Source organism: Lathyrus oleraceus, chromosome 2, assembly GCF_024323335.1.
Source record: "Lathyrus oleraceus cultivar Zhongwan6 chromosome 2, CAAS_Psat_ZW6_1.0, whole genome shotgun sequence".
NCBI lineage: Eukaryota > Viridiplantae > Streptophyta > Magnoliopsida > Fabales > Fabaceae > Lathyrus > Lathyrus oleraceus.
In genome coordinates this window covers 419,023,369-419,095,457 of record NC_066580.1, presented here as the reverse complement: position 1 = coordinate 419,095,457, position 72,089 = coordinate 419,023,369, and the positions used below count along the sequence as shown (strand labels likewise).

The 72,089-nt window shown below is 36.9% G+C and overlaps 2 protein-coding genes across 3 annotated transcripts; both read left to right on the top strand.

Moving 5' to 3' along the window:
* The first annotated feature begins 36,109 nt into the window (after positions 1 to 36,109).
* LOC127119860 (uncharacterized) lies at positions 36,110 to 39,735 on the top strand. 2 transcript variants are annotated; one of them, XM_051050210.1, is made up of 4 exons: positions 36,110 to 37,081; positions 38,696 to 38,751; positions 38,847 to 39,036; positions 39,219 to 39,735. In XM_051050210.1, exons 1-4 carry the CDS (start codon positions 36,419 to 36,421, stop codon positions 39,567 to 39,569), a joined length of 1,260 nt encoding a protein of 419 aa, XP_050906167.1. In that variant the 5' UTR covers positions 36,110 to 36,418; the 3' UTR covers positions 39,570 to 39,735. The 2 variants fall into 2 exon arrangements, with proteins under 2 accessions (XP_050906167.1, XP_050906166.1); XM_051050209.1 differs by having other exon boundaries at positions 38,844 to 39,036.
* Positions 39,736 to 39,912: 177 nt separating this feature from the next.
* On the top strand, positions 39,913 to 40,627 carry LOC127119862 (RING-H2 finger protein ATL52-like). The gene has a single exon (XM_051050211.1). It carries the CDS (start codon positions 40,071 to 40,073, stop codon positions 40,608 to 40,610), a length of 540 nt encoding a protein of 179 aa, XP_050906168.1. The 5' UTR covers positions 39,913 to 40,070; the 3' UTR covers positions 40,611 to 40,627.
* The last annotated feature ends 31,462 nt before the right edge of the window (positions 40,628 to 72,089 follow it).

Sequence of the window (72,089 nt, the reverse complement as noted above, 5' to 3'; positions counted from 1 at the left end):
AGGCATTAAGAACTTGTCGTTCAACAATTTCTCGTCGTTGTTCAAAAGATGAAGTGGCACGACTATTTCCTTTAATTTTTTCTTTACAAGGTGGCACACTACATGCTTAAAGTTTAGAAACCCTAATGCGATGACGTGAGAGACCTTGACGTGGCTCAATTATATTCATTTATTGTTTTATAAGGTATCAATAAGGGGGTTTTCCTAAGGCAAGTAGACTTATTAGTGGTTGGTAATGGCGATGTGAAAACTGACACATTGAGTGAATCCACATCTAAGCAAGTTACGCTTACTTGATGCTTCCTAAACACCATTGAACTTTTTTGCGGACAAGGGATTTCAACCATATTCGTCAACCTCGGACCTTGAAGACACAAACCCCCAAGGACGTGGTCATTTAATTCTTGGGTAATGAAAACATTTTCAGGTCACTCTTCCATATCATGTTTTGACTCTTGAGTTTGAGGTATTTATGACAAGTGGTAATTATGCTCGTGGATGTCTAATTATCTAAAGGGATAATTTTCTATTTATGTTCGTCATGGGTTCGTCGTTGGATTTAAAGTCAAGCGAAAACATTGATGACATTTTTCCAGAGACGAAACCAAATACTCCCTCTGTCCCATAATGAGTGACCTTGTTGACCATTTCACACATATTAAGAAAAAGGAATAATTGAAAAAGAGAGAGAGAGAGAGAGATATTTTTACTAAATTACCCTTATCATGTATTTGGAATTATGGAAGTAATATTAATTAGAGGATAAAATTGGAAAAATGCATTGAAAATTGAGATGAATCATTCATTTTAGGACATTCTTTTATTCCAAATGGATCACTCATTGTGGGACGGGGGGAGTAATATGCAAAGACCTTAATCTTTAAGTAGTTGTGTGGTAATAAGAATGATGAACTCTTCAATGACGAACGTTGTCTACTCAATCTAATTTTGGGAAAATGTGTTTGCAGACACTTCAATAACCAAGTCAGCAAAGATTGTGAGTGAGATATTTAGGATTTTCGAATAATGTGTTTTCGCTTCAATCGTTTGTTAGACTATATATTTAAAATTTGGGGTTTATAAGCCCTACAACTTTCTCTATGACAAATGTCTCGTATGACAATTGACAAGAGATCTTGTGATTCTCTATCTAATAAATTATAAGGGGTCATTCTGGTAGGATCCTTTGTGCCTATAGTATGTGTTCATCTATTGTCTGCTGCTTCTCTTGAGTTTTGAATTGTCTACTCCTTGACAGATACAGTTTAGTCCCTTATGAAACATCGAGTTTTAAAAAAAAACATTATAGGCACAAACCCCCATTGAACTTTTTTGCGGACAAGGGATTTCAACCATATTCGTCAACCTCGGACCTTGAAGACACAAACCCCCAAGGACGTGGTCATTTAATTCTTGGGTAATGAAAACATTTTCAGGTCACTCTTCCATATCATGTTTTGACTCTTGAGTTTGAGGTATTTATGACAAGTGGTAATTATGCTCGTGGATGTCTAATTATCTAAAGGGATAATTTTCTATTTATGTTCGTCATGGGTTCGTCTTTGGATTTAAAGTCAAGCGAAAACATTGATGACATTTTTCCAGAGACGAAACCAAATACTCCCTCTGTCCCATAATGAGTGACCTTGTTGACCATTTCACACATATTAAGAAAAAGGAATAATTGAAAGAGAGAGAGAGAGAGAGAGAGTGATATTTTTACTAAAGTACCCTTATCATGTATTTGGAATTATGGAAGTAATATTAATTAGAGGATAAAATTGGAAAAATGCATTGAAAATTGAGATGAATCATTCATTTTAGGACATTCTTTTATTCCAAATGGATCACTCATTGTGGGACGGGGGGGAGTAATATGCAAAGACCTTAATCTTTAAGTAGTTGTGTGGTAATAAGAATGATGAACTCTTCAATGACGAACGTTGTCTAGTCAATTTAATTTTGGAAAAATGTGTTTGCAGACACTTCAATAATCAAGTCAGCAAAGATTGTGAGTGAGATATTTAGGATTTTCGAATAATGTGTTTTCGCTTCAATCGTTTGTTAGACTATATATTTAAAATTTGGGGTTTATAAGCCCTACAACTTTCTCTATGACAAATGTCTCGTATGACAATTGACAAGAGATCTTGTGATTCTCTATCTAATAAATTATAAGGGGTCATTCTGGTAGGATCCTTTGTGCCTATAGTATGTGTTCATCTATTGTCTGCTGCTTCTCTTGAGTTTTGAATTGTCTACTCCTTGACAGATACAGTTTAGTCCCTTATGAAACATCGAGTTTTAAAAAAAACATTATATTTCATCACATTAATTTATTTATATATAATATTAAATAATTTTAATAAATCAAATCAAAATAAATACCTTTTAATAATGTCAATATTGTATTATTGTAATACAATATGGTTAATAGGATTTTTATCCCCGATCATATATGCGATTCGTAAAAGCACTTATATTGTGTGCGTATTGAGATTTTTTTAATACTAATATGATGACATAGATTTATTATTATTATTATTATTATTATTATTATTATTTAGTTTTAATTCCATGTGGTTTTTTCTTTTTTGTTATTTTTAAATTTTGAAACTATACAAGGTGAAAAAATCAAAATTTACATTCAATGGGAATTGAAACGAGAACCTCTCTTGTGTAGTAAAATCCTCTTACCACTTAGCCAAACTTATTCCTTTTGTTAATATTTCTTATTTAGATCTATATATTACAAAATTCTGAAGTATTATTTTGAAATAAATTATTTTAAATTTAATTAATTTAATTATATATATATATATATATATATATATATATATATATATATATATATAAAATATTTATTATTAAATTAATTAAATTTAAAACAATTTATTTCAAAATAATACTTCAGAATTTTGTAATATATAGATCTAAATAAGAAATATTAACAAAAAGAATAAGTTTATATAAAAATAATTCAGTTTATTATTAAAAAGTTAATTTAGTTTTTTTATTAAATAACAACGTGTGGATATATATATATATATATATATATATATATATATAGATATATAATATATATATATATATATATAATATATATATATATATATATATATATATATATATATATATATATATATATATATATATATATATATATATATATATATATATATATATATATATATATATATATATATATATATATATATATATATATATATATATATATATATATATATATATATATATATATATATATATATATATATATATATATATATATATAGGTGAGAGGTGGTCTGTTTAATCCTATTAAGTTCAACATTTTAAATCCACATCTGTGTTGTTGTTATGTCATTTTTCTATAAGGTTTTAAAAGATTGATGATGATGCAGTTTGGACAGCAAAAACACCAATTATCCGGTTCACTATTGTAGAGATGTACCAAAGTGACCGTATAAAACTGCAGTTCGGCATGCAACAACAAATTCCAGAACCTCCGACGTGTGTGGGAGATTGACATCAATAAAGAGTCGATGGTCAATGGGATTATTCCGACTGATGAGACTTCGCAAAAGAGATGTGTCATCATTGAAGGAATCAACGACAACACATCTTAAACGAACCAGTCATACATGGTGTTAGACCAACTCAACATTATATGGCATGGTTTAGGTCGGTTACAATGCCACAATGTCTGAGTCAAGATATTTGATTTATCCACGCCAACGAGTTTCGTCATCATACGCCCAACAATAAATCCTCGTCCAAGAACAATGTCAACCCACCCAAACCCAATGACCAACCTCACACCCAACCGCGCAACCAATTCATGACACACACTCAAACTCAAAACCAAGAATCAAACCCTAACCACCAACAACCATACGCAGTCACCACAACAGTGCATAGCCCAGATGATTCATATGATTCAACGTCATGTCATCGTAGCCCCTCACCAATGAACACGCAAACATCACATCGCCACAACACCCAACCATTGTTTGACTTTAGTACACCCTAGGAACCATTGTTTCGTTTCCAAAACGGTTCAATGTTCCAATTAGGGCAACCATACCCTCCACAATTCACCAAACCATAACGACTCAACTACGACAACATGGACACCGAACTCAATTACGAAAGCGCCGTTGACGATAATCCCCCAGCTATTGGGGACAAATGATGACAAATCTATCAAATATCGTTGGACCTTCCACCAGACCTTCACACCAACCACCATTGGATCATGTCAGCACTCAAAGACCCCAAACACCTCAGAAAAATTGTGAAAAACCTCAAAAATAGGCTAACACACCTGGATGTGGTATAATGAGCGTTTCAATCGGGCGGGTCATTGAATTTCTTGTCAATTCTATGTATTTTTACTTTATAATATAATTAATTTTTAATTTAAGTATTTAATTTAATTAATTATAATTATAAAATTTAAAATTAAAAAAAAAATAGAAGGTGCATACGCCACATGCATTGGTGCATACAATATGTAGTGCATGCATGCGCCAATGCATGTGGCATCAAGACATGCATGCACCAGATTCATTGGCGTTTAGATGCATTGACATTGCAAGCATGCGCCAACTCCAATGGCGCCTCCTTTGAAAGGTAATTGGACGCATCAGTAAAAAAAAAGATTATTTTGATAATTAATTTAAAAAATTAATTATTTTAATATTTAAATTGAAAAAAATGATTATTTTAAAAAAAATTCTAATGCTAGTTTCATAACTTTTTTTCACGGGATAAAAATAAAAAGTCGTTTATATAACAAAGGGCAAAATATTATTAATCTTATTTCTATTTCAATATGATTTTATTGATTTGTTAATCAAATATTATATAACATTTAAAATTACAAATAAAATAATAAAATAATATTTAAGAAAATTGGTTTTGCCATTTTTAAATAGGATTTTTTTTTAAAATAACCAGTTTTTTAAAAAAATATCAAAAATAATCAATAATTAAAAAAAAAATCAAAATAACCAATTTTATAAGAGGATGCGCCAGATGAATTGGCGCATCCCCTAACCATGAAGAGGAGGCACCAATGCTATTGACGCATGCATTAACCCTCATGAGGAGGCGCCAATGCTCCTGGCGCCTTAGTGTAATTTATAGTGTGCGCGTCAATCCCTATGACGCCTGCATTTGATGCTCCACACTATAAATTGCACTAAGGCGCCAGGGGCATTGACGCCTTCTCATGAGGAGCCCAATGCATGCGTCAATGCTATTGGCGCCTCCTCTTCATGCTTAGGGGGTACGCCAATTCATCTGGCGCATCCTGATTATTTTGTTTTTTTTTTTGAATTATTGATTATTTTCGTTTATTTTTTAAATTGATTATTTTAAAAAATAAATCTAAAAAGAGACAATGATGTAGTTTATTGTTGGTTTAGCTATTATTTTTGTATAATCTTAATTATATATATTTCTATTACATTAAAAGAAAATGTAAACAGTTTTTAAATAAAAATAATACATCAAAATTAGACTTTTTTATCTAATTGCCCATTTTTTGAAATAATATTCCCAATATACCCCATTTTAAAAATAATTTTCCAGAATACCCCACTTTATTTCTTTGACTCGCCCATTCAAAGGACGAGTTGCTGAAAAACGAAATATGAAGGTATTGACTCGTCCATTGGTTGGACGAGTACTAACATGAATATTTTTCCATTCATGAACTCGGCCAATGAATGGCCGAGGAATGAAGGTTATTTTTTTATTTTTTTTAAATTAATTTAATAAATCTAATGAATTAATTTTGTTTTTAAATATAATATTATGTCTCATTATTATAATTAATTATAAATACAATTATTACAATTAATTATAATTATTAAATCAATTTTTTAATTTAATAAGGCATAATATTACAATAATTTTTATAATTATTTTGTTTATGTAATAAGTAATAATAATTGTATTAAAAAACAAAATTAGTTCATTTAAAAACAATTATTATTTCATTAGATTGTTTTTAATAATTTTGGTAATAATTTAAAAACATAATATTACCACAATTTGGAAATTAATTACTTGTAAACAAAATTAATTAATTTAAAAACATAATATTACCACAATTTTGAATTAATGAGACATAAAATTAAAACAAAATTAATTTTTAAATACAATTTTTAAATACAATTAATTATAAATATAATTATTACAATTAATTACAATTATTAAAACATTTTTTAAATTTAATGAGACATTACAACAAGTTTTACAATTATTTTGTTTTTGTAATAAATAATAATTGTATTTAAAAACAATTGTTTTACAATTAATTCATTTTAAATTAATTTCAAAATAATTGTTATTATAATTCATTTTGTTTTAATTTAATTTTAAATTAAATTCCATATATAGATATCTATCGTGCTACAAATAGAGGAATTTTTATGTTACAATTATTATTTAACTATTACAATTAAAATGGGTTATAGTTTAATTTATTTAAAAACAATTATTTCAAAAATGGGGCACTCTAGTAAAAATTCCATATTATAATTTAATTATATTATTAAGATTATTATTAAATAGTTTTTTTTAATTATTTTTATATTTAAATAATAAAAATTATTTTTTAAAATAATAATATTTTTGTAAATTAAAAATTGTTTTAATAATAAAACTATAAATATTATAATGAGGCATATAATTAATTATAATAAGTAATAATAATTTTATTGATATTATAATAATTGTTTTTAAATGAATTAATTTTGTTTTTTAATACAATTATTATTATTACTTATTACAGAAACAAAATAATTATAAAAATTGTATAATATTATGCTTTATTAAATTAAAAAATTGATTTAATAATTGTAATTAATTGTAATTAGTTGTAATAATTGTATTTATAATTAATTATAATAATAAGACATAATATCATGTGAGAAAAAAGTCTCAAAATTAAGTACAAATATATATACTACTAGTATTTCCTACTAGTACTAATTTATAAGATCCAAACACAGTGTAAAAAAGCAGAAGCCGGCGAAGCGAAATAAGGGCCTATGACATGACATGACCAATCAAGCTACGTTTACAACGTCTTTATGGCTCTGAACTTGTCATCTATCTAATCAGTAATCACATTTCTCTTTCTGCTTTTTTGCTTTTGCAATTGCCACTGTAAAATGTACAATTCTGACACAAAAACAACGCAACAGTTATTACTTGGGTTAACCAATTATTCCATCCCAAACGCAAACACGGTCACTTTGCCCAACTCCTACTGTACAAAATCACCAAACCTTTATTTCTAAAACCATAATGGTACTCATGTGCTCGTGTGTGTAACTGTGTATGTATGGACTGTATAACGTATGCGTGTGTTCCGTTTTGTCTTGGAATAATAGGTCACGATATTACTAATAACATTTTTCCATACACTAATAATGTATTACTAGTAATTACTGCATAATTTTTTTTTGGCAAGGATATTATAGAGATTTGTTTCGGGCCGACATTAGATCCAATAATGAAGAAATTCAATTATAAGAAGATTCAATTTAAAGATATGTGCACCGAGTATAGGATGTTGGATGATTCTGCATTCAAAAAATCAACACTCATATTTTTAGATGAGTTTTTATCGTCTGATTTAATTGATGGGTCCTTTGTATTTTATGTTTGGTGACTCGAAATGGTTCAAACCTCCTTTTTTTTTTATATAAAACTTTGCATGCATTAAGATCAAGGTATTCTACTCATTCTCACATTTAAACTACTTCTCATTCATTCACTTATTTGGACGTTGGAGTGCTAATCTTGCAGATTCACCTCGTTCCACCGCATCAGAAGTTCACTCCACGCACTTGAACCATATCTCATTCGGTCATCAATTATTTGTGGTTTCTGAACAAAAATAGTGACGTCCTCCGTGAAAATTGACTTCTGATTCTCATGAATTTTGACAATCAGATCCTTCTAGTTCCAAAGTTACCAATTGCTATAATGACCTCGCTCGAAAGAAGACGGTGATGTCAATCCACATGCGAAAGTCATCATAGGTTCACCAACCTTAAATCATCCCTTTACCTCATAGTCTATCCAATTGATGATGTATCATCTAGCAAAGGAGAATTTAAAAAAAAACGATACAAATCAAAGTTGCCAATGAAAACTAGAAGACAGGAACATGACAGGCATATCCCAAGGTTCTAACACAACATGAAAGTCAACAAGATTCGCAACGCGATGCTTTCGTTGGTCATAATTGCTGCTATAGTGAACCACTTGGTTTCAAGGATCCTTATTGATGACATGAGTTCCTGCAACTCATGTACATAAATGACATGAGTTCTTGCGACGTCATGTACACCAACCTCAATCGAGCCAGTCTCAAATACACTTATCCACTTCCAAATATCGATAGACTAGTAGACAATTAAGACAAGTACAAGTTCTTGTCATTCATAGACACACACTAAAGTACAACTAGATACCCATGTACGAAGCAGACAGAGACGAAACCACCTTTATGATAAAGCATACCAATTATCGATACAACTTCATGCCTTTGGCCTGAAGAATGCTAAGCAACATACTAGAGGGCGATAAACAAAATATTAAAGGAAGTAATATGGGAAACATTTGAGGTTTACATGGACGACATGATCGTCAATTTCAGAGAAGAAGAGCGACATGAGAGATACTTGGTTCATGTATTTCAACAAGTTTGAAAATACAACATGAGGCTCAATAAAGAGAAATGCACCTTAGAGTTAGAGCCAACAAATTATTGGGCTTCTACCTGATAGAGAGATGCATAAAAGCGAACCCATAAAAAATTGAAACAATCATCAAGATGGAAAGACCAACACAAAAGAAATAGGTAATGAAGTTAAACAAGATGCTCGTAGCCTTAAATAGGTTTATCTCGAGCCTAACTCAACATGCATTACTGTGGTTGTCGATTATTTTGCAAAGTGGATATAAGCACATGCCTTAGCGAAAATTAGTGCAACAAACATACTGAAGTTATTTAAGAGAACTATCTTGGCAAGGTACGAGATCCTTCAATCTGTCATTACTGATAATAGAATGTAATTTATAAATAAGCATTTGAAGAAGTTGTTTAAATATTTGAAGGCCAAACATCATCTTATGTTAGTAGAACCCTCTTCCAAAAACTGGGAGGATGAAATCCCACATGTCCTCTAGGCGTACAAGATGACACCTCATTGACAAGGGGTGAAACCCCCTTCCAACTTACTTATGGGACTGAAGTTGTCATTCTGGTCGAATTAGGAGAAATTAGTTAGAGAAGATAACATCCAAGTCATCATGGAAGAGGTAGACCTCCTAGAAGAAATAAGAGTTTCCTCTAACCTCGTGAGCATTGTCATAAAGCATGCAACCAGAGCCAAGTACAACAAGAGGGTCAGACCTTGGAGCCTTTAACCAAGGGACCTCGTGTTGAGACGTGTCAACTTTAGGGGAAAGAATTCCAGAGATGGTAAACTTGCAACCAACTGGGAATGATCATACATGATTTAGACTAGCACATGAAATAGATCTTAGACTGCGAAGACCTTATAAGGAAAACCAACCCCAATAACATGGAATGCTACTAAAATCAAGTGGGATTTTAGCTAAGTCTCCTTCTCAGTTTGTAGAAACGCAAGTTAAAAAAGAAAAGGCCTTGTAATACAATGTATTTTGAATTAAATAATTCAATAACCTTCGTTAATTGTATTGATTTTCTTTCCTAATGTAGAGTAATTCACACGATTAACGCGGTAAAACATAAAATTAGAGAAACTAAGCCACATTCATCACATCCCCTATTGATTTCTAACCACTCCATAGTGTAAGCGGTGGATTCATGAATATGTCGACCTCAAACCATGTTTTCACTTGGGGGTAGGGAATAGGAATTGGCCCTTAGCCGGGCATGATCCTCATAGACGTCAAAGTAAATGTATGTATGAAATAAAATAATTTAAGATTACATTATGAAGTAAAATCCTTCAAGAATATACAATGAAATAAAATTTTGCAAAAATATATGGTGAAATAAACTCATTCAAAAATATATCATGAAATAAAATTATTCAAGCAACAGATCAAAATCATGCAAAGAAATAAAGCAACATTGATTGTAAAAGCAAGTCACAAATTATGCATAGTAAAATATTTCTACAAATACCGGAGATCGAAAACAAACAACAAATATCATTTAATCATGAAAAAAAGACTAGCTTCCCCTTCATAACTTCTTTCTAGGTATCTAGTTGATATCGGGGAATCTTCATACGAGGGCCCGACTCAAGAAATTTTAGAAGAGGCATGCAAGATGTTGCAACTAAGGTTGAAGAAATCTTTGAGTTCCTTTTGTAACTCCGCCAAATCATCTTCATAGGCTTTCTCCCTTTTGACATAGTCGTCTTTCTCCTTACCCGGGGTAGTTTCCACCTTCGTCATCCTGGTTGAAGAAGAAGCAAAGGTCTCTCGCGCATAAGATAAATCTTTAACAACCTTAGAAAAATATTCCTTCGCCTTAGTTAGAGAATACTGAACCTCCCCAAGAGTATTATATTTTCCTGCCAATGACCAGTCTAAGAGAGTCACTTCCGAGGGGGCATCATGCTCCTATGTTCTTTTGTAATGTTTTGAGTTCTTGCCAACATTATTTCTGCTCTAAAAGGACAATATCATATTGTTTTTTTAGGATCTCCTTCTCCCTTCTCGGACCCAAGATTTCCCCTCCCCCCCGACCGACGACCCTAATGGTCATTAAAGCAACACCCTAATGCATATGATAAACTATTTTTGCCATCAATTTCTTTATAAAAATGTCTTAAAATTTTCAAAGATAAGTTTAATCTCCTTTGAGAAATCAAGATTGGACATCCTTTACAGTACGAGGACCTTTGTTCGTGAGTAACTACTATAGAGAGTAAGTAGAAGGCGCGTTCTGGTTGCCACCCATGACAAAATTCTCGATGGGAAGTTATGTTGACTTGGACTTATTAGATTGACGCTCCTCACAAGAAGCATATTTTCCTATGTCTCTCTTGGTTGATTCAATAATTGGGGCTTCGATAAATCCCCGACCTTCTCACCCCATCAATCATGTAATTTCTTGTTGTGGCCCTCTAAGATCGGGCAATCTTGGTCCAATTTATTTTCTTGCCTGCCTTGTGTCAGTATTATTTATTATTTGTTCAATGCATTATTTCTTTATTAAAGTCTATGTTTAGCTCAAATATTAAAATAACAGTATAATGAATTATTGAAATTTATTGTAAAACAATAAGAGCTATCAGTTATCGAACTCAACTACTATGAATATTATTGAATTTACTTATAAATAATTGAACAAAATGACCTATTTTGTTATTTCCATTAGTAATAGAGAAAATTAACTAAAATATACATGTTTAAAATTTGATAGTTAAAGATGTTAGGGATAAGGTTTCTTGGGTTGCAAAAGTTTTATTTCTTAAAACCCAATCCCCCCCCCCCCTTCCATTACCTTCACTTATGGAGAACCACATTTGTTTCATGATTAATACAGTGGTCCCAAGTTTCCTTTTTAATGGGATCCAAGTTTAATGAGTATTAAATCTATATATTTGGATTTAAAATAGCAATGGGTTATTTTTTGTGTGAAGTTTAACCTTCCAAATTCTAACAATTGGGTGAAGCCCCTCCCGAAATTTTCCAATATGGGGTGTCTTCGCCTCGAAGCTTGTTTGGAAGGTTGCCAACGAGTGTACCGAGTTTGATAATAACGTGGTTCACAAAGAGGGCGAGAAGAGGATGCAGAGTGTTGATGATCTTGTCTTGTGATATGCTTTAACTTCCAATATTTTTCGTATTGTGTATATCGTACGTCAATTGTACAAAAATGTTTACTCATGTGAATATGATATGTTAACTTTGAGGGTTAACAATGAGGACTTCCAGGATCAGTTAAAGGAGTTGTATAATATCGAGTAGAAAGTGAAAGACCTGAAGCTACTAGTTGTTGGTTCTAAGTGTTGGCAGCAATTTTGGTAAAACAAAGAGTGTTCACAAGATGTTATGTGTGATGTCTTAACATGAGATATCCTATGTATCTGCTGGAGTTCAAGAACATAATTATGCAGGATTGTTTCAGAATGTCATACACCATGGCATCTGATGTTGTGTACCTGCTGGAGTTCAAATGGAAGACATGATCATGCATGATTGTTTCAAGATGTCATACACAATGTCATGGCATCTGATATGGTTGTACCTGCTGGAAGTTATAAATGAAATTATGGAATTATGCAGGAATGTTCCAGGATGTCAGACCCGATGTCATGACATCATGTACGCATAACATTCAATATGAATGTCTGGTGTTTTGTGATTGCACAATTAATGGCAATCTATGTATGATTGAAGATCTGATTCACAGGCGCATTCAATCATTGATTACAACCTGATTTACTTATTTTCCAAAGAGATCTAACCAACTGTCATAAGAAGATTTAATTGGAAAATAGATTTAGGGTTTTCAAGATGTCCAAGCCCAGCTGAATGCTTATATAAATAGGACATGGAAAACCTGATTTGGTACACAACCAATACTGAGCGAAATACTGAGAGAGAGCTAGGGTTTGTATCTTGTTTAGTCGTGAGACTTGTAAGCCATTCAAGTCATCTATTGATGATTGAATTGGTCTGATTTGTGGTTGTAATTTGTCACTCTAAAGCTGTTAAGCAAGAGTGTGTGTCTACTTGATCAAAGCTGTTAAGCAAGATCAAGTTTGTGTCTTCTTGATCAAAGCTGTTAAGCAAGATCAAGAGTGTGTCTTCTTGATTGAAACTGTGAAGTAAAATCAAGAGTGTGTTATTAAAAAGTTTTTTCTTTTCTCAAGGGATTGTTGTTTAAGATCACAGGTGTGATTGTAGGGAAATGAGTAGGTTCTCATATCTAAGAGTGCTTAGGTAGAAATTGCACGGATAGAGATTAGTTGAGAAAGACTGTAACTTGTTAAAGTGTACGGAGAGTCTTTGAACTAATTCTATTTTAGTGAATTTCCTTCCTGGCTTGGTAGCCCCCATATCTAGGTGAGTTGGACCGAACTGGGTTAACAATTGTTTGTGTCTCTTGCATTACTAGTCTCTATCTTTATTATGTTTGCATTACTCAGATATTAGTGTCGTGACATTACTTTCGACATCTCATATCTGATACCAGAATTTCAATTGGTATCAGAGCAGACATCCTGCTCTGGTTCTGGGTGAGATCTAGGGACAATACTTTCTGGTACAATGGAGAGAGATGGAGGATTTGTTCACAGACCACCAATTTTGGATGGATCTAACTATGACTATTGGAAACCTCGAATGGTAGCTTTCCTAAAATCTCTTGATAACAAGGCTTGGAAGACTGTCTTAACAGGCTGGGTACATCCTGTTATCACTAAAGAAGGAGAGGCCACAACTGAGAAGAAACCTGAAGAACAATGGTCCAAGGAGGAGGATGATCTAGCCCTTGAAAATTCTAAAGCATTGAATGCAATATTCAATGGAGTAGACAAGAATATTTTCAGGTTGGTTAACAACTGTGAAGTGGCTAAAGATGCTTGGGACATTCTCAAGACCACTCATGAAGGCACCTCTAAAGTAAAGATGTCTAGACTACAGCTGCTCACCTCCAAGTTTGAAAATTTAAGGATGAAAGAAGATGAAAATATTCATGAATTTCATATGAGTATCCTTGAAATTGCTAATGCCTCGGGAGCCCTGGGAGAGAAGATGTCAGATGAAAAATTGGTAGAAAATTACTCAGGTCACTCCCTAAGAGATTTGCTATGAAGGTGACTGCCATTGAAGAATCTCAAGACATCTCCAACACGAGGGTTGATGAGCTAATTGGTTCCCTCCAAACATTTGAGATGGGATTGAATGATGGTTCTGAAAATAAAACCAAAAGCATGGCCTTCATGTCAAACACAGATGAGGAAAATAGTCAGGATGGTGATGAAGATTTGGCCAATGAAGTACAATGCTGGGAAGACAGTTCAACAGATTGTTGAAAAAGATGGATGTAAGATCTAAGGCTAATGTCAAGAACATCTCATCTGACATCAGTAAATCCAATAATGCTGGAAGAAGAGCAAGGTCAGATGAGAAGCCCAAAGAAGGAAAAGAAGTTCAGTGCTATGAATGTAATAGGTATGGACACATTAGGACTGAATGTGGAACCTACCTCAAGAAGCAGAAGACGAGTCTTGCTGCTACTTGGTCTAATGAGAGTGAAACAGAAGAATATGCAAATCTAGTAACTGCATTGATAGGAAGATGGGGTTCTGATGAAGACTCAAGTGATGATGAAGTAACCTTTGAAGAGTTGGCCTCTACCTACAGAAAGTTGTGTCACAAAAGTGTAGAGTTGTGTAAACAGGTTGAAATCCAGAAGAAGGAGATAACTCAACTTGAGAATGAGAAGGTAGAACACTTGGAAACCATCTCCAAATTAAAAACAGAAGCAGTGGTTTTGAATGCCAAGCTAGATGAGAGTCAACAAGTTGAAAGCCAGAAGATAGTTCAGTTAGAGAATGAGAAGGCAGACCTTGTGGAAACCATCTCCAAGTAAAAAACTAAAGTTATGTTCTTAAATTCAAAACTAGAAGAGATGACCAAGTATGTAAGGATGTTAAACAATGGATCTAACTCCTTAGATAAGATTCTCCAAACTGGACTAGTAACAGGAGACAAATCTGGCATTGGGTATAATAAATCTAAGCCTGAGAGCAGTTACACTGGTTGCAAACCTCAAGCCAAACCTAAGTGCAGCCATAGTAAAAGCAAACTTGTGATGTCACAACATCAGAGGAGAAGACAGCAGAAAGGGAAACACCAAAGATGGAGATGCCATTACTGTGGGAAATTTGGTCACCTGAAGCCCTTCTGCTATAAACTGTATGGTTATCCTAGCCATGTTCATCATCAGACTCACTATCAACCCAGACCCAAACAGCACAAACCTATCAACAAGAAGCAATAGGTTCCTAATACTAATGTTACAAGTCTAATAGCTCACATTCCCCTCAGAGTCTTAGCCAAAGAAGAGTGGTATTTTGATAGTGGATGTTCCAGACATATGACTGGAAACATAGACCTGATAACTGATCTTCATCCTCATGCCATAAGCTATGTAACCTTTGGTGATGGAGCAAAGGGTGAAATCAAGGGGATAGGCAAGCTTGATTGTCCTGGAGTGCCTAAACTTGACAATATCCTACTGGTTAAGGGCTTGACTGCAAATCTAATAAGCATCAGTCAACTATGTGATCAAGGTCTGAATGTTAACTTCACAAAAACTGAATGTCTGATTACTAACAAAGACAGTGAAGTGATCATGAAAGGAATTAGGACCAAAGACAATTGTTACATGTGGAACTCTCAAATTGGTTATTACTCAAAGTGTACCTATGTCCAAGAAGATCAGTATATCTGCTAGAGGGACTCTCAAGAGTGATGAAAGATAAGTCTGTGGGAAATGTCAGACAAGAATGTCACACCAGGAGCCCAGACTTAACATCACTTTCAAAGAAGAAAAGCTCATGATGGCTCAAATAGATAGGAGGTTGGATCAGATGGGTGAACATGTTACTAGTCATATGCAGTCTGAAGTTGAAAAGAGCGTTGTTGGACTTGGGCTACAAGTCAAGCAAATAGAAGGGCCTATGTATCTATCTCAAAGCAAAAGTGTCAAGAGCAATGTTGAGAAGATTGAGATGGAGAGTGAAAGGACACCTGCTCCTACATATTTGAGAGATGAAAATGGAGTTTATGCTGAAGATATAGCAGATGGTAGCAGCCGTTCTCAACAGGGTTGGTTGAAACTACTGATGATTGCATACAATGTCACACACGATGTCATGACATTGTATTATGACAACCAGAATGCTACAACTATGTCCAAAAATTCTATTCAGCATAATTGGACCAAGCACATCATTTGTTGTCATCACTCCATTAGAAAATCTGTGGAAGACAAATTCATAACTCTAAAGCATGAAATGCAATCAGCTGACAAGTTTGCAAGGGATTTGAATGATAATCAATTTGTATATGTAAGAGGGAAATTAGGGATTTGGATTCTTGAGAAATTATGGAAATTAATATGGAGTGGAAAAGGTAACAAAAATATTGTCTGCCCAATTAAAAGAAAGAGCCACATTAATGATGAATCATTCCCTACCATTGGAAATAATATCTATGCCATTTGCACACGCTACCTGAACAAAACTCTTTCCATCTTCACCAAACTACTCAGAGAACCTCTGCTAGGGCAAAGAAATTTCTTTCAAAAGTTCAACAACATGTCTCAACATCCTTCATCATCTGGGTCAAAACCCTCTCATCATGCAAAGACTCCCTCCATGGAGTTTCTAGATGAAGACGTGTTGGACGTCACTCCTCTTTGTGTGATACCTGATGACGCCCCAGGCCCCTCTTCCACGGCTGGAAGTAAACAAGGTAATATCCCTGATAAATCTCCTCTTCCAAATGACATGCATTATGCTGATCGTGCCATTAGGAACCTAGTTACTAGGATTCTAAGTGAAGGCATTCAGTCAAGGGTGTGTCTACCCCTCTGTCCAAAAGGGACCCCTCTCCTGAGGAGGAACCCCAAGCTGAGAAAGATGATGACTCATCTAGATCAGAAAAAGAAATGGCTGCTGAGGGGTTATGTTCCCTAGGTAAAAACTTACCTAGCAAGAAACCAGCAAGTATGTCTCATGAAACTGCTGAGGATATTGTTGATCTGGAGGAAGAGAGTTCAGAGGAAGAGGATGACACCTTGGTTCATCATGTAAAACCAAGTGCTGCTAAAAAATTGAAGACCAGAAAAGGGAAGACTGTGGATGAAATGCTGACAGCCAGGACTAGGAAGAAGACTACGGGTGCATGACCCTCCAAATCATAGAGCAAAGTAGAGGCTAAGAAGAGGAAAGTCGGAGATAGTTCTGACTCTGAAGAGGATGTCAAAGACGATGTCCTAGATATCTCCTCTGCAAAAAGGAAGACTGTTAAGAAGTCTTCAGGCAAAGTTGCAGCTGTGCACTTAGATAACATCTCTTTTCACTTAGAAAATGGTGCTGCCAAATGGAAATTTGTCATTCAGAGGAGAGTAGCTGTTGAAAGAGAGCTGGGAAAAGAGGTTATTGAGGTGAAAGAAGTTACGGAATTGATTAAGGTTGTTGGGCTTATGAAGATAGTTGTTGGTTTACCCCAATGTTATGAGGGGTTGGTAAAAGAATTTATTGTGAATATCCCTGAGGATATTTCTGAAAGGAGCAGCAGGGAATTCTGCAAGGTGTTTGTAAGAAGTAGATGTGTGAGATTATCACCAACCATTATCAACAAGTTCCTAGGGAGAGGAACTGATGGAGGAGTGGATTTAGAAACTACAGACAATGAGGTCTGCAGGACTATTACAACTGGCCAAGTTAAGGAATGGCCTAGTAGGAATCACCTATCAGCTGGCAAGCTAACTGTCAAGTATGCCATCTTACACAAGATTGGTTCAGCCAACTGGGTGCCTACTAATCATATCTCTACCATCTCCATTGGTCTTGGAAGAATCATTCATGCTATTGGAACAAGGATAAACTTTAACTTTGGAAGATTTATGTTTGATCAAATTGTCAGATATGCCTCAACAAATGCAGTAAAGCTGCCCATTGCCTTCCCATCCATCATTTATGGTATTATCTTGAGCCAGCAACCAGGCATTCTTAATACAAGTGACATTCCAAGCAGAAGAAAGACCCCACTATCCATTCACTATAAGCTGCTTGAGGGAAGTCATGTCAATGATGTTGTCATGACATCTGCCAGAAAGGAGCCTACATCTCAAGGGAGTTTAATTTATCAGTTGAAGGAAACCTGCAAGGAACTGGATAATGGTATAAATGTGGCCAAGGCAAGAAAAAAGGCTTTGGAGATTCTTATTGGCAGCCTAGAAAAGGAAGAAATGGAGAAGGCTGGTGATTCAGATGCCAATACCTCAAGTGAGAGGTCCAATGCTCAAACTAGTGGCAACTCTGAAGGCTCTGAAGGTGAAGATGATACTTCTTCCTCTGATTAATGGTTCTCCCCCTGTGTTGAAGCCTGATGTTGAAGACTATGTAAGGTGTGTTGTGTTTGAAGACTGTTCTGTTGTGGTTGATGTTATGGAAGTTGTTCCCCCCTGCTGTTTGGATGCTGAAGTTTTTATTTTTTTTGAATATGTGTAATTTGTGGCAGTCCTTATTGATGCATTTTTGTAATATTCTAGGGCTCTTAATGAGTTCCATGGATTTGTTCATTGTCTCGGCTATCACAGTTGTGTATAATGGCGGTATATATCTCCTGAACAATTATGTTTTAACATTTTTAATGTTATAACATCTAATCTGACATTCTCTGCAAGGCTAATTGACATTTATTTTGTCTAATTGGTCACCTTTGGTCAATTTTGACTAAAAAGGGGGAGAAGTGTTTATGTGGAGTTGGAGCTGTGAGGAGATGTATGTAGCTGAACATATGAACAACTATTATTGGAGGAGATGTGCTTGTTGTAAAACAGAATGCTATTCTGTTTACAGATGTTAAAGGGGATGTCTGATGATGTGGTGCACAGGTGATGTTGAAGCAGATGTCAGAATGATGCTCTGACTATTACAGGTGTTGTGGTTACAAGTGCTGTTTTTATCATGGGAGTTGTATGTGATGGACAGATTTAGGGGGAGAAGAAGTACCCTTGTGCATCCATTTGTGTGTCTTACTAGTTGCATCCATAACTAGTAATTTTGTTTGTGTTGCACAGATTTAGGGGGAGAAGAAGTACCCTTGTGCATCCATTTGTGTGTCTTACTAGTTGCATCCATAACTAGTAATTTTGTTTGTGTTGCACAGATTTAGGGGGAGGAGAAGTACCCTTGTGCATGTGTGTATTACTAGTAGCTATAACTAGTAATTGTATTTGCTTCTGCTGCTGTTTAAACTGTTGTTTAACTGATGATAGTTTCTCTTGTGAACAAAAAGGACAGATATATGTTTTAGCCAAAATTTGCCAAAGGGGGAGTTTGTTGGTTCTAAGTGTTGGCAGCAATTTTGGTAAAACAAAGAGTGTTCATGAGATGTTATGTGTGATGTCTTAACATGAGATGTCCTATGTACCTGCTGGAGTTCAAGAACATAATTATGCAGGATTGTTTTAGAATGTCATACACCATGGCATCTGATATTGTGTACCTGCTGGAGTTCAAATGGAAGACATGATCATGCAGGATTGTTTCAAGATGTCATACACAATGTCATGGCATCTGATATGGTTGTACCTGCTGGAAGTTATAAATGGAATTATGGAATTATGCAGGAATGTTCCAGGATGTCAGACCCGATGTCATGGCATCATGTACGCAGAACATTCAATATGAATGTCTGGTGTTTTGTGATTGCACAATTAATGGCAATCTATGTATGATTGAAGATCTGATTCACATGCGCATTCAATCATTGATTATAACCTGATTTACTTATTTTCCAAAGAGATCTAACCAGCTGTCATATATATATCGGTTTTAAGGGTCCACCCCTAAACCTAATTGGTGAAGTGTAACAATATATAAATAAAATCATTCAAAGGATGAACTTTCATCCTAAACCAAGAATCATATATTAACTTAAAGGTAAATAAACGATAAAGAGCAGTAGGCACATATATTAGATAAACCACATAACCATAATAATATTCCAAATGGCAGTTCTAGTTCAGAGTACAAGGTAACCACAAATTCAGTTACTCATCCATAACATTATAGGGATTAGTTACTCATAATCTATAATAGAAAATTCAAAAAATTGTAAACTTTACACATGAACATATGTGATGAAAAGCTTAAGCGCCAATACTCCCCTCGTTCAACAACGACTTCTCAAGGCCTAACAATGTGTATCTTCAAAAATCTAAGTATATAACCTTTGTTTCATTGATCTCGTAGTCAAAATATGATGTTTTTCTTTATGTACACGCGTCTCAATGTCACTACAATATATGTACGAGTAGATGTTGAGTGTTTCAAGGTCTGGATGTGGTGTTAGATGACTTGTGCGACACCTAAGCGTTTGGACATGGTCAGTTGAATCTGGACATAAATCGCCAACAACATATATAAAATTGATTTCTTTTTTTCACCCATTTATGTTTCAAATTAGATCTAGATTATATGAAAAATGTAGATATGAACCTCATCTTTCATTTTCAACTAATTTCACTTTATTTATACTTCAAAAACTGCATGTGATTAAATTACTACACAAGTTTCATGTATCTACATGTTATGCAACATTTGGATATGGCCAATAAACTCTCAACCTAAATCACTAGTAGCTTCAGGTCCTTCACTTTCTACTCGATATTATACAACTCCTTTAACTGATCCTGGAAGTCCTTATTGTTAACCCTCAAAGTTAACATATCATATTCACATGAGTAAACATTTTTGTACAATTGAAGCACAATACACACAATCCGAAAAATATTGGAAGTTAAAGCATATTACAACACAAGATCATCAACACTATGCATCCTCTTCTCGCCCTCTTTGTGAACCACGTTATTATCAAACTTGGTACACTCGTTGGCAACCTTCCAAACAAGCTTCGAGGCGAAGACACCCCATATTGGAAAAGTTTGGGAGGGGCTTCACCCAATTGTTAGAATTTGGAAGGTTAAACTTCACACAAAAAATAACCCATTGCTATTTTAAATCCAAATATATATATATTTAATACTCATTAAACTTGGATCCCATTAAAAAGGAAACTTGTGACCACTGTACTAATCATGAAACAAATGTGGTTCTCCATAAGTGAAGGTAATGGAAGGGGGGGGGGGGGGGGGGGGGGGGAATTGGGTTTTAAGAAATAAAACTTTTGCAACCCAAGAAAACAAATAGAACACAATTTTTTTTATCCCGGTTCGCTGTTAATAAAGATACCTCCAGTCCACCCGCCAAGGTGATTTCACCTTATCACAAGGACTTAATCAATTATAATCAACTTTAATTATAACATAAAGACCAATTTTCAATTTCTTATTGAGTAATTATGACTAAACCTTAATCACTCAAGGAAATACAATCACGAAGATTGAGATACAAAGTGTGTTTACAAAATGCTTCAATGAAAGCAGAATACCAAAATGAATTACAAGTATATCACATAAAATATATTCTAGGAAGTGTATGAACAAAAGTTCTTTGTGTTTATGTTTATTTTCTCTAAGAATATTTCATAAAATTCACTACTCACGTATATGATATTCTCTTAGAGTGTTTCATTATTCCATTCTTTCAAGTCTTATTTATATAGGAAATGAAGAGATCCGTTGGAGGGTAGAATTGGAATACTTAAATACATTTGTATCCTTACATAACAGTATGTGAAAATGAGAGACAAAATGGTACAATACTACAATCCTTACCCCATAAAATCAGTATAGTGGAAGGAATATTTGATCTTATATTGTGTACTATTATCTCACGTGAAACCTTTTTGATCTTATCTCAAGTATTCAGGGGCTTCTGATAGAGAGGTAACGTAGCATGCATAAAATAAGAGTAAGAGTCTAGTTGAGAGAATCTTCAAAAATATGGTCTTTAGAGTCTTGATTCAGTTTATCAGAACCTAGTTTTCAGAGTCTGGAAACACAATCCATAGTTGTTTAAGCGTAGAGCTTCAGGTCTTATCAGCATTAGAAGCTTCATAGTTATAAAGCTTTTGATGATCACAAATCAAAAGCGTTGAGTACATAATCCATAACTTGATTATCTTGTAAAACACACATCTCAAAGTTATAGTACACTATATTCAGAATCAGATGACGTCACATGTTATTCTATCAGAGTTAGAACTTGTATTTAGTATATGCACACTAAACAAAACCATTAGTGTACAAAATTGTTCTTTAAGAGACAATGTATTTTTATCATCAAAACATATGGCTAGATGCAAAACCAAATCTTGTTCTTATAATCTCCCCCTTTTTAATGATGACAAAACCATGAATTTTGATGAACAATTTTTACTTGGTTTAATCACACAAATGCATCAGAGTGAGGTCTTTAAGCCCCCTGAGATTTATACTAATAAAATTATTTCTCAACTTAAAACTTTAGAGTTAGGTTTGCAAGCTCCCCCTTGGTTTAGGACTTAAAATAATTCTAACACATAAATTTTTTTAATCAGCATGAAAGAAGTAACTTCCTAGAACGAGGAATCCTAGTTGAAACATATTTAGATCTTTATTAATGTCATGAATCATAAAGTTTGGTTATCAGGAAACTGTCTTATGTCACTATAACACCTCAAACTGCTTTCAGGATTACCAACTAACCCTACAAACCAACACGGGGCTTTTTAGCATGCTTTATCCTCACTAACATGCTTTTCGGGAAACTTTCCAGAAAGTCAACCATCCAAATACTGCTTCAAGTCAAGCACATTTAACTATGGAATTCTTATTTGTTAGACTACCGAAAATAAGATGGATCTTGTTGGTATACGTAGTACTAATCAATCCTTATAAGCTTTCCTTCAACCATACAGTCACATACCTGCACAGCCTCAAGATCCCTCGCATTCTTATGTAAACTCGGGTTTTCCCTAGAAGCTGATAGAAATGTCTCATTATCATGCCTCATGTATCGACAATCATTCCATCGCCCTTGGGTGTTACATGTAACCATTCTCTGCCATCTTCGGACTCGGGTGTTACATGCCCACCAACTTCCACTTGGTTCGTCCCCGAAACACATCATACTGGGAGAGGTATGCTCTGATACCATTTGTAACATCCCAAAATGATTTTAGGATTACCAATGACCCCACAAACCAACACATGACTTTTTAACATGCTTTGTCTTTACTCACACCCGAGGCCGAAGAGGGAAGAGAGTGAATTCACATCAGAATTAGAGGGATCATAAGGCTGTGTAGGGATAGGATTACAGGGTTGAAGGAAGGACTATAAGGATTGATTGGTACTACCTATACCAACAAGATGAGTCTTCTTTTCGGTATCCTAATAAATAAGAAGTCCATAGTTAAGCGTGTTTGACTTGGAGTAGTATTTGGATGAGTGACATTCTGGGAAGTTTTCTGGAAAGCATGTGAGTGAGGACAAAGCATGCTAAAAAGATTCGTGTTGGTTTGTGGGTCAGTCAGTAATCCTGAAAGCATTATGGGATGTTATAGTCATAGTTTTTGTTAAAATTATATCAGAACTTGATTAGAAATTCTCAATTTCTTGTATCGAGGTTTGGTTGGAAACCGACTTGAAACAGAGCTTGGTTCAAAACCCATATATGTTTGCTTAACAACTTTTTAACTATGAAGTCCTAGTTAACTTCTAGAAATACCTGGTTAACTTAACTTCTGAAAAAAAATCTTCTTAGAAATAATGGTGAACTTAGTCAGAGTTCCCAGATTTAAGAGAAAAGTGTTTGTGGTATTTGTGGTGGTTCAGACATAGTGGTTTCATATGTTATTAGTATAGAAGTAGTGATTGTTTTAGATGCAATAAGCTGTTTTTGTCTTGGGTTAGATATGATTCCAAAAGGAATTGAAACTGATGGTGTTAGAGTGGGTTGAAGAGGAGTAAATGAAGTAGAAAAGAAAAATTAGCAGAATTAAAAGGAGTCTCAGCTAAGGGAGACTTACCATGAGGTATGTTCTGAGGAGTATACACTTCAGCGGGCCTAGCATTCCCAGAACCAACAACTTCTGCTTCTAGTCCCATTATTTTGCTCAAGATGTCAGAAGTTTTGGCAATCTTGGATGGGGGATTGGCTGTTCCAGAGGGTCCATCACCAGTTGCCTTCGACTTCCTCTTTCTCTTGAGGGAGTTGACGTCAATAGAATTCTCTAGAAGTTCATCAAAGGAGTAAGCTACTGGAGTTACACCTATTGCCAAACAGTCAGCAATGTAAGACTCCAAAACTTCTTGAGGGTCTTCCTTGGTGAATAGAGGATAGTCCTCAATAGAAATCCTTCTAGAAATAATAGTCTTCCTATCCAGAATCTCTGAAGGGTCATAGACAACTATGATAAATGATATGTTCTTCAGAGTCCTTCCATTGAAGTTCTTTCTAATGTCAAATTCAACTTCTTTTGTTAAACCCACCTCTATTAGGGTTTAAACCAACTCACTCTAAAAAAGAATGTCATAAATAAGTTTTCCTATAGGTATCCACTTTTTGGGCTTTGGAGTTCCATCTCTGGTTTCCTTGACCACTCCCTCAGATACTTGAATAGTATAAAAGGTAGATTCATCTTGATTTCATATGAGAGATAATACAACATATACTTCTGATCTATGTTGATATAGTCAAAAGAGTTTGTTGAGGGTCTGCAGTGTATATAACCTAGAAGAATCTTGAACCATACTCTGAGATGGTTGTGCAAATTCTGGGCATTAGAAGAATTTTTTCAATCTTGAAAAATTACTTCAATCTCATCTATTATGGCCTCTTAGCAGGCATGTCAAAACACTTCTTCCCATAACTATCATGATTGAGAAGTTTTTCTATTGACTTCTTAGAAATGTTGATCTTGTGCCATATAACGTAAAAGGTCATTTTCAGATTTGAAGCTTTTACAAAAATCCAAAACTGTTTTACCAATTCATGATAAACAGGTCCTTTGAGACAATCAAAGAATCCTTCACAACCTTGAGACTTTACCCAGTCGGAAAGGTCAAACCCATTGGCTTTTAGGTTTTCAAAATCCACAATTAGTTCGTAGAGAACTTCTAATTGCGTTATAGGAGTATTGAAAGTGTGTTCCTGAATTCCTTCCTTCATTTGTTTTTGTTATTGAGAATATTGTTGTTCTAGAATAGTTTGAGTAGTCTGTTGTTGTTGTTATTGTTGTTGAACTTGTTGTTATTGAGAATCAACCATGGTTATCAACAATGGTTTTGGAATTGCAGAGAAAATGAAGGTTTGAAAGACAAAAAATGTACGATATGAGTAGCGTAAGTGTGTGAAATTTGAATGAAGTGGGTTTTATAAAGGTTTTGCAATCAAGACAAAATCTTGAATAATGCAACAAATCTGACAAGAGGGGAGACATAAAGAGATTTTACTTATTCCTAAGAAATATCTTTACCCAATGCGTCACTCAGCCGTTAGAAGTGTTTTAGTTACAAAGAAAATTGTCTTTAAACTAATCCACAAACCAAGGTTGATTGACAACTAATTGATGTAGCAATTGTTCAGTATTTAAAAAAATACAACGTTTATTAAAGATGTTCTGACTGGATACTTCCAAACCAATGAAACCTTCTCACTTCAGAATACTCAATGTTTAGAGTCAATAAATCTCAGAGTCTCATTAAATCATTATGAGAAATTAAACATTATGAGGTAATCATTTTTTCATTCTGGACATAAATCGATATTCAAACTTTTCAGAATGAAAACAAATCTATCTTCAGTAAGGGGTTTTATAAAGATATCAGCCTATTGATGGTCTGTATCAATAAATTTTAAATTTTAAATTCCCTTCTGAACATACTCACGTATAAAGTGATGTTTAATATCAATAGGTTTAGCTCTAGAATGTAAAATGGGAGTATTAGATAATAAATAGCAGAAGTATTATCATAGAGAATAAGAATGTTACTCTCATATATATGAAAAATATTCTAGTTGACTTTTCATCCAGAGCATCAGAGTGATGCATCTAAAGGATGCAATATATTCAACTTTTGTTGTTGATGTTGAAATAGTTGATTGCCTCTTGTTGGACCATGAGATCGATTTGTCTCCCAGAATCTGACAACTTCCAGAAGTGCTTTCTCTTTCAAGTATATCTTCAGCGTAATCAACATCACAATAACCTACTAGCTTGTACTCCTTTTATTTTCTATAACACAAGTCAAGGTTAGTAGTACCTTTCAGATACCTGAAGACCCTATTAATAATTGTTAAGTGGGATTCTCTAAGATCTGATTAAAAGTGAGCACATAAACAAACACTAAATAGGATGTCAGGTCTAGAAGCAGTTAAGTATAGGTGAGAAACTATCATACCTCTGTATACCTTTTGCTCTACCTTTATGCTTACCCCATACTTCTCAAGAATACATGTAAGATGCTTTGGAGTTTTTGCTATCTTGCATTCTTACATGTCAAACTTCTTCAGAAGTTCTTTGGTATATTTTCTCTGATGGATATATGTTCCTTCTGGACTTTGATTAATCTGGATACCCAAAAAGAACTTGATTTCTCCCATCAGACTCATCTCAAACTTTGTCTCCATTAACTTAGCAAATTCCTTTCACAAAGTAGAATTAGCAGAACCAAATATGATCCCGTCCATATAAATTTGAACAACAAGAATATCATATTTGAATGTTTTATAGACCAAAGTTGTATCAACATTTCCTCCTGTAAAATCATTTTCTAAAATAAAATTGCTTAGTCTTTCATATCATGCTTTAGGAGCTTGTTTAAGACCATACGAAGATTTCTTAAGTTTGAAAACAAAATATGGATTTTTATGATTTTCAAAACCAGGAGATTGGTGTACATACACTTCTTTTGTTATGTAACCATTCAAAAATACACTCTTAACATCCATTTGATACAGGATGATGTTATGATTTACAACAAAAGAAATTAAGAGACAAATAAACTCTAATCTATAAAATGGTGCAAAGGTCTCAATATAGTCAATCCTCTCTTGCTAACCATAGCCTTATGCAACCAGTCTAGCCTTATTTCTTACCACTTCTCCTTTTTCATTCAGATTGTTTATGAAGACCCATTTTGTCCCAATGACATGAGTTTATTTGGGTCTAGGCACAAGAGTCTACACATCATTTATAGAAAATTGGTTAAGTTCTTCTTGAATTTCCATAATCCACTTAGTTCCCAGAAGTACTTCATCAATAGATGTAGGTTTTATGAGGGACGCCAAACCAAAAAGTGTTTCTTCATAAGGTTTGAATGAGGATCTGGTTTTGACTGGTTCTATTTTATCTCGCAGAATCAATTCTTCAAAGTGTGGGGATCTTTGTTTGTGCTTCCTTAGTGGAGTCTTAACTTCAATAGCGTCTGGTTGAACAGTTTCAGAGTCTTTTTCCTCAACATCTTTAACTTCCAAAGTTTTACCTTTAGAGCCTGAATAAGTGATCTCCAGATATGCAAACTTCTCAACTAGCTTTGACTTTTCAGGGTGAAGCTTATTATCAAATTTGACATGAATTGATTCCTCAACCATTTATGTTTCAATGTTATATACTCTATAGCCTTTAGAGCGTCCAGAGTATCCTAACATTATACACTTTTGTGATTTAGAATCAAACTTGTTCAGATTTTCCTTAGTGTTTATAATAAAACAAGTACATCCAAAAGGATGGAAGTATGAAATGTTGGATTTTCTATTCTTCCACAATTCATAAGGAGTCTTACCCATAATATGTCTTATAGAAATCATGTTCTGAATATAGCATGCTTTTTACTGCCTTTTCCAATAAGTGCTTAGCTACATTAGTCTCACTGATCATGGTTCTGGCCATTTTTTATAAGGTCATATCCTTCCTCTCTACAACTCCATTTTGTTGTGGAGTTCTAGGGCATGAGAAATAATGGGAAACACCATTTTCATCAAAATGTTTTTCAAAATATTTATTTTAAAATTCACCACCATGATCACTTATGACTTTAAAAATTCTAAAGTCTTTCTCATTTTGCACTTAGTGAACAAAAGTTAGAGAGCACAAAGTGTGACCCATCCTCGTGTCTTAAGAATTTTACTCATGTCCATCTACTATAGTAATCAAGATTGACTAAACCATATTTCTTGACATTGACAAAACTAGTTTTCACTGGTCCAAAAAGGTCAATGTGCAAGAGTTCCAAAGGCCCAGAGGTAGAAATAACATTCTTTGCTTTGAAAGAAGTTTTTGAAAACTTACCTTTCTAACATGCTTCACAAAGAGCATCTGAAGTAAAATTCTGATTTGGAAGACCTTTGACTAAATCAAGCTTATTTAGCTGAGAAATCCTTCTCATGCTAACATGGACCAACCGTCTATGCCAGACCCATTGATCTTTATTAACAGACATGAGACATTTTACATTCTGATTTTTAAGATCAAAAAGTCTAATTTTATAAATGTTATTTTTCCTCTTTCCATTGAAAAGAAATGAGCCATCATTCTGACTGGTAGCTTTAGAATATTTTTGATTAAAGATTATATCATAACCATTGTCACTTAATTAATTTATGGACAATAAGTTATACATTAATCTGTCAAATAATAAAACATTAGTAATATAAGGGAGATAGTTGTTACAAATTGTTCTGGAGCCTATGATCGTCCCTTTTTGATCACCACTGAAACCCACGAAGCCACCTGACTTAAGTTCCAGATCTTGGAACATATGTCTTTTTCCCATCATGTGTCATCAGCACCCAGAGTCCAGGTACCATGATTGGTGTTTCAATTGAGCTACTAAGGATGTCTGCAACATATATTATCTTATCCTTAGGTACCCACATCTTTATTGGGTCATTTCTTATTATTTTTCCTAGAGTTATTAGAGATCTTGGGTCTTTGTGAAGAATAATCATTTCGTGAATATGCATAAGAGGAATGGGAGTGCATAGCTTTTGATTTTACTTAGGTTTTGAAATAGGTTTTTCTTTAGGGACATAACCAACTCCTCTTCTTCCATTTCCGCTAACTCTATATATCATTGAAGAATAATCATTTTATGTATATGCATAAGAGAAATGGAAATGCATAGATTTTAGTTTTGCCTTAGATTTTGAAATAGGTTTTTATTTAGGGAAATAACCAATTCCTCTTCTTCCATTTCCTCTAGCTTTATAGATCATCGAAGCCATCTTGCTTATACCTACGTTTCTAGCCAGAAATGTCTGAAAATATTTGTCATATTTCTTTATGACATTTTTTTCTTCAGAATCCACATAAACTTCTAAAAGAATTTCTTCCTCAAATTTAGAACTTTTACTTTGAATAGTAGAGTTTTCATTTTTTAGAATAAAATTCTCTTCATTCAAAGTGGGAAATCTTTGTTAAGTTTACCATGTGCTTCAGATTCAGACACTCAAACTTGTTTCAAATCCTTGTATTTGTTTTGAAGCTTCTGATATTTTTCTAGAATTTCAGAAAGAAAAGATTCCAATTCAGAGCAAGATAAGTTAGAAAATACCTCTTCAGAGTCTGACTAAGATTCAGATTCAGATTTTGGTTGGATCTTTTCATTAGATGCTAATATGCTTTCCATCAGTGCCACATTAGCTTGCTCTTCCTCAGAGTCATCTTCTGAGGATTCAGACTCATCCCATGTAGCCATCAGGCCTTTCTTCTTTCATTTGAAATCTTTCTTCTTTGGTTTGTCTTCCCTCATCCTGGGGCACTCATTCTTGTAGGGACCTGTCTCCTTGCACTAAAAACAGATACCACCTTTGCTATAAACTGATTTCTTTGGTCTAAATCTAGACTCAGAGCAACCACTTGTCTTTCTGGAGCCTCTGAACTTGCTTTGTCTTTTCTTCCAGAGTTGATTAACTCTTATGGAAAGAAGAGACACATCATCTTCTTCTTTAGAGTCTTCTTTAGAACCCTATTCTTCTTCTTCAGCTTAAAAGGCTTTAGTCTTTTCAGAATTTCCCATGGATTTTAGAGCCAAATATTTAACTTTTCTTTTAGGCCCATCCCGTTCAAGCTACATCTCATGACTTCTCAAAGAACTCACAAGTTCTTCAAGAGTTGTGTTGTTCAGATCCTTAGATAGTTTCAGTGTAATTCCTCTATGTTTTGGGTAAGCATCTGATAATTTTCTTAACATGATTTGTAGTTGAGTAACCTTTGTCCAGAACTTTCAGTCCTGCAACAATAGTCTGAAACCTTAAGAACATGTTCTTAACAATTTCATTATCTTCCATCTTGAAAGCTCCATACTTTTGTATCAAGGAAAATGCCTTGGTTTGTTTTACTTAAGCGTTTCCTTCATGAGTCATCCTTAGGGAATAAAATATAGGCTTTTTTGTGTCTCTATTGTGATCTTTTCATACTCAGAGTATGGTATAGTGTTTAACAAGATGGTTATTGGTTTATGATGATCCTTGTAATCTTTTTTTTGTTAATCAGTCATCATTCTTCTTTCCACTTTGTTACCACTGCCATATATATGATGAATGTAGCCACCAACTATCATATCCTATATATTAACATCATGACCGAGAAAAAACATTATATTCTATCTTTCCAATAGTCAAAATTTTCTCCATCAAAGACTGAGGGTTTTGCACTATAATGGCCTCTTTCATTGTTACTAGCGGGTGCAACTAGTGGAGGAATTCCTGCCATAGTGTTTCACAAGTCTGGATCTTTATCTGACACAGTGAAATGTTTGATACGTAATTAATACTAGAATCGGAGCTCTGATACCAATTGAAGGTAATGGAAATACAAGAAATAGGGGGGGGGGGTGATTTGGGTTTCAAGAAATAAAAATTTTGCAACCCAAGAAAACAAATAGAAAACTAAGAACAGAATAATGAACACAACTATTTTTATCCTGGTTCGCTGTTAACAAAGCTACCTCCAGTCCACCCACCAAGGTGATTTCACCTTATCACAAAGACTTAATCCATTATAATCAACCTTGATTATAACACATAGATCAACTATCAATGTCTTCTTAAGTAATTTTGACTAAACCTTAGTCACTCAAGGAAATACAATCACAAAGCTTGAGATACAAAGTATGTTTACAAAATGCTTATAAGAAATCAGAATACACAAATGAACTACAAGTATATCATACAAAATATATTCTATGAAGTGTATAAACAAAAGTTCTTTGTGTATATGTTTCTTTTCTCTCAGAATATTTCATAAAATGCACTGTTCGCGTATATGATAATCTCTTAGACTATTGCATTATTCCACTCTTCCAAGTCTTCTTTATATAAGAGATGAAAAGAACCTTTGGAGGGTAGAATTAGAATACTTAAATGCAGTTGTATCCTTGCATAATGGTACGTGAAAATGGGAGAAAAATGATACAATAGTACAATCCTTAGCCCATAACATTAGTGTAGTGGAATGAATATTTGATCTTGTACTGTGTACTATTATCTCACGTAATTTTTTGTGATCTTATCTTCAACGTTCAGAGGCTTCTGATAGATACGTGATGAAGTATGCATAAAAGAAGAGTAAGAGTCTGGTTGAGAGAATCTTTAAAAATATGGTTTTCAGAGTCTTGATCCAGTTCATTAGAACCTGGTCTTTAGAGTCTGGAAACACAGTTCAAAGTTGTTTGAGCACAGAGCTTCAGAGCTTATCAACGTTAGAAGCTTCAGAGTCATAAAGCTTTGGATGATTAGAGATTAGAAGCGGTGTGTACAGAATCCAGAGCTTGATTATCTTGTAAAACACACATCTCAAAGTCAGAGTGCACTAGGTTCAAAATTTGATGATGTCACACGTCATTCTATCAGAGTTAGAACTTATATCCAGTATCTGCACACTAAACAAAACCATTAGGGTACATAATTATTCTCTAAGATTTAGTGTATTGTTATCATCAAAATATAAGGTTAGTTACATAACAAAACCTTATTCTTACAATAAATACAAACCACCTTAAATAAATTCTTTTAGAAGTGTATGATGGAATACTTAAAGAGAGAAAAGAGTCCCCAATATGATTGACTACTCAGGGAGCGTATACTTAATTTACCCCCAATTTTGAAGGTGGAGGAAAAAAAGTGGCCAACACAAGGCCATTTATAGTATTTACACACCAACTTAAAGCACAAAATATAAGCCAAACTACAGGGGTTGAGTTGAAAAGGAGTGAAGTTCATCCAACATAATGTGTCACACTTAAACTTGGAAAAAAGGAGATGAAGCTCAATCTTAGTGAATATACTTTTGTGTTCAAAGAAGAAATCTAACTTTTCTCTACTATTCAAATCAAAACGAACCATATCACGTTCTTAAAAAGGATCCACACGAAGTTCAAAAAATTGATAGCATGAGTCAAATCAAATGTCCACATTGAAGTCTCATTCACACATAGTACCTATTTCTATAACCATCTTCCACCACTTATATCCATATAAATCTCTATTGCATAATTTATTGTTAGGTTTATAAAACATCACACGAGATCTTAATCTTATATCAAACACACCAGAAGAGGAACCATATGTAACCTCCTTCTAATCCTTGGAAAATAGACCTCAATCGAAGAATGACTTACAAACAGGTTTAACTACGATTGGATTGACCATTGTAAAACTACACGAGCATGAACAAAGAGACAAAAATTGAACTTACCACGAGACAAATGGAGAATTGAGATGCATGATGAAAGGAATGACATTTAAAGTTTAAAAGAATAATGAAAAACCTAAAAATGATGGAAATAGAAAGAGAGGATAAAAATTGTCAATAAGAACGACACATCAACAATTTTAAATGATTTATATTCAATCATTACAATCAAAAGATATCAAGTAAAATCAAGAGATCTAACGATCCTCACTACATCTAAAAAATCAATATTCTATAATTACACTAGTTAAAAGAATCGACACACAATTGTCATGAAAAAAATCATGAACACATGGAAATAGTGACACGACAACTTATACAATTCTTAGACTTTTCACCTCATGCACGAGCCCTAAGTATAGGGGTCACATGTACCACATCATCGATACACCTTAGCTTAATTTTTTTAATCTCGAAAGACTTTCATTTTTTCATATTTTAATGCTCTTTAAACTTATTATTTATTAAAATAGCTAAGATTTCAGTGAACTTGTGTAATTGTGTAATCGTATGCGTTTAAACAACTCAACTCAAACTACATCATAGATCATTCACTAAGAAAGCCCACTAAATAGTTTACACCATTTACTTTAAAGTTAGTTATAATTGAGTCAACAAATTCATACTTATCCATGAATAATCATTAAGACCACCGTAGTGAAAATAAAAATTGCATGAAGCATTTAACCATTGATAAAATGGATGATGCACCGACAATATAAATTAATTTTACAATGTCAACTAATGAGGACCATGTATCTCACTAAGTCAGACTTAAAATTTTAAATTATTTGTAGGCTTAATACATGTTTTAGTCCCTTAACTTAATTTAGTGTTCCATTTTAGTCCCTTAACTAAAAAACGTTATAAGTTAGTCCCTTAACTTCACACCTTTTACCCTATTTAGTCATTTCCGCCAATTTATGACAAAAACGTTAATTCTAGTGGGTTGGCGTGATAACAAGACCATTAATACAAATTTGAGTTAACATATGTATTTAAAAGTTGGTATACTATTTAAACTGCGAGAGTTTTTATTTTCAACATCCGAAAACAAAACCCATACAGTTTAAATAATGTTTCAGTTTTTAACTAGATATGCTGACTCATATTTGTACAAATGATATTGTTGTCACCCCATGTCACGGGAACTTAACGTTTTATTTGCGAGAATTTGATGGAAGATACCAAATAGAATAATAAAGTGAAGTTAAGAGACTAACTTGTAAATTTTTTTAATTAAATGACTAAAGCGGAATCATAAATTAAGTTAAAGGACTTTGTCATTAATCATGACATGAAAAAGTGATATATTCATATTAGGTGACAATGTAAAAGTTTCTTACACTAGCGGTGCATCTTTATTAAACTCTTAATCATTATAAATCAATATGTATTACTCCCTCTGTTCCTTTTTAAGTGTCACTTTCTTGATGAATTTTTGGTCATTTTTAATTGTCATTTGCAAAGTTCAAGGTAATATTAACTGCACTTGTGTCAAAATTATCCTTAAGTAATTATTACGGAGAGAAAAAAAGTAAAATAAATATAATAAATAATTAAGATTATTATAGGTAAAAAAAGAATTACTATTTAAAAATTAATAATATTAATTAATTTTTTTAATATGTGTAAAAAGTAAAAAAATAACACTTAAAAAAATAGAAAGAATATCGTAATAAATCTAATTACTTAGTACACCATCTCATTTGCTACCCGATTCGATTATTTTACACACACACCACTTTCACCTAGAAATAAAGTAGAACGGAAAAACAAACAACAAGAAGATCTCAACAATATAGTCAATGATGTAAAAATTACATCACCTATACACATCCATTACATCACCTATGCACATCCTTCAATGGAGGTTAAGTAATAAATGAACAATGTCTAACTAATATTGTAGTTTCTCTGTTTCTTTTTAAGTGTTATTTTTTGATTTTTTTACACATAATAAAAAAATTAATTATTATTTTTATTTTTCAAATAATAATTCTTCTTTTACCTATAATATCATTAATTATTTATTATATTCATTTTACCTTTTTTTCTCTCTCTCTATATATAATACTATCATGAGCAAAATATTATAGAACCATATTGGAAAATGCATAAATAGTAATATTTTTTATTTTTATAACTCTATTTTTTATTTACTTCTAATTTGTGTGTAAAAATATTAAAATAAAGTAATCTACCATCATGTAAAATAAGAAGAGACAGATTCATCTTGTAATTAATCATCAAACACAACCTCATTTAAGGTGTGTTTGGTTGTAAGAAAAAATTGAAAAAAGAGAAAGGGGAGAAGAGAGAAATAGGCGAGAAATATAATATATTTGATTTATTATTTGATATGAAAGAAAGATAAAAAAAATATAAGACAAAGAAATTTATTATTTTTAAAAAGACAACAATAGCCTTCAAAATAAAATAAGGTAATTAGAGAAAACACATTTTATTTTATTTTATGAAGGGTAATCAATAGAAAAAAATACAACACACTTTCTATAGACTTTCTTCTCAACTTTGTGAAGAAAGAAAAAGCACATAGATCCCACTATTTCAAATATCTTTTGCCTATTTCTCTTGTTAACAAAACATGATGGTTTTTAAGTCTCTCTCTCATATTTCTCTCTTCTAAAAATCACTCCAACCAAACACACTCTTAACATCGTCGCCTGCTACCCATAAAACCAAACGAAAAAAAAAACTGATTTCCTTTCTCTAAATCCCACTTTATGTAACACTAATAAAAATACAACCAATAAAAGAAACTCTCGAATTTTCTCTTTCTCTATTCTTTTTCACATTGTATCGATGAAGACTTTATCTTTTTATGTGTTTGTTAGTGATTGTGGTGCGCTAGAAATAAACCATGTCTTACGAATGAAGTGGTATCTTCCTATATTTTAAAACTCATCACATTTTATTATGTTAATGGTTAGTTAAATATTTTTTCAAGTATAATTTGTCTCATCCAACAAGAACGATTACGTGGAATGCACATAAAAGTAGTAATATAATTTTGAATATTGATGACAGTAGCCTCACTAATCTTGGCGTCTCGAATTTTGGTGGATTGATTTAAAATGTTGATAGTGCCTGACTTCATGATTTTCTGATAATATTGGTTATTCCAGCATCTTTCGCTCTGAATTGATGACATTATATCATGGTTTACGTATGACCTGAAAACTTGCCATTAAAGACCTCATGCTATTTTGACTCCAATTCTACCATCAAGCTTATCTTAAAATCTGTCAATGTTTGACATCATTATGTGACGATTCTTCATTAAAAAACTTCTCATTAGATAATGACGAGTTCAAATATTTCACACTCTTAAAGAAGAGAATGATTCTACTGACTATCTAACTAAACATGAACTCAATAATGCTGCGGCATATTGATTTTTTTTTTTAAATCTTTCGTAAAAATCATCAATCTCGTGATAAGTGATATTAGTGAAACTTTATTTTTTAAATAAATTTTTTTTCTTCTTTTAGTTGAACAATATTTTGTCAATTGCTTTATGTAACTAATACATGAAAGTATTATAGTACCATTCATATTGAAAAATACATAAATTATAATATTTAATATTGTCTTTAACTTTGTTTTTATTTTTTAATTTATGTGTAAATAAAACAAAACATTTATTTAAAAAACGGATGGAGTAGGAGTATTAGCATCATATAAAATGACGAGAGACAGAACCATTTTGCAATTAATCACCAAGCACAACACCATTTAAGGTCGTCGCCAGCTACCCTCAAAACCAAAAGACAAAAAACCACTGATCCCCTTTCTATTTCTCCAACTCAAACAAAAAAACACAACCAATAAAAGAAACACTCCTTTTCCCTTTCTCTGTTCCGTTTCACTCTTTGCACCCCCACCACAAACAAACAAACCCCCTTCACTCTTTTCTTCCTCACACTCTCACACACACTATCACCATCACTCTATCTCACTAGCTCTCATTTCCATGGCAGAAGAAGAGCAACACGACGAAATGAAGAAGCTATTTTCCTCCTACATAGGTCTCAGCTTCTCCGTTTTCCTCGCGCTTCTTCCCAACAAACTCCGGGAACATTCTCTCAGAGCCTTTCGCGCCGAGGAAGAGCTAAGCCAGATAAAATCCCGCCGCCAGGAGGATTACAAAGCAAACGCCAGAGTAGCTGAGATCTTCGCCTCACACCGAAACTCCTGGCGCGACGAAGAGAAACGTCTCTTGCGACGAATCGACTCCGCGTCGGAAGAGATCGATAGGCTGAGAGCAATGGTTGAAGATTCCAAGGCGCGTGTGGAGGAGTTGGAGCGTGAGGTTGTTGAGAGGGATGATATGATTGGGTTTATTTCGAGGCGGTTTCAAGAGGAGGGATTAGGTGGTTGCGGGAGCAGGGAACATTACGGTGGGAATAACTATAATAACAGCGGTGGTACTGGTGCCGGTGGTGGTGGTGGTGGTGGTGGTGGTGGGGAGTGGTTTCATAAAGAGGAGGATGAAATGGTGGGGACCACTGCTGATTCTCGTGTGGATGAGGAAGTTGATGTTATCTATCAACAGCATCTTAATAATGGTTTTGATTCTGAGTTTATTGCTTCTTCTGGTTCTAAGTTTTGGGCTGAAAAAGCTTCACTGTGGCAGGTTTGTTAAATCACAATCAACTTTCAAAATTATCACATGCTACCCTTTGATTCTCTTTTTCTTTTTTTCTTTTCAATCATTGAAAGTTTATTGCAGTAGAAAGTGCTTGTTACAATTTTTTTATATAGTTTTTTGTTCTTTTAATCTAAAAGTAGTTGATATATTTAAGAAATATGACAAATTTTATATGAATAAAATATGATCATGATGAGGAGGACCACATGCTAGGAAAACCTTGACACCACACCAGTTGCAGTCACAGTACTCCTAGTAGACACCAGTTTATAATTTAAGATAAAAAGTGATTAAATGCAACAAAATATTAAACACCCTTCAATAAACCTCTTGAGGTGTTGGTGTTACACAGATGACATGCTTGGTGGCTATGAACACAGAGACATCATAAGTATTCTGAGGACCTGTGTAAGTTAGCCACAAATGTCTTAAGTTTTTGGAGGCCCTGCCTTAGTTAGCTACAAATGTCTTAAGTTTTCGGAGGTCCTAGTAACCCTATTTTATCACGGTTGAACCTTGACTAATATTTTGAGGCACCATGTCAAATTTTGGGCACTGTGTGATAGCTCGCTTTGCACGTCTTCAAATACGGACTTGACTATGAAGCACATACACGCCACCGATAAAATAATTGAAGAAAATGAAAATGATTGAATGCAATCAATCACACAAGTCATTGTTGTGCTGGACACCAAACACATGTAAGACATCATGTACATCTTGTTTAGGATGTGCTACTTAGTTTTGTGGTAACCTTTTTTATTTTTTCATGTTCTTTTACCGCAGAGCTTTTTACTCATGTTTCAAGGTTACAGTCTTTAGGAGATTCCTTTCCTTGGGTACGGTAGAGTTGGACCTTATTCTTTTATGTATTTGTGATGGCAGCTGGGGTCCTTGGGAGGTCTTGTTTAGCTTTTTTTATCTTTGAAGTTTAGTGGTGGAGCCATGTACCATTCGTTTGTTGTTTGTCTCTTTTTGCACCTTCTCTTGCAGCAAATGTGTCCCATATTGCTTTGCTTTACTGGTCCACTTTAATTTTCAACAGACACTTACACTAGTCACTGTTTTTATCTAGTGCTGAAATCTAGGGTATCCTTCTCTGGGCTGTTTTCTGTCTGTACCTTTGACATAGTTGCAAATTGATAAAGCTACTTATATTTTTGTTGGTTGGGGATTGTATTATTGAGATATAGAGATATCTATCTATCTATCCTTCTGCTTGCTATTTGCTAACACTGGTCTCTTATACTGTTTTCCTGTTTGCTACTGCTAAGGCATGTGGTTGGAATATGCATGTTTATATTTCCAAAGTGATTGAGTTATAAATTTAGAAAAGATGCAGTGAAGAATAAGAATATTCTTAAAGCACCTGCCAAGGGAAATGAGTTTTATCTTCTTACAGCTCTTGTATAATCCGTGTTATAGCTGTTTTCTCTGTTGAACTTGATTTTTTCTCCCTAAGGGATTCAATGCAAAAAAGGAACCATAATGTTGTTTGGTTTTGTGTCTGTAATGTACTTGGTAAATCATATATGCAACTTATTATCAATTAAAAGGTGGTGCAGATTTCCGATCCTTGAATGTTCATTATGCTTGCAGGATGTGCAGTATGAATCCCTTGAATCGATGTATAATACGAAAGAATTTGTAGCAAGGTAAATATATGATAATCTAAATGCAGATAAATTTTGTAGCGCTTAGCATTAATCTTTAACTAAATGAAGGGTAAATTGTTTTTCCCCCTCAGAAGGGAGTCCCCCTGGAAGGTAGACGGTGATTCAGCTGGAGTTTCCTCTAAACTTAAATTACTTGAACAGGAATTATTAAATTTGGAGAAGATTAGTAAGGATGTTCCGTCCAAGGTGTCATCCTCGATAAAGAAGCAAGCAAAGAGATTTCAATCGCTTTCAGAAAAAATTGATGATTTATGCAGACGAATAGTAAGTAACTCCTGTTATATTGTTTTTGTTTATCGGCTTTGTTTTCTCGCTAATTGTAGTTAACCAAAACATTGGTCCCATTATAAGCTTGCTTATATTGACATTAACCTGGCACGTGTTTCCCAGCCACAGGACGCCATTGGCAGTTTTTTAGGCCTGACATTTCCTCTCTTATTGAGCAGGCTAGTGATCCATGTGAACCCTCCCTCGGTTCAGAATTTCGAACTCAAACTCAAACAGAGTTTTTACTAGAAGCATTCCGTCTTCAACAGGGTGCATCTGAAACTGGACAGAAACTAATGGCATTGCATACCGAAGTCGGGAAGACCCATTACAGGGACGAGTTAAGAGGCGAGACCACACTAACCACAAGACGATCGTTAGACTCAATCCGGAACAACTTCAGAGAACTCCAGCGAAATCTAGAGATATGGTTGGCCAGAATCATCGGTGATCTCGAAGGGATTCTTGCAAGGGACGGTGCGTCTCGCGTAAGAGAATATTACATCTCTAGATATCCTTTTGTTCAATAGAATCTGAGACTGGTAGGGTAGGAGGCTTCACTTCTCAACTTAACAAGTTAGCTCTTTTGGTATGTAAATTGTTGTAGTGCATAAAAGTGGTAGTTGGGATATCCATGTGAAATGTAATCATACCACATTTGCTAATTTTGACATCTTAAGTATATGCTTTTCTTCACACCCTACGAGCACATCAATCTTAAATGCATTAAATGTAACAGCTAAGAAACAATCATAATGCTGAGATTCCTCATATAACAAATAACAACAGAAGCTGTATCAAATAAAAAACCACAACAGAAAACACAAATCCTCGTATCTATTTCTAATTTTGCATTCACATTCAACGTCACTATATAGGTAGATTAATAATTAATTAAGGCAATTTCATTATAATATATCAGTATAAGATAAAATTTGCCGTCTTTGGCCGGCTTTGTCACTTGTTATAAGGTTTAATTAACATCACAACCATTTCTTTCTTTCTCTCTAGCATTGCATGATCATTGATTTATGGCAGATAATGAGAGCGATCCTACTTCCAATCACAAGGTTATTTTCCAAATTATTATCGCAGTTTCAGCTGCATTTGTTGTTTCTTCACTCTACCGTCTCATAGCCATTTGTTTGTGTCACCGAGGAAGTACAACAACAGATCAAAACCGACTACAACCACCAAATCACGCTGCGCTACCTAGCCTTGTCGAAAGGACAACCTCATCAGTAGGTCTAGCACACCGAATTCCGACACACAAGTACCACAAGAGAAATAAAGGTGACGTTGTATCGGATGATGAAGGCGGTACCTGCGCAGTATGTTTGGGAGATTTTGAGGAGGGTGAGGAGTTGAAGACTATGCCAGAGTGCTTGCACTCTTTTCATGTACATTGTATTGACATGTGGCTCCGTTCACATATGAGTTGCCCTATTTGTCGCGCCGGTGCCGGTGCCGGTGCTGCCCCTTTGCCGACAGCGAGTGCAAATCATCACAGCATAGATATGAATATGGTTCCACTTGGTCCTGTCATGCAAAGTGGATTGTTGCGATGGTGAGATTTTGATAATGGTGATTTTCAGGAGTCATACTGGCAAAGTACATACACAACTAATTTAGCAATATAAAAAACATGCATGGTTATTGCAATTCAATTTTATAAAGTATATCCTTTGCATATACTCTTCGCATCTAATCCATTTAATTTCACAAGTATTGATCTGAATTAGAGCAAACTCAATCCAACAGCAAATCAAGAGCTAAACATACAATATCATGGACATGCTTTAGAGACATTTAAACAGTCTCCTCGTTAAGACTAGCAGTTGAGTATAAGGTCTGAATGTCAATATATTAGTCTTCTATCTTGGTCTTCTTGAACACGAAGGTTGTTTTATCAAATTCACAGACAAAATCCTGAATTTAGGTCATATACTATTTATCGCTCTTAAAAACTATCGTCTTCACATGCCATTCCGCTTCAATCTTGTGGAAAATGAACAGTTTACCAACAACAGGAAAAACACGGTTTGCAGGAGTACATGGTTCTTTTAGGGGTCTCCTTAAGAACACGACAACAGACGTGGGCTGCTTCAGTTAAAGGCCGAATAGTGTAATATCTAACGATTTTTTTAATGCATCCCATAAGTTATTAGACACCATATTAAAATATTTAAATGCTTTCATATTTCGAAGATGCATCTTCCGGACATATCCAATTCTGACTTAACGTTAAAATATTTCAGAGATGCATCTCCGGAAGGTAGTGAAGCTTAAATCATGCCAGTAGCTTATCTGTTTATATATTTTTTCAGAAATTCAAACTCCAATATCTTTCAGAGATACATCTTCTGAATATCTTAAAATTAAATCAGATTAAGTGCAATCGGAGATGCATATCCGGAATCTAAGAATATTTAAGTATTTTCACGTGATGCCTAAGTAATTTATAGGGTGCATTAAGAAATCTCCTATCTAACAGAGTTGTTCTTTTCACTCTTATGAGTTATCCTACACCATTATTAAAGTTCAGACTGTCCTTAGAGTTTGAAGATGTATCTCCGAACGCACATATTTTATTGATTTCTTAGATCAAATTAAAAAGGTACTCCCATTGTGTCAAAAATTAATCCGAAGATTCATCTTTGTAAATGTCAAAACTGCGTCAGAAGATATATCTCCGCAAATACTATTTATTCAAAAGTTAGTGGGTAATCAAGAGATGCATCTCTGGACGCTTTTGTTTCATATCTCGCGCCAGACTTCCTTTCCCACCTCCTTCTTGTTCATTTTTTGAAAAATAAAATTCTCTTCCTCCTCTCAAACTTCTGAGTTCTCTGTCCCATTCAAACTTCTCTTTGTAGCAAATTTCTACTGTTGGAGCTCTAACTCCTCTTTTCCAACATCTCATAACTCATACATTCAATTTAATTTGGTAAGTTTTTAAAAATTCTATCTCTTTTTATGTTTTAATTTGTAGTTAGTTGATTAAACTACATTAGTTGTTTTAGGTACATTAGTTAGTAGTGTAAACAATTTTGATAGGCTAGAAGAACACACATTGATGTATTTTTGGGTTGTTAGGGAAAAATAGTGTATTTGCCATGACTGAGACAATCAGAGGTTTGTCAGGATACACATCTTCGGATTTGCTCTGCATTGTTTTCAAAGATACATCTCTGGATTAGACTCAGGCAAAAAATTGGTTGATTTTGTGGAATTTGTGAATTTGTCCTGACACGCTATTTATATATGTCTATGTTTTTAACACATGTGCAATGGATGAAAACAAGATTGGTCAAATTAGGCTTAGGCGTGTGTCCCAAACCGCGTCGGTACGACGTGAGAGGGCTGCAACGAGGACCACCAGGCCACGAGTTGTCGATAACTCGTTTGACGATGCATCTAATTTGCATCCCCGAGGTTCCCATCCGTATGTTTCTCATATCCGACTCTCCCAGGCATATGATGCAACATATTTTGAAATTCCTGAAGCCCCTGAAGCGCAGAAGGAAGCCGCTGTTGATGCTCATTTAGAGAGTTACCCATGAGACCCATTTGACACCTCCTTACTTCATCTATATGTTGACCATGCTTCTAGGCATGTATGGGAAAAAGAGATATATTTATTTCTTTTGAAATTCATATGTTTTCAACTAATTAAGTTGATGTTGATGGTGATATTTTATTTTGATATGAGCGTTATTGTTTGAAATCAGTAAATCACGACAAAAAGATATTGTAGCTGGAACAACCTATAACTACTTGGTTCATTGACGTTATCCGATGTTCCAGTCTTTCCGATTTATATTTTGTTGCGTACATGATCATAAACTTTGACATACATGCGACTTTTTTTGAGATGTGAGATTCAGAGATGTCATCTTTCCCACCTTCCTGTAGTTGAGATGACTATCAGCTTGGGTGACATCTAATGCCTCCTGTATCTTTCTATCAGAGGAGATTACTGGATCAAGGGAGGATGAGGCGAGAGGAAGTCGTCTATATGATGGTCACCCATTTGGGTGTTGACCTTGGTAAGGCCTCCAAAGAGGCATTTGACACAAGAGGTGCTCATTCTAGGTTTAGATTTTTTTGGAAAACTTTATAAAGACCATTTTCAGGGGGCCATGAATGTCAAAGGTGATGATGTGGAGGTTGAGTACCATCGATAGTGTGCATTGAGGTGTTACCTCTTGTTCCTGGTTGACACGTCCATATTTGTGGTCAAAAGTGAAACATGTGTCGACGTGGTATACCTTAAGTACTTCATCGATATGCCTTCAATTCACGAGTACAACTAGGGGGTTGCCTGTTTGATTTACATGTACTCGAAGTTAGGCGAAGGTTGTCTTTGAAAGACAAAGTAGATGACAGGGAGCTGCACGCTGTTTATGCTATTTTCTTATTACTAATATTTTCATAATTCATTTGTTACACTTGTTATTAATATTGTATCCGAATCATTTTCATGGATGAATCATCTCCCACTTTCCTCACATCACCGAGTGTGAAGTTGCGCCTACCTATGATGAGGAATGACCACATACAACCATATTTGTTTTGTACACGGGGAATAGTGCAGTTGAGCCATTTAGAATCTCTCTTGACTGTATGGTACCAGATGACATTTTCTTATGCCCATACGAGGGTCACCGCCAAACGCGTCAATTTAACGTCATTTCCTTATACTCCCGATGGTTGGCATGTGGGTCATCTCTTATGTATCCTTACTTGTTCGAGCGAGCGATGTGCTAGTTGGACAATTTGTAGATTATTCTGAGACCTCCCTATGAGTCAGCTCCTCTAGGCTACCGCTGGAGAGATCTTGGTGCGATACTGGATGCTTTTGAGCATCATTTTGTACCAGAGGAGTATCTCCAAGTGCTAGCTCTTATACATTGGGCTTATGCAGACAATTACATCTCATGGTTTTATAGGATGTCACACCTTATCATGACACCAAACGCTTTTGGGAAACCATATATGCCAGCTAACAAAGAGGTAGTTGAGGCTCAAAATGATCACACCGAAAGCGTAATGGCGGTCTGTCGGCGTGTTATGGAGAGAGGAAAAGCAGGCATAAAGTCGGGACTCTTTGAGGATGACAATTCTCATTTATCCCTCGTTTAGAACATGGTTGTCGAGTTACGAAATTCCGTGCAGTACAGTTGGAGGAGGAGAATGCATGTGGTTTGACATAACAGTAGTTTATGTTTGGATGTATTTTTTTTTGTATTTTCGGACAAATATTATGTATGGTGCTGTATTTTTGAATTAATGTATAATTTTTTATTTTCATTTATTTTTAGTTAAACTTGATTTTACAGCGATTTTACTTTGATTTTACGTTAATATAAATTGGCCTGAAAATATATATTGTTGGGACGATGATGGTGTTCTGAAACCATTCAGGGGAGTTTCCGAAAATACATCTCCGAAGTAGTTGGCCATTGCAATTACCACGCTTCCAATACCTGTAAAAGGACTTCATAGGACATTTCAGAGACGTGTCTTCGGATACAACCAAATAATAACAAAGATGCAACTTGTCATACCCCAAAATTTGCCCATCAATAGTTCAAGACATTTTTCAGGGGCATTCCGACTCATTTTATGGCACTGATCTTAAAGGGACAAAGGCCCAGCTCACGAATGGCCCAATCCAGAAAATGGCCCAAACTGGCCTGTTCGCTACACGCTCGCCTAGCGAACGTTACGTTCGCTACACGCTCGCCTAGCGAACGTTCGCTACACGCTCGCCTAGCGAAGCAAACGTTCGCTACCAGCTCGCCTAGCGAGGCTGACAGACAACAAAAAATTTCGGGCTTCGTTCTGAGCCCATTAGGTCATGAAAAAGGGCATTATAAATACCAGCACTTCAGTAATGAAAAGAAAACGAAAAAAGGAGAGAGGAGAACTCTAGCAAGCAAACCCTAGCGCTTACAGACGAAAAACCCTAAAGGAAGCCCTGAAGGAAAAGCCGGCGGCGGCAAGGTCACTTCCACTCAATTCGATCCGATCAGCCAATTCAAGGTTACCATTCGATTACAAACAGGTTGGCATTGCTATTACTACCCTATGTTCTTAATTTGCACATGGTATCATGATTGAATTTATGAAACTATCTTAAGCTTTACATATGAATTTAAGTATGCATGAACCGTTGAATGTCTAACCACATAATCTCTGTAATGAATGCTATAAAGTGTGAAGCTTGCTGCCATTATATCGTTATTAAAACCGGAATCCGCAGCCGCTCGCTAGCACATCGCTAAGCGAGCATGCAGCGAGTATTCGCTAAGCCTTCGCTAGGCGAGGCAGGCGCGAACCTGACAGTAGCCAGCTTTTCTGTTATGACTTTTCATTCATGTTTTATCATAGCCAGGCATTGTTTATTTGATCCTATTACTGTTGTGATTTCTTTTGCGGTGTAATCCTCGATTGCACCCTGATTTGGTATGCTAACCCGTTTGTTGAATTTTGCAAAGGTTCATATGTCCCAGGAAAAAAGACCGCCGTTAGGTCTTCCATTTTATTTGTGGGATACCCTTGTGGAGGCTCACCCTAAATTGCTTAATTAATTTTAATGTGTTAATTTTAATAATTAATTTTAATAATTAATTTTAATGTATTAATTTTAATGTATTAATTTTAATGTATTATTTTTAATGTATTGATTTTAATGTGGAGATTCATCATAATCACCTAATTAACTTTAAAATGCGGCCTTTAAATATGTGATCTTGGACCTCTCTTTTGCCTTATGATATTACGGCATTACGGTCATGTCCCGCGAATGTGGGGATACACTTAGCAATGGCCCTTCGATTAAATCATCATAAAATAAATCATAGTCCCTCGGATGTTGCCTTCGAATATATGATTTCGTCCCTCGATGACCCTTCGGTGTAGCCTACGGTTAAATGATGATCGTCCCTTCGAATGCTAAGGTATCCTTACAACTGTTGCCTTCAATGACCTATCGATGACCCTACGATGACCCTTAAACATCCAAAGGGTAAAATTACTTACTTCTCAATAGTAAGGACAGTTTTACCCTCATAAGGATAGGAAACGTTCATAACGACCTTAGGAAGGTATAACTCTCAATTGTTGGATCATAACCTGAAACATTTCCCACCCCTCACACTTTGCAAATCCTAGAAAATCACCACTTGGTATACATTCATACTAGAATCATTACCAAGTTACATTTTTCTAAACCGTTTTCAAAATCAACCAAGATAAATACTTTGTATACATTCATACGAGAATCATTACAAAGTTAAACTCTCTTTTCGAAACATTTTTTAAAACAATTCACGAACACTTTTCAGACAAAAATATAAGTGATCCAGCAATTAAGAGCCCATGGATAACCATGGATACAAAGGGTGCTAACACCTTCCCTTTGTATAATGTACCTCCCGAACCCAAAATCTATTGAGGTCTTTCCTGTTCTTTTCCACCTTTCCTTATTGGATAAAAGAAAAGTCGGTGGCGACTCTTGCTATCCGCGACATTGCGATAAAAAGCAAAATACCCCAAGTCAGTTCATCGTGTGACAGAACTGGCGACTCTGCTGGGGAATCTTTAAAAAGAGAGGTTACCTTAAAAACAAGATCACTTATTTAAAATTGTCTGATTTACTTTTAAGGGATTGCTTGGGTATTCTTGAGTGAAAGATCCTACACCCGGATCTAGTGTACCCTAGGTAAGTAGCAATAGATCATCGTGACTATCCGGCGTATACTGGAATGGTCAAAATGATAGCTACGGTTAATGTGACACTTTGGATGTCCTGATGTTCCTCATGTTTACTTGAGGAAAAATTTGGCTTCCGCGTGGTGTCATCAAAGCATTAACCAGACCTTTAGAACCCTAATTGACTTATCCTGGCCATTAGAAAGTAGTGAGATAACTGACTTCGGTTCCGACTGGGGTTGGTTGAGACTCGATACTACACTCTTTGAGATTGGACTTTAGGGAAGCTTCGGTCAACCACTTGGCGTTGCACTGAAGTGGACTTAAAGAAAGGTCGATGATTTGAGATCCTTCTAGAACCCGGTTACTATTCTAGGACAGGTTGAACCAACCAAACTTCAGTGGGGAGGGTACTTACCTATGGAACTCATGCAAGCTTTAAAACCTAGGAATGATGGTTGTGTGAATTGCTTGTGCTTGTTATTTACATAACATACATAACATCATAACATACATAACATCATCATAACATCATGGCATTGTACTAACCATTTCGAGGACTTAGGGATTTAACTTTTCTCTAGTTCGTAAAAAAAAAAAAAAAAAAAAAAAGTTTCCTTTTTTGGTAGTTTATGCAAAGTTAAATTCCAAAAGTCCTTGAAAACATTTCATACATTGCATAGCATAACATTGCATAACCGGTGTTCTAAAGGGATCAGTATTCTCACGGTTTTCCTCCAAACAGAAAAATGGATCTCGAACAAACTGTCAAAGATCTCCAGACTCAAAACGCTCAATTCAAGGAGATGATGCTAAGCTTATCCAAGGGGCAGGAGGAACTGAAGGCTCTTTTGGTCGAAAAAAAGAAAGACAAGAAAGCTGTGAGTTTCATTAACCCGGGAAGAAGGCGTAAAGGACAGGCTACGGGAATCAAATTTGGAATCCCGAGTGGTCCAGAAGAGGGGGCGGAGAATGACTCAGAGGAAGAAAATGCTGATTTCTCCAACCCTGAGGATGACGATGAGAACTATGAAAATGAACAGTACTCTCCGAGAGATGATAAGTACAAGTTGCTGGAGGAACGCATGCTAGCCATGGAGGGTCAGAAGGCGCCTGGTCTAGATTTCGAAAGCTTAGGTCTGGTCTCCGACGTGACCATTCCCCGCAAATTCAAAATCCCCACTTTCACTAAGTACAATGGTGCATCCTGTCCTCAGATGCATCTAAGGGCTTATGTGAGAAAGATTCAGCCGCATACCACTGATAAGAAACTGTGGATCCATTTCTTCCAAGAAAGTCTGTCTGGCACTCAATTGGAATGGTATTATCAGCTCGAGAGCTCTGACATCCGCACCTGGACTGATTTAGCAACAGCTTTCTATAAGCAATACCAGTACAATTCTGAATTAGCGCCTACTCGGCTACAGTTGCAGAATATGGCTATGGGATCTAAAGAAAGCTTCAAAGAGTATGCTCAGAAATGGAGAGATTTGGCTGGCAGAGTCAAACCCCCTATGACTGACCGAGAATTAATAGACCTGTTCATGGGTACCCTGACTGGCCCATTCTACAGCCATCTACTGGGGAGTTCTTCATCAGGTTTCACTGAACTTATACTGACAGGTGAACGGGTGGAGAGCGGCCTTCGAAGTGGAAAGATACAGGCAGCTACCTCTACAAGCAGCAAAAAGTCCTACCAGGGGAAGAACGAATCAAATGCTGTGTACGGTCAAAAGGGTCGTAACAAGAAAAACCGTGACCACGACATTGGAGCAGTTACGATTGCAGCACCACCATCTCAAAACTTCCAGCCCAAACAAGACAGGCCAAGAAGGCAGTTCACCAGGATCAATATGACCTTGGCACAGGCACTGCAGGGAATGCTAAAGGCAAATTTGATCACCCTCAGAGATCCTCCTACAAATCCCAACACTTCCTCTTCTCGTTATAATCCCAATGCCAGGTGTGCATATCACTCCGATAGCCCCGGGCACGATACAAACGATTGCTGGCCATTGAAGAATAAGATTCAGGATATGATCGAAGCTGGAGAAATTGAGTTTGAGCCTCCGGAGACTCCTAATGTCATCACTGCTCCTATGCCTAACCATGACAAGACTGTTAATGCTGTAGATGACGGTTCTCACATTTCCAATGTGGCGGACTTAATATCTCCCCTCCCGATCATAAAGAGGAATTTATTGCAAGCTGGTTTATTTCCAGGTTGTGCTGAAGATTGCAATCTCTGCATACTCCGGCCCGAGGACTGTTTGAAATTGAAGAATGGTATTCAACGGTTGATGGACGATCGTACAGTTCTCTTCGAAGGGATTCCTAAGGCGGAAAACTCTATTGAAGAAATATCTGTGATTTCTAGGTCCAAAGTTCCAGTGAAGATTACCGCTACCAGGGCGCCTGTGAGGATTACTGCTGAGCCCAGGGTTGCTCCCCTAATCATCACTGCACCTGGCCCGATCCCGTATTCCTCAAGCAAAGCTATTCCGTGGAATTATGGCGGTGATGTTTACGTCCATGGCGTGAAGCAAGTGGATGATGCTGCTAATACTAGTGGCATTGTGGGGACTAGTAAAATTACTCGAAGCGGAAGGATCTTCTCTCCAGAAATCTCACCTCCTGTCCTTGAAACTCGGGGAAAGGAACCAGTCAACCCTTCCCAGTCAGAGACACCGGTTGAAGTTACTCCCGAAGATGTTGCCAAACAGGAAATGGAAGAAGTGCTGAAAATCATCCACAAGAGTGATTTCGATGTGGTAGAACAGTTGGGGCATACCCCGTCTAAGATCTCGATGTTATCCTTGCTGTTATCTTCTGAATCTCATGCCAATGCATTGATGAAATTCTTGAAGACTGCTCATGTGCCTCAGGAAGCATCTGTCGATCAGTTCGAAAATTATGTTGCTCACTTGGCTGTTGACAATGGCCTAGGCTTTTCCGACGCTGATCTGACACCAGCAGGAAAGAATCACAATAAAGCCCTGCATATCTCCATTGAGTGTAGGGGAATCACTTTGTCCCATGTGTTGATCGATAATGACTCTTCCTTGAATGTGCTGCCGACAGCTGTGCTGGATAAGCTGGATTGTAAAAGCATTGAACTGAAACCTAGTGACATTGTGGTACGTGCTTACGATGGTGCGAAGAGTGTTGTCCATGGCGAAGTAGTCCTCCCTATCAAGATAGGACCTCAAGTCTTCAATACTACCTTCCATGTAATGAACATTCATCCTGCCTATTCCTGCTTACTGGGACGCCCTTGGATTCATGGGGCAGGTGCTGTAGCTTCGTCTCTCCATCAAAAGTTGAGATATCCGATAGAGAGTAAGATTGTCACCGTGTGTGGAGAAGAAGAGTACATTGTCAGTAGTGTGCATACCTTCAAATACGTCGAGATGGATGGTGAATTCATTGAGACTCCTTGTCAGTCTATCATACCCCAAAATTTGCCCATTAATATTTCAAGACATTTTTCAGGGGCATTCCGACTCATTTTATGGCACTGATCTTAAAGGGACAAAGGCCCAGCTCACGAATGGCCCAATCCAGAAAATGGCCCAAACTGGCCTGTTCGCTACACGCTCGCCTAGCGAACGTTACGTTCGCTACACGCTCGCCTAGCGAACGTTCGCTACACGCTCGCCTAGCGAAGCAAACGTTCGCTACCAGCTCGCCTAGCGAGGCTGACAGACAACAAAAAATTTCGGGCTTCGTTCTGAGCCCATTAGGTCATGAAAAAGGGCATTATAAATACCAGCACTTCAGTAATGAAAGGGAGGAGGAAAAACAGAGGGAGACAGACGAAAACCCTGGCACAAAAACCCTGGAGGCTACTTTAGAAACCCTGAAGGCCGCTCCTCCGCTCCGAAGCTACCACCGCCCAACTCAATCCGGCTCGCCAATTCAAGGTTGCAATTCGATTGCAAACAGGTTTGCATTACTATTATCGCTCTATTTTCTTAATTTGCATGTGATACCGCTTTATGTTCTTAACTTGCATGTGATATTATAATTGAATTCATAAACATATTTGAGGTTTTGCATGTGAATTTAAGTGTGCCTGAATATTGTGAATGTTGAACCGTATAATTATGTGTTGGATGCCATAAGCCATGCCGCAGGTTGAAGTCATACTGTTCTGAAATTCAAAACCCGCAGCCGCTCGCTAGCACATCGCTAAGCGAGCATGTAGCGAGTATTCGCTAGGCCCTCGCTAGGCGAGGCAGAGGCGAACGGGACAGTCGCTAATATTTTGTTTGTTATGTCCTATGCGTATCTGATCTATTCTATGTTAATTATGCACTGTTTTGAATGACATTCATGCTGTTGTATTTTCTTTTGCGGTGTAATCTTCGATTACATCCCGATTTGGTATTCTAACCCGTTTGCTGAATTTTGCCAAGGTTCACATGTCCCAGGAAAAGATTGCCGTTAGGTCTTCCACTTTATTTGTGGGATACCCTTGTGGAGACTCACCCTAAATTACTTAATTAATTTTAATGTGTTAATTTTAATGTATTAATTTTAATGTATTGATTTTAATATGGAGGCTCGTCCTAATTACCTAATTGACTTTAAAATATTGCCTTTAAATAAGTGATCTTGGACCTCTCTTTGCTGCCCTACGGTATTACGGTATAACGGTCATGTCCCGCGAATGTAGGGATACACTTAGCAAAGACCCTTCGATTAAATCATCATAAAATAAATCATGGTCCCTCGGATGTTGCCTTCGAAAATACGATTTTGTCCCTCGATGACCCTTCGGTGTAGCCTACGGTTAAATGATGATCGTCCCTTCGAATGCTAAGGTATCCTTACAACTGTTGCCTTCAATGACCTATCGATGACCCTACGGTGACCCTTAAACATCCAAAGGGTAAGATTACTTACTTCTCAATAGTAAGGACAGTTTTACCCTCATAAGGATCGGAAATGCCCATAACGACCTCAGGAAGGTATAACTCTCAATTACTGGATCATAACCTAAAACATTTTCCACCCCTCACACTTTACACTTTACAAATCCTAGAAAATCACCACTTGGTATACATTCATACTAGAATCATTACCGAGTTATATTTTTCTAAACCATTTTCAAAATCAAATGAGATAAATACTTTGTATACATTCATACGAGAATCATTACAAAGTTAAACTCTCTTTCAAACATTTTTTAAGCAATTCACCGACACTTTTCAGACAAAAATATAAGTGATCCAGCAATTAAGAGCCCATGGATAACCATGGATACAAAGGGTGCTAACACCTTCCCTTTGTATAATGTACCTCCCGAACCCAAAATCTATTGAGGTCTTTCCTGTTCTTTTCCACCTTTCCTTATTGGATAAAAGAAAAGTCGGTGGCGACTCTTGCTATCCGCGACATTGCGATAAAAAGCAAAACACCCCAAGTCAGTTCACCGTATGACAGAACTGGCGACTCTGCTGGGGACACTTAAAAAGAGAGGTTACCTTAAAAAACAAGATCACTTATTTGAATTGTTTGATTTACTTTTAAGGGATTGCTTGGGTATCCTATGCTTGAGTGAAAGATCCTACACCCGGATCTAGTGTACCTTAGGTAAGTAGCAATAGATCATCGCGACTATCCGGCGTATACTGGAATGGTTAAAATGATGGCTATGGTTAATGTGACACTTTGGTTGTCCTGATGTTCCTCATGTTACTTGGGGAAAATTTTGGCTTCCGCGTGGTGTCATCGAAGCATTAACCAGACCTTTAGAACCCTAATTGACTCATCCTGGCCATTAGAAAGTAGTGAGCTAACTGACTTCGGTTCCAACTGGGGCTTGGTTGAGACTCGATACTACACTCCTTGAGATTGGACTTTAGGGAAGCTTTGGTCAACCACTTGGTGTTGCACTGAAGTGGACTTAAAAGAAGGTCAATGATTGGAGATCCTTCTAGAACCCGGTTACTATTCTAGGACAGGTTGAACCAACTAAACTTCAGTGGGGAGGGTACTTACCTATGGAACTCATGCAAGCCTTAAAACCTAGGAATGATGGTTGTGTGACTTGCTTGTGCTTGTTATTTATTTAACCTCATAACATCATAACATCATAACATCATGACATCATAACATTGAACTAACCATTTCAAGGACTTAGGGATTTAACTTTGCTCTGTTTTGTATGAAAAAAAAAACAAAAAAAAAGTTTCCCTTTTCGGTAGTTTATGCAAAGTTAAATTCCAAAAGGCCTTGAAAACATTTCATGCATTGCATAGCATAACATAGCATAACAGGTACTCTAAAGGGATCAGTGTTCTCACGGTTTTCCTCCACACAGAAAAATGGACCTCGAACAAACTGTCAAGGATCTCCATGCTCAGAATGCTCAACTCCAGGAGATGATCTTGAACTTATCCAGGGGGCAGGAGGAACTGAAAGCTCTCTTGCTCGAGAAAAAGAAAGACAAGAAAGCTGTGAGTTACATTAACCCGGGAAGAAGGCTTAAAGGACAGGCTGCGGGAATCAAAATCAGAATTCCGAAGGATCAAGAAGAGGAAACAGAGACAGATTCAGAAGATGAGAATGCTGATCCTTTCAACCCTGAGGATGACGATGAAGATTACGAGAATGAACAGTACTCTCCAAAAGATGGCAAGTACAAGTTGCTGGAAGAACGCATGCTAGCTATGGAAGGTCAGAAGGCGCCCGGTCTGGATTTTGAAAGTTTGGGTCTAGTCTCCGATGTGATCATTCCTCGCAAATTCAAGGTCCCCGCTTTCACTCAGTATGATGGGGCATCTTGTCCTCAGATGCATCTGAGAGCTTACGTGAGAAAGATTCAGCCATATACCACTAATAAGAAGCTCTGGATCCATTTCTTCCAAGAGAGTCTGTCTGGCACACAATTGGAGTGGTATTATCAGCTCGAGAGCTCTGACATCCACACATGGACTGATTTAGCAACTGCTTTCTATAAACAGTACCAGTATAATTCTGAACTAGCGCCTACTCGGCTACAGTTGCAGAATATGACTATGGGATCTAAAGAAAGTTTCAAAGAATATGCTCAAAAGTGGAGAGATTTGGCTGGCAGAGTCAAACCCCCTATGACTGATCGAGAATTAGTGGACATGTTCATGAGCACACTGACTGGCCCATTCTACAGCCATCTATTGAGGAGTTCCTCATTGGGTTTCACTGAACTTATATTAACCGGTGAACATGTTGAAAGTGGCATTCGAAGTGGGAAGATACAGGCGACTATCTTTGATCCTCCGGAGACTCCTAATGGCATCACTGCCCCTCTGCCTAATCATGACGAGACTGTCAATGCTGTGGAAGATACTGATAACGATTATGACTTGGATAGCTGGATTTTCCCAACAATTGGTGACGGACCCAATAATTGGAAGGCTGAAGACACTATCCCGATTTCCTTTAGTCAGGAGTAATTGTTATTGCTATTTTTGTGTTTCAAAGCATTGTGTCTATACCCGGGGCATAATAGCTAATTTTTCAAGGGTTTTGTCATTTCATAAGCATATTCATATTCAATAAATCAATGGACTTTTTGCATTCAAATATTGCGCTCTTTATCTTTCCTGTCATTTTTTTCAAAACAAGCTATGTTTTCTTGCACACACGCACGTAACAGTTTTCCGATCCATATCCACTATGGATCCTGTTGATAATAGTTCTGCTACTGTTCATTATGACTTTGAAAATCCGATCTACCAAGCCGAGGATGGAAGCGAGGAAGATTGTGAAGTCCCTGGTGAACTTGTCAGACTGTTACTACAAGAAGAAAAGACCATACAGCCGCAGGAGGAATCAATTGAAATTGCAATGGGTACTGAAATAGACAAGAAAGAAGTCAGAGGTTTCTTGGGGCACTCGAATTACATTGCCCGATTCATCCCACATTTGACTGCTACCTGCAAACCCATCTTCAAATTACCAAAAAGAAAAATCAAGAGATGGTATGGAATGATGAATGACAAAATCAAGAAATATCTCCAAGAACCTCCAATTCTAATGCTACCAGTTGAAGGAAGACCTCTAATCATGTATTTGACCGTGTTAGAAAATTCAATAGGGTGTGCTGGGGCAACATGACGAGTCTGGTCGAAAAGAGCATGCCATACACTGCCTTAGCAAAAGGTACCGACTGTGAAACAAGATACTCACAGCTCGAGAAAGCTTACTGTGCTTTGGCTTAGGCTGCTCGCCGATTAAGACAGTATATGTTGAATCATACCACTTTATTGATTTCTAAGATGGATTCTATCAAATATCTACTTGAGAAACCTGCTGTCTCCTGAGAGAGTTACCACTGATAATGGTACTAAACTGAACTCTACACGCAGTTCAAAATAAAGCACCATAACTCTTCTCCGTACCGGCCAAAGACGAACGGCGCCGTGGAGGCTGCTAACAATATCAAGAATATAACAGTAACATACAAAGACCGGCAGGAGATGTTACCTTTTGCTCTTCATGGTTACCGCACTTCGACAGGGGCAACCCCTTTCTCTTTAGTCTATGGAATGGAAGCCGTTTTACCAGTGGAAGTTCAGATTCCCTCTCTAAGAATTGCGAAAGATGCAGGCTTAGATGAGGATGAATGGATTCAAACTCGACTCGATCAGATAAATCTGATTGATGAAAAGAGACTTGCGGCTGTTTGTCATAGGCAGATATATCAGAAGCGCATGACCCAAGCATTTAACAAAAAGGTCAAGAGACAGGTGTACCAACTTGGCGCCTTGGTGGTCAAGCGTATCATTCTACCACAAGGTGATCCCAGAGGCAAATGGACTCCCACACACGAAGGGCCATTTGTAGTTAAGAAGGTATTCTCTGGTGGAGCCATGATGCTTGCTACAATGGATGGTGAAGAGTTCCCGCATCCTGTGAACGCTGACATAGTTAAAAAATACTATGCATAAAAGAGACCCGCTAGGTCGACGTACCTAGGCAAAAGTAAGGGCATCCCGGCAAACCAAAAGGGTTCGGGCAAAAAATTAGGGATAAACATATAAAGACATACACCCGGCAAGTCGAAAACCTGAAAAGGCGGCTTGAGCAAAAAAAGGGTATCCCGGTGGACTGAAAACCTGAAAAGGCGGTCCAGGCAAAAATTAGGGATTAAAGCGTATGACTATGCCCCGTTCTCTGTCTGCTTCAACCAAGTTCAAGGGACTGAACAAGCCAATCACTTTCATCCGACAGCAGGAGATGAGAGGCTTGAAGACATAATGACAGTAGTGGAATTAAAATCAACAGGACTTTTTCTGCATAGCTTTGTCTTCGTTTCTTGACGATTTCCTCTTACTAGGATTTCTGTCTCCTTGTACACAAATTGCCTGTTTATAGGCCCTCTTTCTAAATCAATACAATTCTGTTTCAAAAAAAAAATGCTTTTGTTTTACTTTCTCTATTTTGTTTGCATAAACGTCCATTGATTTAACTTGAATTGATATATGCATTTGAATATGATCAATGTTTATCAAAATACATGCATAAAATAACAATGACAATTACTAAAGGACTTCAGGATCGAGGAGAAGGTCTAACCAGGCTTTCCAATGAATCTGTTGCCAATTCTATTCCCCGGCTAAGCCAGTTATGCCCCAGAAGAACTTGGCATCACTAGACTGGTCATCTCTTCTACCCCAGCCAGGCTCTGTTGAATATCTCTGCCTTCAGATAAAGGTCAAATACCCCTAGCTAAGGAAGGGTCATCAACACAAATATCTCCGACCCGAAGACTGAGATTTGTTTCCCCAGTAGAGTCCCCTGGAAGAACGTTTCAGACACATAGTGCATTCATTACATCATTTCACATCACATACCTACATACAATTTTCGTTCCGCATCATATACATTACATCATTTCATAACATATACATGTATACAATGCTCTCATTCATTCCAGACGCATAATTCACTCATTACATCATTTCACAGCATACGCATGCATACAACATTTGCATCTCATGCATCATGACATGGCATGAAGCTAACTTTATTTTTCAGGTCAATTATCCTCCTGACATAGTCAAAACAAAGGTCCATTCAGACGGACATCCTTATCAATTACATTCAGGATTCAACTACATCTTTCAGATACACTCCATGACAACATTCATTCTGAGATCCTCCTAACGATGGCATCTATAAGCCCATCCCAGACATTTATTGCAAATACAGCATATACAAATACTATCAGATATAGCCTAGCGTACGGTTCATCCTGATTCATCTCAACATATGACTCCTTCAACTCAGATACGATCTAGCGTACGATCCATTCTGACCTTCAACAACTCAGATACGATCTAGCGTACGATCCATTCTGACCTTCAACAACTCAGATACGATCTAGCGTACGATCCATTCTGACCTTCAACAACTCAGATACGATCTAGCGTACGATCCATTCTGACATTCAACCACTCAAAGACAATCTAATGTACGACCAAGTTAGACCTTCAAGTCAGATTCTGCAAATACAGTCTAATGTACGACCAAGTTAGACCTTCAAGTCAGATTCTGCAAATACAGTCTAATGTACGACCAAGTTAGACCTTCAAGTCAGATTCTGCAAATACAGTCTAATGTACGACCCAATTAGACCTTCGTCTCCTCAGATGCTACCTAGTGTACGGTACATTTCTGAAGTGTAGTCTAGTGTACGACTACCCCCTTTTATCATCAGATTCAGCCTAATGGACGGCTCATTCTACTCAGATACGGTCTAATGTACGACCCAATTAGACCTTCGTCTCCTCAGATGCTACCTAGTGTACGGTACATTTCTGAAGTGTAGTCTAGTGTACGACTACCCCCTTTTATCATCAGATTCAGCCTAATGGACGGCTCATTCTGCTCAGATACGGTCTAATGTACGACCCAATTAGACCTTCGTCTCCTCAGATGCTACCTAGTGTACGGTACATTTCTGAAGTGTAGTCTAGTGTACGACTACCCCCTTTTTTATCATCAGATTCAGCCTAATGGACGACTCATTCTGCTCAGATACGGTCTAATGTACGACCCAATTAGACCTTCGTCTCCTCAGATGCTACCTAGTGTACGGTACATTTCTGAAGTGTAGTCTAGTGTACGACTACCCCCTTTTATCATCAGATTCAGCCTAATGGACGGCTCATTCTGCTCAGATACGGTCTAATGTACGACCCAATTAGACCTTCGTCTCCTCAGATGCTACCTAGTGTACGGTACATTTCTGAAGTGTAGTCTAGTGTACGACTACCCCCTTTTTTATCATCAGATTCAGTCTAATGGACGGCTCATTCTGCTCAGATACGGTCTAATGTACGACCCAATTTGACCTTCGATGCTACCTAGTGTACGATACATTTCTGAAGTGTAGTCTAGTGTACGACTACCCCCTTTTATCATCAGATTCAGCCTAATGGACGGCTCATTCTGCTCAGATACGGTCTAATGTACGACCCAATTAGACCTTCGTCTCCTCAGATGCTACCTAGTGTAAGGTACATTTCTGAAGTGTAGTCTAGTGTACGACTACCCCCTTTCATCATCAGACACAGCCTAACGTACGACCCTCTCTTCAACTCAGATACGATATAGCGCATGATCCATTCTGATCCTTTATCCCCAGCAGCATATGACACACTCCGACTCCCCAGCGAAGTCAACAGCCTAATGGATGACTCATTATTCGGTCTAACGTACGACCCAGTGTGGCGCCCATGTCTTCAAATTGGCCTAATGTACGGCGCAATCTGAAGCTTTCATCATCAAATTTCCTGGATGGCATCTTTAAGCCCATCTCCGTCAAGACTAATTGACAAGTGCAAATTTTTAGGGGCATTCTAGTGTTCAATAATCTTCCACCTCCAGACCACGAATGGCATGCACGCCATCCTAACTCTCTCGGTTCAAGAATATTGAACAGGGGCAGCTGTCATACCCCAAAATTTGCCCATTAATATTTCAAGACATTTTTCAGGGGCATTCCGACTCATTTTATGGCACTGATCTTAAAGGGACAAAGGCCCAGCTCACGAATGGCCCAATCCAGAAAATGGCCCAAACTGGCCTGTTCGCTACACGCTCGCCTAGCGAACGTTACGTTCGCTACACGCTCGCCTAGCGAACGTTCGCTACACGCTCGCCTAGCGAAGCAAACGTTCGCTACCAGCTCGCCTAGCGAGGCTGACAGACAACAAAAAATTTCGGGCTTCGTTCTGAGCCCATTAGGTCATGAAAAAGGGCATTATAAATACCAGCACTTCAGTAATGAAAGGGAGGAGGAAAAACAGAGGGAGACAGACGAAAACCCTGGCACAAAAACCCTGGAGGCTACTTTAGAAACCCTGAAGGCCGCTCCTCCGCTCCGAAGCTACCACCGCCCAACTCAATCCGGCTCGCCAATTCAAGGTTGCAATTCGATTGCAAACAGGTTTGCATTACTATTATCGCTCTATTTTCTTAATTTGCATGTGATACCGCTTTATGTTCTTAACTTGCATGTGATATTATAATTGAATTCATAAACATATTTGAGGTTTTGCATGTGAATTTAAGTGTGCCTGAATATTGTGAATGCTGAACCGTATAATTATGTGTTGGATGCCATAAGCCATGCCGCAGGTTGAAGTCATACTGTTCTGAAATTCAAAACCCGCAGCCGCTCGCTAGCACATCGCTAAGCGAGCATGTAGCGAGTATTCGCTAGGCCCTCGCTAGGCAAGGCAGAGGCGAACGGGACAGTCGCTAATATTTTGTTTGTTATGTCCTATGCGTATCTGATCTATTCTATGTTAATTATGCACTGTTTTGCCTGACATTCATGCTGCTGTATTTTCTTTTGCGGTGTAATCTTCGATTACACCCCGATTTGGTATTCTAACCCGTTTGCTGAATTTTGCCAAGGTTCACATGTCTCAGGAAAAGATTGCCGTTAGGTCTTCCACTTTATTTGTGGGATACCCTTGTGGAGACTCACCCTAAATTACTTAATTAATTTTAATGTGTTAATTTTAATGTATTAATTTTAATGTATTAATTTTAATGTATTGATTTTAATATGGAGGCTCGTCCTAATTACCTAATTGACTTTAAAATATTGCCTTTAAATAAGTGATCTTGGACCTCTCTTTGCTGCCCTACGGTATTACGGTATAACGGTCATGTCCCGCGAATGTAGGGATACACTTAGCAAAGACCCTTCGATTAAATCATCATAAAATAAATCATGGTCCCTCGGATGTTGCCTTCGAAAATACGATTTTGTCCCTCGATGACCCTTCGGTGTAGCCTACGGTTAAATGATGATCGTCCCTTCGAATGCTAAGGTATCCTTACAACTGTTGCCTTCAATGACCTATCGATGACCCTACGGTGACCCTTAAACATCCAAAGGGTAAGATTACTTACTTCTCAATAGTAAGGACAGTTTTACCCTCATAAGGATAGGAAATGCCCATAACGACCTCAGGAAGGTATAACTCTCAATTACTGGATCATAACCTAAAACATTTTCCACCCCTCACACTTTACACTTTACAAATCCTAGAAAATCACCACTTGGTATACATTCATACTAGAATCATTACCGAGTTATATTTTTCTAAACCATTTTCAAAATCAAATGAGATAAATACTTTGTATACATTCATACGAGAATCATTACAAAGTTAAACTCTCTTTCAAACATTTTTTAAGCAATTCACCGACACTTTTCAGACAAAAATATAAGTGATCCAGCAATTAAGAGCCCATGGATAACCATGGATACAAAGGGTGCTAACACCTTCCCTTTGTATAATGTACCTCCCGAACCCAAAATCTATTGAGGTCTTTCCTGTTCTTTTCCACCTTTCCTTATTGGATAAAAGAAAAGTCGGTGGCGACTCTTGCTATCCGCGACATTGCGATAAAAAGCAAAACACCCAAAGTCAGTTCACCGTATGACACAGTCATTTGAAGTAGTTCCTCCGACCGTTCCTGTCCTTAAGCCAACTACCTGTGTACCCAAGGTTATTCGTGCTCCTCCTGCTATGATTTCTCTGAAGGACGCTCAAGCCGTGGTTGAGGATGGTGGTCGTACTGGCTGGGGTCAATTGATCGAAATACCATACAAGTCTGACAAATTTGGCCTGGGGTTCAGCCCTGACAAGAGTCAAATTAATGCTGTAGAAGATGCTGACAGTGATTGTGACCTGGATAGCTGGATCTACCCAACAATTGGCGACGGACTCAATAATTGGAAGGCTGAAGACACTATCCCGATCTCCTTTAGTCAGGAGTAATTGTTATTGTCCATTTAGTATTGCAAATCTTTAATTTTTCAATTGAACTTCTTAAAGCATTGTGTCTACGCCCGGGGCACAATAGCTAATTTGTTAAGGGTTTTGTCATTTCATAAGCATATTCATATTCAATAAATCAGTGGACTTTTTCGCATTCAAATATTGCGCTCTTTATTTTTCCTGTCGTCTTTCGAACAAGCTATGCTTTCTTACACACACTCACGTAACAAATTGCAGATCCGTATCCACTCTGGATCCTATTGATAATAATTCCGCTACTGTTCATTATGACTTTGAAAATCCGATCTACCAAGCCGAAGATGGAAGTGAGGAAGATTGTGAAGTCCCTGGAGAGCTTGCCAGACTATTACTGCAAGAGGAAAGGACTATACAGCCACATGAAGAGTCCCTCGAAATTGTAAATCTGGGTACTGAGGTAGACAGAAAAGAAGTCAAAATAGGAGCAGGATTGGAAAGCAGTGTCAAGGAAAGATTGATTCGGATGTTACATGACTATGTAGAGGTTTTCACTTGGTCTTATGAAGACATGCCCGGGTTGGATACTGATATAGTGGTGCATCGGCTGCCTACGAAGGAAGACTGCCGTCCTGTCAAGCAAAAGGTTCGCCGCATGCGTCCTGAAATGTCCGAGAAAATCAAAGCCGAGGTTATGAAACAGTTCAATGCCGGTTTCCTAGCCGTTACTTCTTATCCTCAATGGGTTGCTAATGTGGTGCCAGTGCCAAAGAAGGATGGTAAGGTACGAATGTGCGTAGATTACAGAGATTTGAATAAAGCAAGTCCCAAGGATGACTTTCCACTCCCGCACATTGATGTTCTGGTAGATAACACCGCTCAACACAAAGTATTCTCATTCATGGATGGATTCTCGGGTTATAATCAGATTAAAATGGCACCTGAGGACATGGAGAAAACTACGTTTGTGACGCAATGGGGCACTTTCTGTTACAAAGTAATGCCATTCGGTCTAAAGAACGCCGGGGCAACGTACCAGCGTGCTATGGTGGTTTTGTTCCATGATATGATCCATCATGAAATAGAAGTATATGTGGATGACATGATAGCCAGATCTCATACTGAGGAGGAACATCTCGATCATTTATACAAACTGTTCGAGAGGTTGAAGAAATACAAGTTGAGGTTGAACCCGAACAAATGCACTTTTGGAGTAAGATCCGGTAAGCTCTTGGGCTTTATTGTCAGTGGTAAAGGAATTGAGGTTGACCCGGCTAAAGTGAGAGCTATTCAAGAAATGCCAGTTCCTCATACGGAGAAAGAAGTCAGAGGTTTCTTGGGACGCTTGAACTACATTGCCCGATTTATCTCCCATTTGGCCGCTACCTGCAAACCCATCTTCAAATTACTGAGGAAAAATCAAGAGATGATATGGAATGACGAATGCCAAGAAGCTTTTGACAAAATCAAGAACTATCTCCAGGAACCTCCGATTCTGATACCACCAGTTGAAGGAAGACCTCTAATCATGTATTTGACCGTGTTAGAAAATTCAATGGGGTGCGTATTGGGGCAACATGACGAGTCTGGTCGAAAAGAGCATGCCATATACTACCTGAGCAAAAAGTTTACCGACTGTGAAACAAGATACTCACTGCTCGAGAGAACTTGCTGTGCTTTGGCCTGGGCTGCTCGCCGACTAAGACAGTATATGTTGAATCATACCATTTTGTTGATTTCTAGGATGGATCCCATCAAATACATGTTCGAGAAGCCTGCCCTCTCCGGAAGAATAGCGAGATGGCAGATGATCTTAACAGAGTACGATATCCAGTATACTACCCAGAAAGCAATCAAAGGAAGCGTGCTCGCTGATCATTTGGCTCATCAAGCGGTGGATGATTATCAATCTATGAATTTCGAGTTCCCAGATGAGGATGTCATGCTTGTTACTGATGATGAAAAACCTGAACCGGATGAAGGATCCGAACTGGGATCCCGATGGACTATGGTTTTCGACGGATCTTCTAATGCGTTGGGCCATGGTGTTGGGGTTGTACTTATTTCTCCCAGAGGTTACCATACACCTCTCACTGCTAGACTATGTTTTCACTGTACCAATAATATGGCTGAGTATGAAGCATGCATTTTGGGACTCAAAGATGCTATTGATCGGCGGATCAAGCTTTTGAGTGTGTACGGAGATTCAGCCTTGGTAATCAGTCAGATCAAAGGAGAATGGGATACTAAACATCCAAATCTCGTCCCTTATCGAGAGCGGGTGATGACCTTAATCCTATATTTTGAAGAGATTACATTTGAACATATTCCACGGGAAGAGAATCAGTTGGCAGACGCCTTAGCTACCATGTCATCTATGTTCAGAGTCAGATGGGGCAGCGAAGCTCCCATGATTACCATTGGACGGTTAGATGAACCAGCACACTGTTATGAACTTAACACTGAGGGGGTACGGGAAAAACCTTGGTTCCACGAAGTAAAAAGATATTTAGAAGCTCAGGAATACCCTGAAGGGGCATCCATCAATGACAAAAAATTCCTGAGGAAGTTCTCCGCTAAATTCTTTCTGAGTAATGGAGTATTATACAAACGTAATCATGATTCAACTTTGCTTTGCTGTGTGGATAAAAAGGAAGCAGAAAGGATTATGGAAGACATGCATGACGGTATTTTTGGGACTCATTCTAATGGACATACAATGGCCAAGAAGATTCTGAGATCAGGGTATTATTGGTCTACCATGGAAGCTGATTGCCACCATCACTCCAGAACCTGTCATAAGTGCCAGATCTATGCGGATAAAGTACATGCACCTCCTGCTCCATTGAACGTGTTGACAGCACCTTGGCCTTTTGCAATGTGGGGCATTGATATGATTGGAGAGATTAAACCTACGGCTTCTAATGGACATCGCTTCATTCTCGTCGCTATTGATTACTTCACAAAGTGGGTAGAGGCAGCCTCATTTGCTTCTGTCACCAAGAATGTGGTGGCACGGTTCATCAAGAATAGCCTTATTTGTCGATATGGCATCCCTGAAAGAATTATCACTGACAATGGTACTAATTTGAACAACAAGATGATTACTGAACTCTGCACGCAGTTCAAAATTAAACACCATAACTCCTCTCCGTACCGGCCAAAGATGAATGGCGCCGTAGAGGCTGCTAATAAGAACATCAAGAAGATCATACAAAAGATGACAGTAACGTACAAAGACTGGCATGAGATGTTACCGTTTGCTCTCCACGGTTATCGCACTTCAGTACGCACTTCGACAGGGGCAACTCCTTTCTCTTTAGTCTACGGAACGGAAGCTGTTTTGCCAGTGGAAGTTCAGATTCCCTCTCTAAGGATCATGAAAGAGGCGGGTTTAAGCGAGGATGAATGGATTCAGACTCGACTCGATCAGATAAACTTGATTGATGAGAAGAGACTTGCGGCTGTTTGTCACGGGCAGATATATCAGAAGCGCATGACCCAAGCATTTAACAAAAGAGTCAAGAGACAGGTGTATCAAATTGGCAACTTGGTGATCAAGCGTATCATTCTACCACAAGGGGATCCCAGAGGCAAGTGGACTCCCACATACGAAGGGCCATTTGTGGTTAAGAAGGTATTCTCCGGTGGAGCCATGATACTTGCTACAATGGATGGCGAAGACTTCCCGCATCCTGTGAACGCGGACATAGTTAAAAAATACTACGCATAGCAGAGACCCGCTAGGTCGATGTACCTAGGCAAAAGTAAGGGCATCCCGGCGAACCAAAAGGGTTCGGGCAAAAATTAGGGATAAATATATAAAGACGTATACCCGGCAAGTCGGAAACTTGAAAAGGCGGCTTGGGCAAAAAAGGGTATCCCGGTGGACTGAAAACCTGAAAAGGCGGTCCAGGCAAAAATTAGGGATTAAAGCGTATGACTATGTCCCGTTCTCTGTCAGCTTCAACCAAGTTCAAGGAACTGAACAAGCCAATCACTTCTATCCGCCAGCAGGAGATGAGATGCTCGAGGACATGATGACAATAGTGGAATTAAAATCAATAGGACTTTCTCTGCATAGCTTTCTCTTTGTGTTCTTGACAATTTCCTCTTACTAGGATTTTTGTCTCCTTGTACACAGATTGCCTGTTCATAGGCCCTCTTTCAAAAATCAATGCAATTTTATTTCACTTTTACTCTTCTGTTTTGTTTGCATAAATGTCCATTGATTTGATTTGAATTAATATATGCATTTGAATATGATCAATGTTTATCAAAATACATGCATGGAATGGCAATAGCAATTACTACCCGAATTCAGGATCAAGGAGAAGGTCTAACCATGCTTCCAATGAATCCGCTACCAATCTTATTCTCCCCAGCAAGCTTGTTTTTCCTCAGGAGAAATTGGAATTATTCCCCGGGCAAAGCCAGCTATTTCCCAGAAGAAGTCGATATCATCAGACAGATTGATCCTCTCTTCCATCCCCAGCCAGGCTCTGTTGAATATTTCCACCATCAGACCGAAATCAACAACCCCCTGCCGAGAAAGGGTCATCATTACAAGTATCTCCAATCAGTAGATGGGGATTTATTTTCCCCAGTAGAGTCTCCAAGCAGAACTTCTCATACGCATAACTCATTCATTACATCATTTCACAGCATACGCATGCATACAACATTCGCATTTATTTCTTGGCATAACACGAAACATCTCATGCATCATGACATAGCATGAAGCTAACGTTTCTGTGCAGGTTAATTATCCTCCTGATATAGTCAAAGTAAAAGGTTCATTCAGACATACACCTTTATCAATTATGTACAAAAGTTCGGATACGTATTCCAGATACCATTCATGGGAACATTCATTCTGACAACACTCCGATATCCTCCTAACGATGGCATCTTTAAGCTCATCCCAGACATTTATTGCAAGTACAATATATACAGATATCATCAGATGCTACCTAGTGTACGGTACATTTCTGAAGTGTAGTCTAGTGTACGACTACTCCCTTTTTTATCATCAGATTCAGCCTAATGGACGGCTCATTCTGCTCAGATACGGTCTAATGTACGACCCAATTTGACCTTCGTCTCCTCAGATGCTACCTAGTGTACGGTACATTTCTGAAGTGTAGTCTAGTGTACGACTACCCCCTTTTTATCATCAGATTCAGCCTAATGGACGACTCAGTCTGCTCAGATACGGTCTAATGTACGACCCAATTAGACCTTCGTCTCCTCAGATGCTACCTAGTGTACGGTACATTTCTGAAGTGTAGTCTAGTGTACGACTACCCCCTTTTATCATCAGATTCAGCCTAATGGACGGCTCATCCTGCAACTCCAATACAGTCTATCATAAGACCCATTTGGATCTTCAACTCAGAGACGATCTAGCGTACGATCCATTCTGATTTTTCATCCTCGGCAAAGTCATCTGCCTAACGAACAGCTCACTCTGGTATTCAGATACGGTCCAGTGTATGATCCATTCTGATCCCTTATCCCCAGCAGTATATAGCATACTCCGACTCCCCGGCGAAGTCGACAGCATAATGGATGACTCACTATACGGTCTGATGTACGACCCGGTGTGACACCCATGTCTCCAGATATCGTCTAACGTACGACACAATCTGGAAATCTCCTCATCAAACTTCCTGGATGGCATCTTTAAGCCCATCTCCGTCAAGACTGATGGACAAGCGCAAATTGTTGGGGCATTCTAGTGTTCAATAATCTTTCACCTCCAGACCACGAACGGCACATACCATTCTGACTCTCTCGGTTCAAGAATATTGAACAGGGGCAGCTGTCATACCCCAAAATTTGCCCATCAATAGTTCAAGACATTTTTCAGGGGCATTCCGACTCATTTTATGGCACTGATCTTAAAGGGACAAAGGCCCAGCTCACGAATGGCCCAATCCAGAAAATGGCCCAAACTGGCCTGTTCGCTACACGCTCGCCTAGCGAACGTTACGTTCGCTACACGCTCGCCTAGCGAACGTTCGCTACACGCTCGCCTAGCGAAGCAAACGTTCGCTACCAGCTCGCCTAGCGAGGCTGACAGACAACAAAAAATTTCGGGCTTCGTTCTGAGCCCATTAGGTCATGAAAAAGGGCATTATAAATACCAGCACTTCAGTAATGAAAAGAAAACGAAAAAAGGAGAGAGGAGAACTCTAGCAAGCAAACCCTAGCGCTTACAGATGGAAAACCCTAAAGGAAGCCCTGAAGGAAAAGCCGGCGGCGGCAAGGTCACTTCCGCTCAATTCGATCCGATCAGCCAATTCAAGGTTACCATTCGATTACAAACAGGTTGACATTGCTATTACTACCCTATGTTCTTAATTTGCACATGGTATCATGATTGAATTTATGAAACTATCTTAAGCTTTACATATGAATTTAAGTATGCATGAACCGTTGAATGTCTAACCACATAATCTCTGTAATGAATGCTATAAAGTGTGAAGCTTGCTGCCATTATATCGTTATTAAAACCGGAATCCGCAGCCGCTCGCTAGCACATCGCTAAGCGAGCATGCAGCGAGTATTCTCTAAGCCTTCGCTAGGCGAGGCAGGCGCGAACCTGACAGTAGCCAGCTTTTCTGTTATGACTTTTCATTCATGTTTTATCATAGCCAGGCATTGTTTATTTGATCCTATTACTGTTGTGATTTCTTTTGCGGTGTAATCCTCGATTGCACCCTGATTTGGTATGCTAACCCGTTTGTTGAATTTTGCAAAGGTTCATATGTCCCAGGAAAAAAGACCGCCGTTAGGTCTTCCACTTTATTTGTGGGATACCCTTGTGGAGGCTCACCCTAAATTGCTTAATTAATTTTAATGTGTTAATTTTAATAATTAATTTTAATGTATTAATTTTAATGTATTATTTTTAATGTATTGATTTTAATGTGGAGATTCATCATAATCACCTAATTAACTTTAAAATGCGGCCTTTAAATATGTGATCTTGGACCTCTCTTTTGCCTTATGATATTACGGCATTACGGTCATGTCCCGCGAATGTGGGGATACACTTAGCAATGGCCCTTCGATTAAATCATCATAAAATAAATCATAGTCCCTCGGATGTTGCCTTCGAATATATGATTTCGTCCCTCGATGACCCTTCGGTGTAGCCTACGGTTAAATGATGATCGTCCCTTCGAATGCTAAGGTATCCTTACAACTGTTGCCTTCAATGACCTATCGATGACCCTACGATGACCCTTAAACATCCAAAGGGTAAAATTACTTACTTCTCAATAGTAAGGACAGTTTTACCCTCATAAGGATAGGAAACGTTCATAACGACCTTAGGAAGGTATAACTCTCAATTGTTGGATCATAACCTGAAACATTTCCCACCCCTCACACTTTGCAAATCCTAGAAAATCACCACTTGGTATACATTCATACTAGAATCATTACCAAGTTACATTTTTCTAAACCGTTTTCAAAATCAACCAAGATAAATACTTTGTATACATTCATACGAGAATCATTACAAAGTTAAACTCTCTTTTCGAAACATTTTTTAAAACAATTCACGAACACTTTTCAGACAAAAATATAAGTGATCCAGCAATTAAGAGCCCATGGATAACCATGGATACAAAGGGTGCTAACACCTTCCCTTTGTATAATGTACCTCCCGAACCCAAAATCTATTGAGGTCTTTCCTGTTCTTTTCCACCTTTCCTTATTGGATAAAAGAAAAGTCGGTGGCGACTCTTGCTATCCGCGACATTGCGATAAAAAGCAAAATACCCCAAGTCAGTTCACCGTGTGACACAACTCCAAACCATATTTTGATAAAAATGGAATGACTATCAGAATAGCGTATTTTGGTGTGGTTTGAGTGCGTTCGGAGATGCATCTTCAGACGTATGAAGGATAATTTAGGATTTTCAAGAGTGTGGAAGGCACCACTATGAATGGAATGAGCAACCCTCCATATAAACTTGAAGTTTTGTATGAGCATAGTAAATGACTCGAAAACCTTCAACGACTACTAAATGATATATAGGCCATTTGTCTTAATTTTTTAAAAATGATTTTTATAGTGTTATATTATTTTGTTTGGTGAAAAAAACTTTACAAAGAATTGTTTTTAAAAAAGTTTCAAATGAAAAATTAATTTAAATAGTTATTACTAAAATGTTATTTTAGGTATTTCATCTTTTTGTTATAATTTTTTTGGGATATAAAAATTACTTAAATTTAAAGTTATTTCAAATATCTTTTCATAAAAATATTTTTGAAATATATATTTTTGAAAAAAATTGTGATTTTGACAATGTTTTAATCTTCAATAATGTATATTTATGTTATATGATGTCAAAATTAGTCTTTTAATTTATAAAAAATAAATTTATAAAAATAAATTTATAAAAATAAATTTATAAAAAGTTATAATATTTTAAAAAATGATTTATAAAAATCATTTTTGAAAATACAAAGAAAAATCTATTTTTTAAAGTTAAAACAAACCGGCTCATAACCCTTGAGGGTACTAGGCTTGCTGATCTCCTAAACTAGTTTAAGAAGCCAAGTACGCTTATCGACAATTTCAAATAGTTGAATACAATTTAAAAGGCTTACACGAAAACAAAACTATTAAGGCAAAACTAGGAAGGTGCTACTCCAAGGCAAGAAAATATCTTCCTCAAATGACAAAAAAGGTAGACATATCCCCATGCTGCGAATTGTGTTAGAAGTCGAATGATTGTCAAATTCCCAATTTTCTAGGCACCCTGCATTTTGGAACAAAAGGTAAAGGGACTAACCAATCATCTCAAAATAGATAGAAGGTGTCCCACATAGTCCAGATTCACATTACTAGGTTGTATGACTATTACTAGATCCATAACCAACCCATAAAACCACACTTTATTGTCTTAATAATCTTCTACCTGTCTACATAAGAGGACGACTGATTCATAAGAGAAGTGTCCATCTATCCTCCACTCCTCACTTCGCGTGAAACAATCGAAGACCAGATTATTTCTCCTCTTTTAACAAATCCAATAGTTCAATCAAAGAGAGGGGTGAGGGTGGGGTCCCTAAGGTTTCTCTATTTACATTTCCACCACCGATCAGATTGGAGGGTGCGAGATAACACCTAATAGGGTGCCACCACTCACACAAACAAGGACACTCAACAAAACAATTGTTTCACATAATATGAGAGAATAAGACGTAACTACGGAAGAAAATAATAAATTAAAAAACAAAAAAAGTGAATGTTAAGGAAAATAAATTCACTAATAGATAAAGATAAGAAAAAACAAATCGCTTCACAATGAGGTTTTAAAAAGACAATAACTAGATCAAGTTTACAATAATGATTTTTTCACCCTCGAGAAACAATTTAAGAACAAAAAGACCAATAATTAGAAAGTGAAAATAAATGAAAATGAACCATTTTATTTCTCTTAAATACAATCTCAATTGATTCAAGGAAGTGAAATACATGTGAATCCAATGGTTGATAAGAAAGTATCAAAGAGACTGCAAATTTTCCGGTGTATAAGTGCCACGTAACTTAGGAGAGTCATGTTCCTAGTTAAAATAAATTGTATAGTCCTATTTGGTTTCGCTAAAAAGACCACATTACACCTCAACATGTGCTACCTCTAAGACTAGACTCCACATGGCAGGAGGGGGTGTCATGGGTCAAGATGAATCCCCATCACCGACTGGCGACGTCCAGAGCCATAAGTGATAACAGACTTTAAGAAAATGCTGGGATTTTCTAACAAATGCCAAAGAAAATTATATGGAATCCATGCCATGTATTTCAAGACTATTCATAAGAGTGATTACCAATATTTTCTTCATCAGATCCCACAGAGGACCACAATCACAATTATTCTCTATAAAGGACGATCCACATGAAAAACCTTTAAACAAATCCATAACCAAACTACACCGTTGAGAGTTCATGTTTAGGACTAGGTAGAGGCCCAACCTACATGATTGGGGTGGACAAAAAACCGATGTCCGACCCAAACCGATTTATTCGATAAATAAAATATTATTCCGGTTAATTTATTTCGGATCCGTGGATGAGCGGTTTACTTTCTACGGTTTATTATGGATAGTGTAGGGTGAAATCGGATTGAAATTTTTTATTCACGGTAATCTAATAACCGACCGCAACACTTAAAATTTTATTAATATAACAAATAGTTGTACATGTGAAGAATTAGCAGTATATGTATAATATTTTTTTCCTAATATAAAAATCACGTGAAATTATTTATATGGTGACACATATACCTACTGATGCGGTATGCTATTCTTACACATATACCTACTGATGCGGTATGCTATTCTTACACATATACCAGTCTACTGTTATTTTTTACACAATCTAATAATAATAATGATATTGTGTAAGTGATTTGTGATATCTTTAGAATTCATATTGTTTTTAGACTTCAAATTCCATTTTTATTTTATTTTTTAAAATTATATCAATTTTCTAACATATAGTGTAAATTTAGTAAGCAATAAACACTTTTCTTTTCTTTTTAGTGTTACACTTCTTCCTCCTCTCTCCATTTTCGTTTGGTTTTGCTCTCTATTTTCAATTGGTAAAGATGAAGTATATGATTTAAAGAATAAATGGAGAATTAAAGAGTAATATTTGTCACATAACTTTTGTGCATGAGCCTGCATTTTGAGTGGTTGCAGAGAACCACCTTCAACTAAGAAATATACACGGTCAAATTGGAGCAAAGGAAAAGAATATTCAGCACTCCACTTATATTCAGAATAACCTCTTTTCTCTCTCTTCTTCTTCATCACTTTTTTTCTGGTTTGATAGAGATGACATGACTGTGAAGAATCTGAAACAAACCATCCGAAATTAACCGGAATCCAATTTACCCGCTACCCGATCAAACCGTTCAAATGATAGACGAAATTGGATGTGATATTACCACCCACAGTTCTTTTCGGATTGAGCTTTTTCATCCGAATCTGACAGTTTGTCCACCCCTTCTACATGATATTGTATCACTTAGT

What these genes read in the sequence shown, in the direction of transcription:
- LOC127119860 (XM_051050209.1), top strand. Translation starts at nt 36,419, where the DNA reads ATGGCAGAAGAAGAGCAACACGACGAAATGAAGAAGCTATTTTCCTCC. An exon ending in ACGAAAGAATTTGTAGCAAG is followed by an intron (nt 38,752 to 38,843) that starts GTAAATATATGA and finishes TTTCCCCCTCAG; the next exon opens with AAGGGAGTCCCCCTGGAAGG. An exon ending in ATGATTTATGCAGACGAATA is followed by an intron (nt 39,037 to 39,218) that starts GTAAGTAACTCC and finishes CTTATTGAGCAG; the next exon opens with GCTAGTGATCCATGTGAACC.
- LOC127119862 (XM_051050211.1), top strand. Translation starts at nt 40,071, where the DNA reads ATGGCAGATAATGAGAGCGATCCTACTTCCAATCACAAGGTTATTTTC.